We start from the raw sequence: 72,089 nt of genomic DNA on the forward strand, positions 1-72,089 counted from the left end.
AAAGACTCTTAATGCCAGATTTAAATCATAATAAAAATTCATTTAAAAATATGAGATTACTAAAATTTAATATAATCGATTAGGTTGATTTTCTCTCCTGAGATTTTTGTTCCTTAATTGGAAGACTCTTCATGCCTGATTTAAAATTTTAATTAAAATCAAGAACATCTTAAAACCAAATATATCAAACTATTTTTAAAACCCATTAGGTTCACTTTCTCTCTCTAGAATTTTAAGCCCAAGTTCAAAGAGTCTTCATGCCAAATTTCAATTTCTAAGTAAAATCAAGAACGTTTCAAAACTAGATATCACTAAAATTAGTTAAAATATGTTAAGCCCACTTTCTCTCTCTAGAATTTTATTCCTAATGCAAAGACTTTTAATGCCTGATTTAATAATACAATTAAAAATATATCACTACAATTTGATATAACCGATTAGGTATACTTTCTCTCTCTAGATTTCTTTACCCTACTAAGAAGACTCTTCATGCCTGATTTAAATTTCTACTTAAAATCAAGAACGTTTCAGAAACATATATCACTAGAATTTGTTAAAAACAATTAGGCTCACTTTCTCTCTTAAGAATTTTGTTCCCGAATGCAAAGACTCTTAATACCTAAGTTATATTTCGAATCATATCGAAATAAAATTTAAAATTTTGATATCACTAGAATTTGATATAACCGATTAGGTTCACTTTTTCTCTCTAAATATTTTTACGCTAATTAGAAGACTCTTCATGCCTGATTTATATTTCTAATAAAATCAAGAACGTGGTAAAACCACATATTACTAACAATTTTTAAAACCAATTAGGCATACTTTCTCTCTCTAGAATTTGAAGCCCAAATTCAAACACTCTTCATTCCTAATTTAAACTTCTAATGAAAATCAATAACTTATCATTAAAATTTGTTAAAAACAATTAGGCTCACTTTGTTTCTCTAGAATCTTGTTCCCGAATGCAAAGAATCTTAATGCCTGATTTAAATTGCCAATCAAAATAAAATAACATTTAAAAATTTGATATCACTAAAGTTTGATATAACCGATTACATTCACTTTCTCTCTCTAGATTTTTGTTCCCAAATTATAAACTTCAAATTAAAATCAAGGACCTATAAAAACTACATGCCATTAAAATTTGTTAAAGACAATTAGGCTCACTTTCTCTCTCTTATGTTTTCAGCCCGAATGCAAAGACTCTTCAATCCTAATTTAAATTTCTGATTAAAATCAAGGACGTTTCAAAACCACATACCACAAACAATTTTTAAAACCGACTGGGCTCAGTTTCTCTCTCTAGATTTTTATGCATGAATTCAAAGACTCATCAATCCTAATTTAAAATTCTAATTAAAATCAAGAATCTATAAAAACTGCATGTCATTAAAATTTGTTAAAAACAAATAGGCTCACTTTCTCTCCCTACAATTATAGGCCCCAATGCAAAGACTTTTCAATCCTAATTATATTTCCGATTAAAATCAAAAACATTTTAAAAATACATATCACTAAAACTTCGTGAACACAGTTGGGATTACTTTCTCTGTCTAGAATTTTGTTCCGGGGATGCAAAAACTCTTAATGCCTGATTCGAAATTTGTGATTAAAATCCAGAAAATTTCAGAACCACATATCACAAACAATTTTTAAAACCGATTAGGCTCACTTTCTCTCCCTATATTTTTAAGCATGAATTCAAAGACTCTTCAATCCTTATTTAAACTTCTAATTAAAATCAAGAACCTTTCAAAACTACATGTCACTACAACTGGTTAAAAACAATTAGGCTCACTTTCTCTCTCTTAAGTTTTAAGCCCGAATTCAAAGACTCTTCAATCCTAATTTAAATTTTGGATTAAAATAAAGAACGTTTCAAAACTACGTATCACATACAATTTTAAAAATTGATTGGGCTCACTTTCTCTCTCTAGGTTTATGTACTTTAATTAGAAGACTCTTTATGGCTGATTGAAATTTCTTATAAAATCAAGAACCTTTTCAAACAACATATCACTAAATTTTTTTAAAACAAGCTAGGCTCACTCTCTCTCTTTATAATTTTAAGCCCTGATTCACAGACTCTTCATTCCTAATTTAAATTTCTAATTATAACCAAGAACGTTTCAAAACTACATACCAGTAAAATTCGTTAAAAACTATTGGGCTCACTTTCTCTCTCTACAATTTCATTCCCGAATAAAAAGACTCTTAATGCCTGATATAAATTGCCAATCATAATAAAAATACATTCGAAAGTTTGAGATAACTAAAAATTAATAGAAGCGCTTTCGTTTACTTTCTCCCTCTAGACTGTTGGTCTATAATTGGAAGACTCTTCATGCCTGATTCGAAATTTGCGATTAAAATAAAGAAAATTTCAGAACCACATATCACAAACAATTTTTAAAACCGATTAGGCTCACTTTCTCTCTCTAGATTTTTAAGCATGAATTCAAAGACTCTCTAATCCTTATATAAACTTCAAATTAAAATCAAGGACCTATAAAAACTACATGCCATTAAAATTTGTTAAAGACAATTAGGCTCACTTTCTCTCTCTTATGTTTTCAGCCCGAATGCAAAGACTCTTCAATCCTAATTTAAATTTCTGATTAAAATCAAGGACGTTTCAAAACCACATACCACAAACAATTTTTAAAACCGACTGGGCTCAGTTTCTCTCTCTAGATTTTTATGCATGAATTCAAAGACTCATCAATCCTAATTTAAAATTCTAATTAAAATCAAGAATCTATAAAAACTGCATGTCATTAAAATTTGTTAAAAACAAATAGGCTCACTTTCGCCCACTACAATTATAGGCCCCAATGCAAAGACTTTTCAATCCTAATTATATTTCCGATTAAAATCAAAAACATTTTAAAAATACATATCACTAAAACTTCGTGAACACAGTTGGGATTACTTTCTCTGTCTAGAATTTTGTTCCGGGGATGCAAAAACTCTTAATGCCTGATTCGAAATTTGTGATTAAAATCCAGAAAATTTCAGAACCACATATCACAAACAATTTTTAAAACCGATTAGGCTCACTTTCTCTCCCTATATTTTTAAGCATGAATTCAAAGACTCTTCAATCCTTATTTAAACTTCTAATTAAAATCAAGAACCTTTCAAAACTACATGTCACTACAACTGGTTAAAAACAATTAGGCTCACTTTCTCTCTCTTAAGTTTTAAGCCCGAATTCAAAGACTCTTCAATCCTAATTTAAATTTTGGATTAAAATAAAGAACGTTTCAAAACTACGTATCACATACAATTTTAAAAATTGATTGGGCTCACTTTCTCTCTCTAGGTTTATGTACTTTAATTAGAAGACTCTTTATGGCTGATTGAAATTTCTTATAAAATCAAGAACCTTTTCAAACAACATATCACTAAATTTTTTTAAAACAAGCTAGGCTCACTCTCTCTCTTTATAATTTTAAGCCCTGATTCACAGACTCTTCATTCCTAATTTAAATTTCTAATTATAACCAAGAACGTTTCAAAACTACATACCAGTAAAATTCGTTAAAAACTATTGGGCTCACTTTCTCTCTCTACAATTTCATTCCCGAATAAAAAGACTCTTAATGCCTGATATAAATTGCCAATCATAATAAAAATACATTCGAAAGTTTGAGATAACTAAAAATTAATAGAAGCGCTTTCGTTTACTTTCTCCCTCTAGACTGTTGGTCTATAATTGGAAGACTCTTCATGCCTGATTCGAAATTTGCGATTAAAATAAAGAAAATTTCAGAACCACATATCACAAACAATTTTTAAAACCGATTAGGCTCACTTTCTCTCTCTAGATTTTTAAGCATGAATTCAAAGACTCTCTAATCCTTATATAAACTTCAAATTAAAATCAAGGACCTATAAAAACTACATGCCATTAAAATTTGTTAAAGACAATTAGGCTCACTTTCTCTCTCTTATGTTTTCAGCCCGAATGCAAAGACTCTTCAATCCTAATTTAAATTTCTGATTAAAATCAAGGACGTTTCAAAACCACATACCACAAACAATTTTTAAAACCGACTGGGCTCAGTTTCTCTCTCTAGATTTTTATGCATGAATTCAAAGACTCATCAATCCTAATTTAAAATTCTAATTAAAATCAAGAATCTATAAAAACTGCATGTCATTAAAATTTGTTAAAAACAAATAGGCTCACTTTCTCTCCCTACAATTATAGGCCCCAATGCAAAGACTTTTCAATCCTAATTATATTTCCGATTAAAATCAAAAACATTTTAAAAATACATATCACTAAAACTTCGTGAACACAGTTGGGATTACTTTCTCTGTCTAGAATTTTGTTCCGGGGATGCAAAAACTCTTAATGCCTGATTCGAAATTTGTGATTAAAATCCAGAAAATTTCAGAACCACATATCACAAAAAATTTTTAAAACCCATTAGGCTCACTTTCTCTCCCTATATTTTTAAGCATGAATTCAAAGACTCTTCAATCCTTATTTAAACTTCTAATTAAAATCAAGAACCTTTCAAAACTACATGTCACTACAACTGGTTAAAAACAATTAGGCTCACTTTCTCTCTCTTAAGTTTTAAGCCCGAATTCAAAGACTCTTCAATCCTAATTTAAATTTTGGATTAAATCATAGAGTAGAAAATATTTAAATAATGATTTCAAAGAAAAATTTAAGTAATAGATTAGTAATGAAACCACACTGGCAAGAAGGTTTAAAAGAGAAGAATAACTGACTCAAAAGGATTAAGATATGATGAAAATATTAAGAAGTTCCTTATTGTAGATGTTTTGAAATTTTCAAAAAGATTGAGTTAAAAGTGAAGAATGGATCGATATAAATGAGGGTAAATTATGATAAAATACCAAGTATCAGGGAAAAGAAATGGTGAAAAATAAAATTTCACACATCAAGACAAATCTGAAAATCGTGAAACTGAGTATCTCAAATTAATTTTTATGTATAAATAATTTTAAGAGTATTATTGCATCCTTGATTCTGAAAAAAATTGGAACAAGGGTTTCAAACTGATTTTTGATTCCTTATTTTTTGAATGCTGTATAGTTAGAAATAATTCCAACAAATTTGATCCTGAGCATTATTTAGCTTTTTTACTTTTTCTTTGATGTCTTACCTTACATAGAAATAACTTACAGCTCTAGGCTCAGTTGGTTAAATCTTTGACTCTATATATTTTTTATTGATCGTAAATAGAGTTCTATAAGAGCTCAGATCTAAAATGCAACCGTTTAGATTCAAAATGGGCAGAAAAAACCAAAGGAATGAGTGAGCATGCAGCTCAAGTTTGTTTTTTATAAAACTAATACTGTGTATTGGTAAAATCAATGATATTTATACCCTTTATGTTTGCTGTCCTATTGGCCAATCAAAATGCATATTACTATTTAACAAATGAACTAGATATTTTATGAATTTTATTTTGATGTTTCAATTTATTTTTGTAAAATATATATATATACCATGAGGATGATAATATATAAAAAAACGGTAATATATAAAATTATCATATCCATTAAAAGTACTGTTGGTAAATACATTTCAATAACTGAAGTTAATTACATCTCATGAAATGATTAATTGGATAATATTTGATCTTCTGATCCAAAAAATAACTTTATATTAGCTGAATTTCCATTTCAAATAAAAATTTAACGATAATTGAAATCACTAAGCATCAAAACTGCCGATGCATCAAAAATGTTCCAGAGTTCTTTGAAAATATACTTGTATAGACTTTGCAGTCATGAGCAACAAATAGTGATAACATGATCACATTAAAATATGTTTAACATAAAATTTGACCTTTATTATGGTTGGAATGTTACTCTATTTTTTTAACTGACATTGTGATTATTATTTTATTGATGGAAGAACAATGGAATGATGGAAGAATGCCTAATGTTCATAATGCTGACATGACCACTGAGTGAAAATGGCATGAGATTGATCTGAAGTTCGAGGTTCAAGTTTTGAATTTTAATTGATACATAGGATGATTTATTTTAATGTTATTACTTTTTCATTTTCTTACAACAGGAGAAACTTTTCAGTGAAGATTAAAACCCAAGAACCTATATAAGATTAGGTGATCACTGTTTACAGGTCATCAATAAATATGTTATGCTTCATATTATCTGGGTTAGTGATAATCTGGAAACTAGGGTTCTAGGTTATTGATATTAAGTATCACTAACTTAGGTGGAGTGAGTAGTTCACTAGATTTAACAATGAACTTATATTTCTCACAGATAGGGGAGTGACGGTCGAACGACTGAAATAAACTAGACCAAATTTGAGTGGATTTCAGCTAAAAATGAGTGTGTAAGAATTTTAGGAATTATATTGAATTTTATTTTGATTAAATGGAGTGTAAACAACAGTGATTTATGAATTTTTTCATCTAAATGATTTATAATGAGTGCAAAAAATTCAGGTAAATTCAGAACACATTTTAGTGATTTCAGATATTTTTATATATTTTAATCCAATTTAATTCATCAATATTAAACCAGGAAGAAATTCAGAAGAAAATGCAGTTGTTCTTATTGACCAAATCTTGGTCAAAAATGTAATGTTGACCAAGATTTGAAAGATTCTGTTACACCCTACACTTTGGGATCTACCAATTTTTGTGAATGGAATTGGGTGTGTTCTTGGGCCAAGAACATCAAATTCCCAAAGGAAAGGTGGTCTAGAGAGAGAAAGAACCCCTAATCTTGATTGGTCTAGGAGGAGAAGGCTAGAGAAAGAAAGAATTGGCTTACCTAGCTGGTAGGCTTCTCCTTCCTCCTCCACAAGCTCGGGATGCTTCTCACTTCTTGGATCCTTTGGCAGATCCAATTTAGAGAGAGAGAGAGAGAGATAGATAGATAGATAGATGGAGAGAGAGAGAGATAGAGAGAGAGAGTGGGAGAGAAAGAGAGAGGAGGGAACCCTTAGGAGAGAGAGAAGAGAGAGGACTTCTCTCTCCCACCAAGGTAATGTCATCTCACCTTCGACTTGGCCCTCACTAACTCTCAGAATTCTAGAGAGAGCAAGAAAAGCATCCTCTCACCCTTTCATTAAAATTCCAAATGAAAATTCCGGATGTCTTTTACAAAGGACTCTAAAGAATTTTTAGGCAAGCCTTAGATAATGGATCAATTTGATGGGTGATATTTGGGCCAAGCCGGTAGGCTCATTAGTGCCCCTTCCAGAAGATCTGAATCATTTTAAAGGGTCTCTTGGAGTTCCTTCTTGGGTCTTTTCTCAAGAGGGAGGCCCATTAGCCCAATGAGATCTCCTTTGGCTTTACGAACTGTCCTTTGGTCCTTTCATAAGAGCAGTTTTCCTAGTCCTGAAAAAGGTCCAAAACTCTCCAAAGAAGAGGTTAAATTCAGCCCACTTGGCTGATTGTCCAAGTGGGTCACATTAAGTAAGAAAAAAAATATACTTTTATACTATTTAAAAGATGAATATATGTGGATAGTGCTATCATGATATTTCTCTAAATGCACATGCTCCATGTTAGGATTTAATATGAAATGTGAATAAAATGTGCTTTATTAGACTCTTATTTAATACCTTTATATTGACTTATCAGTTAGGATTTTGAATCTAGGATGTACGGTTCAGGGTGGAGTATCCTAGGCTTACAATTTAGAGTTTAGTGTTAGGAATACAGATTTAACACATTATATCTTAGGCTATGGCCAACACGAGGATCATGGTCGTAGAGGAATACAACAGTGCTCTGGACACTGCCCATGATAATTTATTGGTTTAATGTTTAATGTTTGATTTAGTTTACACGCATGGATAAAGCCTAAATATCTCAAATTGCACAAGGGCCCGTCACATCTATGCAATCTATAGAAACAAATACATAAACCATCGTAACTTGCAAGTCACTAAGTAGGATGTCACATGGTAGTTATTTTACCTTGGGTGTCGACATCATCACAGTCATCAGTATAATTGTAGGAGTTCCATGATGCAGACATCACCTATGTTGGTTGTAGTTTACTTCACCTTTCTCGCTTCTCATAAGGACCATGGAGGAGGCAGGTGCAAGATGTTTGAATTATTGGCATGCCAAGGAGCTCAAGGCGACAAAGGCGGGTGCAAGATGTTTGAATTATTGTCATGCCGAGGAGCTCAAGGCGACAAAGGTTTGGTGATGCATGATCACTAGGAGAGGTACTAGGTGGGATAATTAAATGTTACTCAGGGCTGGATAAATTAATACCACACAAACAATTTGAAACTTTAAATCTTGAAAATAATAATGGTGTAGGCCCTTTCCTTGGCTAATATCAGGAGTACTATATTACAATCACCGTGATAAAAAAATCCAAATTAAAAATACCGAACCATAAACTATGTGAAGTCTCAAATCTATTCTCACTAACCTACTCCTCTAAATCCAACAACGGTGGAAATCATAAGATGCAGTAATGTGAATTGCTGAAGAGTGAAGAATGAACCTTCCGTGCTAGGAAAAATGGTAAGCTAGTGCACAAAGTAAGTGTTGAGGACATTGATTTTTGGCTGGCTGGGCCTAAAACCCAATGCCTGGTTAGCAAGGCGGGGTTAAGGGGGAAGACCCCCTAAGTTTTTAGGGATTATTGTTTAATGTTAGGGGCTATGGGTAAATGTTTGAGGTTTTTGTTTCAATATTACGCGTTATGGTTTAGAGTTTAATATGCAGGGTTTCATGTTTGATGGAAATATATGTGGCCGACAAGCCAATCGCACATTCCACATCTCGTTCCATGTTAATTAATAGAGCATATTCATTATAGTGCATGTGTGATGCGTATAATGAAGTCCATGAATACATGATCGGACTTAGTGAATTATGATGAGATCGTAATATGGAGATCACTAGTCTTTAAGCATGCGTATCAAACATTCCTATTCGAAGGATACGCAAGAAGGACATCGAAGTATTCGGATAGAATAACACTATCTAGCCTTACTCATATGATGAGTATGGCCGGTCCCGTAGCCATTAGTGTGGCGACACTAAGGATAGATAGTGGGTGCTCTTTAGTGGAAAAATTTCACTGAATTGATCCGTACGAATCCCTGAATGGTATTATACCGAACTATCAATGAGGTTGATTCACGTCACGGTTGTTTAAGTAGTCCTTAGACGTGAGACACCAAAGACCTCTTGTGGATGGACAGTTGTACTTTGGCGATGGCCAATGAGTCTCTAATCATGGGATTCTAAATAGTCTTAGTTCGCGTGCATCAAGAAGTTCACAAAGGCGATTGAGTGGTCAAGATGGGATCGTTCACCCTCGGTATAATAGGTGGCAGCTCAAGGAAGATGATGCGACAAAGTCCTTGGCCAAGGTAGTGAAATATCAGAGAAGAGTTATCTGATGATTTTTGAATGTATTAATACTAACTCGGATGATCGATTAGGGTTTGATAGTTTACCATACCTTAAGTCGTCCAAGGAGCGTCAAGTGGATGAGGGATTATACATACACGGTAACTGATGATGAGAAGGTTCCATGAGTGAGTCGATACACACTCCTTTGTATCTTCTAGGACACGAGGCGTAGCTTGGCACCCCACGTGTCGGAGTCTCGACCTATCGATTGGGTTAAATCAATCTGACATTAATTAATCTATATGAAGATATAGTTAATTAATTTGGAAGGTCAATAAAGGTTATTGGGCCGCTGGAGTCGTTAACTAGACTAATACATGGGCCTAAAGGGTCATACGCAAATGGTCTTTTGGATGTTGGAAGATATACTTAAGTTTTAGGGGTTTTATGAAAAATACCCACTTAGTATAAATAGGGGAAGGCCGTGAACAAAATTCACCCAGGCCAGAATTGTTCAGGGGCCTTTCTCCTTCTTCTCTACTCTCCCCACACCCCCTCTCCATCCCTGATGTGATCGGGATGACGTAACGACGCCAATGGAGAAAGAACGGGGCTCGTCAATGAGAAGGAGGAGATCTGACATGCCGAGGACCGCGTGAATACGTCTAGAGGCTGCACACTTGAGCAGCTTGACTCGTCTCGCTCCAGAATCAAAGAAATCACGAATGAGATTCGTGCAAAGGTACTTTTTAATATTTTTGTCAATGCTATTTGATTCGCAAAAGTCTTTCGCTGCGCATCATTTTGTGCTGTTCATCCAGATCTAGGCCTCTAGAACCCAACAATGTTTAATTTGTGAAGTGCAGGTAGATCCTTATCAGAGTCATCTTACTTTTGTGGAGATTTTTAGTTAATGATGAATATTTCATATTTATTTATAAATATGACACATATAGTGATAAAATTTTTGGCGTCCAGAAATGTCTTAATGGTTCACATCAGAATAATACTATGAGTTTCAATGGGACTTGTGTTTTTGGACTACTTCTTGATGGCGGACGTTGTCGAGGACGTCGTTCGGTCGGCACCGAGTATGATGGCTCGTTACTGAACAAGAGGTATCGAACATCAAGAGTGTCGTCATCCGACGAATAAACCCTAAATTGATAGATGTAACTATGATGTACGATGAGTAATGCGTCCTATGTGTCGTACGTGCAGGCTCCGACTCTATGGAGGCATTGAGCTCCAAGCTTGGGTGGGGTTGTCAGGTGACGGCGATGGTGACCTCCCAAACCTCGTCGGAACGATGAAGGCATCTACAACTGAACGGAATCAATCCGTAGGGCTCGCACGTAACGGACGGACTTCATCCGTACTGGTAAGACATTGGTGGCGTTGTAGTTTATCTCAAATTGCCTCTCTCATCTACCTAGCCCGAACGCAATGGAGTCAAAACAAAATTATATTACTAGAGGTAATTAAACGAGCGACAGGAGAGGACGACGTACCTCGTCGGCATGTGGCTCATGGTGCAGAATCGTCGACGAGGTACGATAGCTCAACTAGCTTCAGTGCAAGAGCAGTTGAGGGGTAGAGAGCGAGGGCGAGCAGCGGCGACGGGCTCGAATAACTACACAAGTTGGAGAACACGACCTCGGGTAGAGAGGGGGGTCATTGCGTTGCCAGTGTTGACCGTGGTGCAAAGGCTGAAAACCAGCGTAGCTATGCGCATTCGGTCAACGGCCAGCTGGTCAGAGCACACATCGAGCAGGGTGTACACCAAGGAATCCTACTGGTCCCCAGTCGGGATAGAGGGATTCTACCTCTGGGTTACAGCTCCGGAGGCCGTATTGGCGACCAATGAGATGCCTAGGGGTTGGTGCTTCACCGCTGGCAGATGTTCGAGTGGTTGCACACAAGGGGAAACCGATTCCCATTTCCGTAGAAAGGGCGGTCAACCGCTCCTAGGGAGCGTGGTAGAACACCCCATACAGAGCCGAGGGACGTTCTTGTCAACACCAACAGGCAAGAATACCGCAGTTTGTCTTCACCGAGAACGGTGGTCGGAATAAGAGCTGTCGGTATAGGGCTGACGCTGTGTGACGTAGCAACTCGTCGTTGAGTGCCAGAGACGCTTTGACTCCACGATTGCGGAGAACCAGCTCCTCTAAAAACCGCTGGTCATCATGGATCGCTTCCATGGATTGTCGGGACCCTCGTGTGGGATTCCAGTAGTCAGCTTTGACCAGATCGACTCACGACGCCCACACGCAGTGGGTGCAATCCTGATCACGTAGGGAAGGGATGCTCAGATGCAGCCGTGGATCTATCCCAAGAACAGCACGAACTCTTTGCAATGGTATGGGGTTGTCTGTGGTGGCAGAGAAGAGCGTGCGATCCGCCCTATCTTCCAGCAAATCTCCACTCTGCAGGCTGTGTCGCTGAGGGAACCGACATCTTGAATGGGTGCGAAAGAGTATATCTTCGTGTAAATGGACGAAGGCAGTAGCTGTCCACGAGAGAAGATATCGGCGCGTCCAGTGACGCGCTCCTCAGGATGGCCTTGACCCGGTATGGCGCAGCCTTGGATGGGGCTGGACAGCATCCTCAATCCTTAGCCCTGTCCCTTCTCCTGCCTCTTCCTCTCCTCCCTCTTCCCTTCTTCTTCTTGGATGAGATCTGAAAACAACGAGTAACAACAATTTCCAGATCTGAGCGAGACGTGGGGCCTTCATGGCCTTATATAGGGCCATGATGGGCTTACAATGGGCCAACAAGGGATAATCTGGTCCATTAGGGGGCCCTTATATAATGGGGCCCATTACAAAGAAAGAAGGAAAATTAAAAACAAAAGAAAAGACAAAGGGACAAGGGAGGGGTTCCAAAATGACTAAAGACCCCTCCCATGGACGACAAAACACGGACATGGGACGCGTCGCAGTGGGACAAAAACAGGACGACGAGAAAGGAAAAACACAAAACACGACAAAGAAACGGTGAAAATCAAACTACGAGAATTGAGCACTTTCACCCTGCTGTTGACGACGGTGGCAGGCGGCGAGGACGGCATCGTCGATGATCCTTGATGGTGCGCGCCATCATTTCTTGCAATTACGAAGGCTTTTTTTAGTTTTAGTTGAATTGGACAGAAGTCCAAGTGGAAGGTAATTTCTATACCATGAGTTTTGGTGTTCTAAACTAGAGTAAAAGCTCAATGTCTCTTCCTAGCACACACAGTTGAGCAATAAAAATTCAGACTGAAATTCATTCAATAAAGAGAAGAAAGGTTCCAGATAGATTTTTTGCTACTCTTGTACGGTTCACTACAAGAATAGCAAATTTAAAGAATGACTAGTATCTCTAAAAGGATAATTCACTGGTTCCCTTGAAGCACAATACATACATTTCCTAAACCTCCACGAAGCAGAAAAATAATAAATTATGGACAAACATCTTTCACTTTCATCTTCTTTTACAATGTCAAGGGAGGAGGTCATCAACTAAGACCTGTCAATCACTCTCATGAAGCTTTTGGTTCCTCTTGGCTCTTCCAAGAAGTTTCTCTTCGGTGCCAAAAGCATCCGAAAGCATGCAACGGTGCGTCCCCAACTTTTGAACTAGACTAAATATTCCACTCAAGAGAGCCATGTCAAACATACAAAGACTATACTTCATGGAATCCATTAGGACACACAAAATTGAAAGAGCTAAGAATGTCACCTTCGTGACTGCTCAGAAATCAGCCACTGTTCAAGAAAATGTGTATTCTCTATTAAGACACCATATGTAAAAGATGGGAAAGTAAAAAAAGGAAGATCACACATCTTTTATTAAAAATAGCAAATAATTGCATCTGATTAACAAGTAAAAGGGCGAATTAATTGTCTAAGCAAGGCTGGATCAGTTCTCGGGGTCACCAATGAAGGAAACTAGTCTGTACAAGAGCTTTCACTCCCCCACTCCACAAAAGTGCAACATAAGCTCAATAGACATCATGTTAGATCCAGCCCAGCAAGTTAATGAAAATCAATAATTAACCGTAAGCGCATTCATGATAAGCATTACACATATGCTGTAAAACTAAGGATGTGGGCTAAAAATAGTGAACTAGAGAAGATGTAAAAATATTATTAAAAATGCACCGTGGGCCCAATATCACATGGGCATCCCGAAAGCATCATATTGGAGCCGGACCTCAAAGTTAATGAAGATAATTCTGCGCGGAACTAGTTCTTAAAAAAATATCAAAAAGAATCTATAAGTTACATAAGAAAGTGGTGGTGAAATTGAGGTAAAGCTAATGGGCTGTCAGATAAGATCGAGCTCGACGTGGCAGGGGCAAAAATAGTTACTGATGATCACTGCCGTCTCTGTATGGACTTTGCTATAGAATCCGTGTCGTAAAGCGAAGGAGAAGGAGAAGAGGTTGTCTGAGGAGACGACGATGGAAAGCCCTCTAGGAAGCGCGAGGGTGACGAGCCCGGAAGCGGAGATCGGTCATCGAGTGGAGGATTTGTGGAACGATGTCCAGATCGAATCCCTCCTAAGCCCCTCCGAAAAGCTCAACTCCTGCTTTGAATCTGTTCTTGTTTCGTCCTTTCCCACTGTTCCTTCCCAAGGTTGGTCGGATCCTCCTGTTTTCTTTTGTAGTCCTTTTTATTTTTTAATTTATTGGGTGAGAGAAACTTTGGAGAGTCAGTTAATGTCGTCAAATATCATACTTGTCTGCTTTTTCTTTAGTATCTTATGTTGGTTTTATGGTTATTCTATGGAGGCGTTTACATTTTTTGTCTCTGATCCATGATCTTAGAGCACTGATGGCCTTCGTTGGGTAGCATGTCGAATCTAAATCACTGAGAAACTTCCAAGGATACTATAGAACGGTACATTAGAGTGAGATTGGGTGGTAAATTCATCCATCTCGGCAATATCAGTTAGAAATTTGGATATATAATAACCGGAGTGGGATCTTTTGAAGGATCAGTCGTGAAAAAGGTGAGAGGGGAACAACAAGAACATAAGGTGAAAAAGATTCATTCTCATCCGAAAGATACCGGGTTGGGATGTTCTGTTGGATGCGTCAATTTTAATGTCTATATTCAGATAAACTCACGGATGTAATCTATCGAGATCAAAGGTTCAAGCTTTACGTAAGGGAGAGTTCAGAGTTGTGGGTGAGTCTTTCTTGATGGTCTGGCCGGTATGTAACTAAGGGATATGTTGAATCTTTCTGAGAATTAAATGGAAACTCTTCGAGATCAAGTTCAACATTAATAGGGATTCTTCGTCGGGAAAATATTTAAGGCACGGAAGCTCAAATCTTAGTTCTACATCCTGTAGGAGAAGCTGCCAAGATATACAAAGGGTAGAGATATTCAAATCGGTTGCAGCTCTTTTTTGGTAATCTTATGGCAGTTGAATCTTACCATTGTCTGTTTCGGGTTATGTTTTTTCTCGTCTGATAAATGTGTTTGAAGAAAATGCACATTTAAGTTTTCTTTGCCGGGAAATCTGAAAAGAACTGTTGTTTACCATTCTCGGTCGAAATTCCAAAGATCTTTAGTCCGAGGAAACGACATTCACGTTTGCTTACTGTATTTCATTTGCCACTTACCCAATTGCCCTGCGGTAATCTTCTAAGAATGTCAAAACTTTGAATTATATCTAGCGACATTCAAAACTTGTCTTAATCAATTATTTTTTTCCAAATTTTCTCTCAGTGATTGAGATCCCTTCGGATGCCAGCCTGGCTGCTGCGGTTGAAATACTCTCCAAGCAAAAAATTCTTAGCGCTCCTGTGAGGAACGTCAGTTCTTCAGAAGATGCTAGCTGGATCGACCGCTATATGGGCATAGTTGAGTTTGCAGGAATCGCCGTTTGGCTGCTGCATCAGGTTTAGTCATCAAACCCTTCCACTTTAATTCTAAAAAAGAAATTAGATTTGCTTTTTTTAATGGATTCTATTTGCAGTCTGAAGTCGCAGCACAAGAAATCATAGCAAGCTCTCCAAGATCCGGACTTATCAAAGGGAAATTAACAGGGACCTTCGATTCCTTGACCTTGGAAACGCCAACATCTTCAGAAGACAATACTACCCTGGATTCCGTGCCTGAAGTAGCAGCATCCATGGGGGGAAGCTTCTTCGAGAACCTAGCTTCGTCTGAAATTTACAAGTCCACGAAGGTAATTCTGCGCGATTTATCTTCTTCTCAATTAAAAGTAACTGTTTTTCTTAAAACACTAGGTGGAGGACATCGCTGGATCGTTCCGCTGGGCGCCATTCCTTGCCCTGCAGAGCTGTGATACCTTCTTAACGATGCTGCTGCTGCTGTCTAAATACAGAGTGAAGAGCCTCCCGGTGGTGGACCTTGGCGAGGGAAAAATCGAAAATATCATTACCCAATCATCAGTTGTACATATGCTTGCAGAATGCGTTGGGCTCCACTGGTTCGAAAACTGGGGCACCAAAACACTGTTCGAGCTCGGCCTTCCCATGACCAAGTCCAGTAATCTAATCAAGGCTCGTATTTCTCTCTCATGCAAATATTTACACATTTCTTCTATTCATTATAATGCTGCCATGGATGCCTGGAAACCCACAGGTAGGAGAGAACGAGCCTGTTCTCACCGCCTTCCAGCTGATGAAAAAGAAGGGAATTGGCGGGCTTCCTGTTGTTGACGACAGCGGCTTGAAGCCTGTGGGCAACATCAGCATCAGAGATGTACAATATCTTCTCACTGCTCCTGAGATATACAAGGACTACAGGTGTTCTCTCTAGCTCTCTCTCTCTCTGGCTGAATCTGCATTTTCATAGATACTTTTTAATTTTTATTCATCGGAGCAATTTGGGTTGGCAGAACAATCACGGTGAAGAATTTCCTGACTGCGGTGAGGAAGCATCTGGAGGAGCTGCATGAGACATCAGCCATGCTACTGGGAGTGATTACATGCACAGAGGAGGAGACGATCAAGGACGTGATCCTCCAACTGGACGCCCACAAGATCCACCGCATCTACACCGTTGACAAGCTCGGCCACTTGGCTGGCGTGATCACCCTCCGTGACATCATCTCCAAGCTGGTCCACGAGCCGCGCCACTACTTTGGTGACTTCTTCGACGGCGTAGTCCCCATGCCCCAGCACTGCCGGGTATGACTCCCCTGTTAATTTCCTTTATGAACTCGCCAGTGGCAAGAGGCCATAGCTGCTAAGGTTCAGCTTCATGGGCTTGCGGAGGTAGTGGTCGAGGGCGTACCCGGCCCTGACCATGCGAGCTGCAAGCTTGAGAGCCTGCCTCTTGTCCATGTCCCAGAGGAACTTGAGCAGCCTGTTCCCCACTGGCCTGGCAAAGATCGTGCCTTGTGCCAAGGCCTGGTCCATAACCTGCATGGCCCATCGGGTCTTCCCCCCTCGGCAGAAGCTCTGAATCAGCCTTGCACTGGCCGGCGCACCCACTATCACCCTGCGCTCCCACAGCGCGCAGACCACGGCGTAGGCCTCCTCCTCCTGCCCGGCCCTGCACAGCCCTGCCAGCCACCTCCCATACGGCGGCCTGCCATCCCCTGCGCTGCTCGCGAGGAGGCGGCGCACGGCCTCGCCGACCGCTCCCTGCTCGGCTCTCTGCCTCGCTGCTACCACCAGCTCGTCCTCTCTGCTGCCGGAGGAGCGGTAGACGAGCCAAAGCGAGACGGCCTGCCACACTCTCCCAGTTCTGCAGAGCTCATGGGCGATGGTCCTGTACACAGGGAGCACCGGCTCGATGCCGTGGCGGACCATGTGGCGGAACACCTCCCCCGCCATGGCGGGCTCACCGGCACGTAGATACCCAGTGGCAAGCGTGGTGTAGGTGACGGCGTCGGCAGCATAGCCCTTGAGCCGCATCTCCCTGAACAGCGCCGCCGCCAGTGGCATGTTCTTGGCCTGGCAGAAGCCGTGGATGAGTGTGTTGTAGGTGATGAGGTCTGGCACCGCGCCGGCATCGGCCAGCCCCCGCAGCAGCTTGTACGCCTCCACGAGCCGGCCGGCGTCGCAGAGGCTCTCCACCATCCGGCGGAGCGCGCCGTCGTCTGCGCCCAATTCAGAGGCATTGGGCCCGCGAGAGAGCCGGAGAAACAGCTTCTGGTTTGAGCCCATCTCCATCTGGTACAGGAGATGGCGCGCCTGCTCGAGCTGGCCGGCACGGCACAGCCCGCGGATGAGCGCATTGAAGGTGGCCACCGTGGGGGTGCACCCGCGCAGGACCATCTTGTCGAACACGGTCTGTGCCTCTTGGACCAGGCCCCGGCCGCAGAGCCCGGAGATGAGGATGGTGTAGGTGGCGGCATCTGGGGTGGGGATTTCCCCAACCAAGGTCCGTGCCCGGTCGAGCTGGCCGGCGTCGCAGAGGCACTTGATCAGGGTGTTGTAGCAGACGGTGTCCGGGGCGATGCCCCGCTCTGTCATCTCCCTTAGCCAGGAGAACGCCTCGCGGAGCCGTCCGGCCGCCGCCGACCCTTTGATCATGATTGTGTACAGGACTCTGTCTGGTAACAGCCCCTCGGCGTGCAGAGCGGCGTAGCAGCGGCGCGCCTCGGCGAATTCCCCGGCGCGGAACAGCGCCGCCAGCAGGGAACTGTGGGCATAGAGGCCAGGCGCGAAGAGGCCCCCGGAGCGGAGCTCAGAGACGAGGGCCATGGCCTTGCCGGCGCCGCCACCCTTGCAGACTCCGTCGAGGAACGCGTTGTAGGCGGCGGCATCAGGCTGCACCCCGGCCCGTGCCATAGACTGGAGCAGCCTCTCCGCGTCGGCGAGGCGGCCGGCGCGGCACAGTCCGGCGAGGACGACGGTGTAGACGACGGCGGTGGGGGGGATCCGCCGGCGGGACATTTCGTCGAACAGATTGAGGGCGTCGTCGGTGTTCCCGTCCTTGCAGAGCCCGTCGATGAGGATCGCGAATGTGGCGGCGTTGGGTCGGCAGTCAGCCTTGAGCATCTGCGAGAAGAGGGACTGGGCGAGGAGGGAGATGCCCTCAGCGACCAGCGCCCGCATCAGGGTGTTGAAGGTGAAGGTGCTGGGCCGGGAGCCGAAGTCCGTGGCCATGCGCTGGAAGGACTCCACGGCGCGGTCGGTGCGGCCCTGGGCGGCGTAGGCGGAGATGAGCACATCGAACGCCGGCGGGGGCGGGGGGGGCGCCGGCGGGGCGCAGCGGAGGTGGTCGAGGGTGAGCCAGGCGTCGTCGGGGGCGGCGGAGAGGAGGGCGATCACGCGATTATGGGCGGCCCAGCTGCGGAGGTGCTTGCGGCGGGAGGCCCAGACGAAGAAGCGGTAGGCGGGGGCGGGGGAGACGACGTCGGAGAGGACGGCGGAGACGACGTGGGGGGTGAGAAGGGGGGCGAGGGGGTCCAGGAGGGGCTCGATGGCGTCGGGGACGGCGTCCAGAATGGCGCGGACCTCCTCGGCTAGCCTGAGCTCGCCGGCGAGGGAGATGGGTCCGTGGCTCAGGCTGCGGGACGAGGGTCCCCAGCGCCGCCCCCTTTGCAGGATTCGCAGCTTCTCTCCTGCACATCTCATGAAATCATCAGCCGGGGGGAACGTGAGCGTACTCGGCGGCGGCGGAGGAATAGCCTCGCGGGGTTGGCTGGATCTATGTGAAAGAGGGTCGCAGTTTTCGTTCTACATTCATAGGATTAGACAATCTAAGAGTAAAAAGAACTTGTTTTTGTATTATTTTAGAGGAATGATATTAATAAAGTTCCGGATCTGTGTGAAAGAGGGTCTCAGTTCTCTCTCTACATTCATAGGATTAGAGATCTAAGAGTAAAAAGAACTTGTTTTTGTATTATATTAGAGGAATGATATTAATAAAGTTTCGGATGATGGATGGGACGATACTAAGTTCGTCCGGACCTATGTCCCAATTTTTAGAGTTCGTCTAAATCGTCCCATTTTTTTCGTCCACGTCCGTCCCGTCCGAAACCATCCCAGGACTAAACCGGTGTGCGTCAGCGTTAGACCACTCAGAAATTGACACGTGACGCAGTACGTGCGTCGTGCAGGTGGACCTGTCAGGCACATATTATATTCCCTTAGGAGGAAGTAACTGTCCCGTCCCCCGTCCAAGGCCCCAGATGGGACGGTTATTTCGTCCACAGACGAAGCAATTGTCCATCCAGGGATGGGCAGATGATTTTTTGTCCTGTCAGTAGACTGAAGTCCTGGATGGGACGATTTTTTCGTCCACTGATGGAATTACCGTCGCGTCTGCGTCCCTGCACTATAATGATACAATATATGAGAGTGAATGTTGAACAAAGGATAAGCTTTCTAACCCCCACGAGGTAAAGTTGAATCAGATCATCTAGATCAAGAAACTTTGAAATGAGCTTAAGGAATTGCGCTTAATTGTTGTTGGGAATTTCTGAGTTCTGAATGAATACAAGAGAGTAGTATAAAGAAATTGTTACAACTTCCAACTCTGAGAAAGCTAGAGGAAATCAGGTAGAATACACTGTATGTGAACATGAAATGTGCAATAGAGGAAGCAAAGGACTGTGTGAATAGTTTTGTGGGCATGTGAAAACAGGCTTTGACAAAATCTCTAGCTCAGAGGCATTCTTGACAGCTTCAGCTCTTCAATGTTGATAATATTCCAAAGAATCATGATAAGTATATCATTAATGAAAGTTTTGGACAAGGTTTGATAAAAGTGGCACTGAGTCGAGGCAAAATCAAAAACTGTTTTGACACCCACATCTTGGATTCTGTTCATTTTGAATCATTTTTTTCCTGAAATTTCTGCCTGATTTGGAAGCCAGTCTATCATTCTAATGACAATCTCATTGCAAAAAAAAAAGAAATAAATTTGAATAAGTCCAATTTTACATTTTGAATAATGATGAGTCATATCAATTTACAACGGGACTGGTCTTTTAATCAGCGATTCAGTTTGAGTCCACAAAAAATGTAGACCTGGGCCATAGTTGGTCTATAAAAGGTCTAAAATACGACCCAAATATGTGAAAAACAAGGATATCAAGGGCTAACTGTGTGTTCTTTCCTAAAAGACTTTGATGGTTGGCACAGAACTCCCCAAAAATGTTTTAAACCAATCAAAACAACTCAAATGAGATGCCATCGATGTGATAATAGTCATAATAGTAAAGTTCATATCAATATGTAATCATGAGATTTGGTTTACGGTGCATAATCATGTCAACCACAGATATCGAGACTAAACACTTTAGTCAAAACTTAATTTAAATGGATGCAAAGTATTAATTTTGAAGTACATGATTTTGAGGAATATGCTTTTGGAGAGGAGAAGAGCCAAAATATTTAAGTTTCTAATCATCTATCCAAATGATGACCTGACTTTGTATGGTTTTTGTTGTTAATCAAATTAATCAACCGAAACTTATATAAACATTGAATCAGCATTGAGCTTACAAAAAAGTGTATTTTGTCAATAAACCAGAAATTATGTTTCAATTATTTCTTTAATACCGATTTACACAAAAAATCATAATATTTTCCTCAATAAGCATAGAGTGAGCAAGGCTTGATATCCACACAGAACAGATATAAAAAAGCGAATTTTTGGTTAAAAGTATATCTTGATATTTTTAGAAGTGTTTATTTATATTTTTGTATTCTGTTATTCTTTATGTAATAATTTCAATCAAAACAAAAGAAAACTACTTAAAGTAATTTTAATCTATAAGAAAAATACTTTTAATAAATTTATGATATTTATTTGTTTTTAAATAATTTTGGGAATTTTTAGGAGAAGGATTAATCTAGAAGAAATAAATTTAATTTCACCAGTGCATTACAAGTGGCAGTTGTTGACACCCGTGTGCAAAGCGGCTGCTTGTTGGGTGTGGTGCCACATAGGGAATAGCATAATTGGGCTGCAATTAGGGGTGTACGAAAAATGCTGTAACTTTTGCTACATGAAGAACGTTTGGCGTAGAGATGAGGGAAACATGTGAATAATTAATGGAACACAAACCTTTTGAGTCACAACTGTTTGGAACTAAGACGATGTTCTTTCTTCTTCTCTAGATCAACATACTAGGATTTCAATCTGACACCTTTAAAAAATAGTGGCACCTAAAAAATTGATGGATCATGGCTATGCTTCCAATTATCGCCCATTTGCATCCATAATTTAAAATTTATACACTGAAATTCTGCATTTTAATAAAATTCCCTTAAAATAGTAACAAAACCCACTTGATTCAAGAGAATCATGAGGGGTTAGTCATAACAACCTATAAAATCAATAAATTAGGAGTCAATATGTAATTTATCTTTTATCATTTTAATCATAAATAACATATAACATATATATAGAAATGAATATAAATAATTAAATAAGGTAAGCTCATAGATAAATATGTGTGTATATATTTATACACATTTAATGTTATCAACCAGAAATGATGGATACTGGATTAATCTTTCTTAATGTCATTGTAGCTAAAAAATTAAGATTTACATCCTCAAGATGAGCCTGATAATTCCATCAAGATGAGCATGATGTTGTTCTGGATTGATATTTGTTTTTAAAATCCATTTTATGTGAGTTTTTCTACATGGAAAGAGTCACAGATTTCAAGTGTGTAGGGTTCTGGTTGATGAATGTTGATCTGAATATGATTCATGATATAAAAATCAGAATCAAACAAAATGTATATTTTGATCTAGATAGAAGCTTGACTATCAAATAGCCTTGTGCATAATGGAATGTTTTATCCTTTGGGTTTCTCCAATGAGTTATGATGAACATCTGGTATCTACATATCTAACCGGCCCTTGACATGTCAAATATCTTCTTGTAATGGATGAGGACTGGCATCACGGTGGGATGATCTTTTCAGCATTCTGGTCATGTGGGAGGGAGCGCGCCCAAGGAAATAAGGAAAATGAGTGGTGAACAAAGAAATATTTTCATGGGTATATTGCATCTAAGACTTCCATTTTTAATTCTTGATGACATGTTTTCTTAAAAACCCATTTACCATAATTATATCCTTATGATACAAGGCCGTTCTCATATACTCGTCTATTTAATCAAGAAAAAATTCCAATGAATATTCATTATATAATAAAATTAATTAAATTTATATTGTAATGAACATCATATATGGATTGAACCAAATACATGAGTCAAGTAACAAGCACATGAGGTGCTTAGCTACAATACATGGTCTTGGAAGTAAAAATGAAATCATCAGGTATTTCAAGGCACATTTTTCCTCATGAGTAACCATGTAAATATGGTCCTCCATCCACATGACACTTCAAGAATGACATGTTTTTATGGACGATTGCCATATTGAAAACATAATCATTCATCCATAATTTGTCTTAGGTCTAAGGATCACTTACACAGAGGTGATATGAATTGACATGGTTAAATTTTAGATATAAGACCATCCAAAGTCTGATGTAAGACCATCCAGACTTTCACAAATCTCATCATCACCTTGGAAATAAGGTTTTACATTTGGAAAAACACATCAGGAGATAAGGTGTAAAAATTATACCAAGAAAATAAATAGAGATGGTCGTGCGGTGCGGTGCAAAAATTCACACCGAGTGTGCGAATTTTTGCACGCACAAAATGCCCTGTGCGGTGTGCGGTGCGCTTTTGTGCGGAAAAGCACACCGCATCGCGACTAAATTGGCACATTTAGAAGGATTTTTTTAAAAAATTTAAATGCTATTTGGAAGGGGAGAGGCGGGCGGCACAGCGGGGCAGGGGGGGGAGAGGGGGGGCGACGCGGCGGGGCAGGGGAGGGGAGGGGACGACCAGCCGAGGGGGGGGGGAGATTCGCACAACATCAGATTTTTGCCCCGCACCGACCCCTGTGTGGTGGGTGGTGCGGTGTACGAAAATCGTGTGCGATAATTCGCAGAAACGCCCCGCACATGCGCCCAACCGCATGAGCGGGATCTGCTCGCACGGTTTGGACCATGTCTAAAAATAAAATTATGGTGAAGCTCTGTCATCCTTGGCCTCCTTTGACTTTTTCCAAAACATTCTCTTCTTCATACCTTAAAGCCTTCACCTAGCTGAACCCCAAAGTCTTCTTGGATGTTTGAAAACTTTTTAGAATGCTTTTGGATGTTGTCTCATCTGGCTTGTGATTCTCAAAATACTGAATGAAAAATATGAATAAAATATCCACATAATAAGTATGAATTAAAGAATAAGCAGTGCATTTTATGATTGATTAAGGGAATCTCCCATAAATCTTCTCAGAAGTTAACTATTTTATTTTCTCTGTGATTTATAATGCTATATTTTCCACCCTAAACGTCTTCAATTTTGCAGTAAATGGAATGTACTAGAAGATATGGATTTGTATGAAAGCTAGCAATAAAGTATATTCGTTTTCAAAAAAAATGTATTTTATCTCTAAATAATCTTCAGACCAAGGTCGTTAATGATGTGAATCTTGAGTCACAGTATAATCGTCCTTGTTATTTCTTGAATCCTTTATTTAATGGCAAAATTATGGAGCCCATGGATTTTTCTGGATGTAAAAAATAACATTTATCTTCAAGACAAAATTATAAAAAAATAATATCTTTGTGATAATCTTTATACCAAGGTCACCAATGATGCCAATTCTAGGGCTTTGTTTTTCCTTGTAACTCCTTCACAATTGCACCAAAAAACATGATTATTAAACCCATGGATATAGGATGGTGTAAGAAAAATCATCATGTCAAAACTGTTTTCCAAAACATCTTGTAAATTTATACAAAGTCTAATATTTATAATTTTCATAAATAAGAATATGTTTGTTAGATTAATTTTAACAAACTTTGAGGTTTAACATATGCTTAGAATGATATTCTGCTTTTCCCACTTGTTTCATATTTTTATGGAATTCTATAAAGTAAATTTATCTAGAAAAAAATTATACTTCAGACTGTAAAAAATAGATTTATTTAATCTTTGATGGGTTTATTATTATTTTGTCATTGATATACCTATTTTTCTTGATTTTATGATATTTTATGGAGTTATAGGATGCAAAATTCATGAAGAAAATATTTTCATAAGTTGGACCATATTAATTTGCATTTATGTTAATATTTTAAAGGAGTAATTTTTGAACTTTTAAGGTCTTCCTAAAAGTCCATGCCACACTGGCAATCTACCACATGGATCGTGAGGGGGCAAGAAAATTGGACGATCGAAAAGGAGTTTCGGGTGGAAATCTTGTGAGTACCTTTTTATTTCCTCCCTCTATCAATCCCTATCCTCTCATCTATAAATAACCTTTCATCATTTTAAAAATATAAGTCTTGTATTTTTTATTAATTAGGATTAGTGGAGTGATTTCCTCATTCCAAATCTTGTTTTGGGTCCATTCTTGAGTCTCAAGAGTGAAGGATTGAAGGTGTGATGTTCTGATCTAGACTAGTGAAGAGAAAGCACCACTCAGCTTGTTGGGAACACAATGACGTGGTTAGTGGGATATCCATATTTTGAGACACATCTTTATAGTTTTTACTTTGTTATTCTAGTGAAGGATATCCTAAGTTATGCATCACTATTTTGTATATCACCACCAACTTGGTTGCATTCTTCCACATCCACCTCCCTGTACGCCGCCACAAGCAACATTAAATTTGTACCGCTTATATATTCAACTCCTTGTTGGTATGTATCTGGCCCCATATCCATCACCATCAATGCTGGTATTTTTTTCATCCGCTCCACTCCATTCACAACACCACTTGAATAATCACCCAAGAGTTCCAAAGTGGCTATAAAAGTATTTATTAGAGCTACTAAAGTTTCCAAAATATTATAAATTCTCATTAATTAGGTTAAGTAGGAAATTTATTATACAATTATATTAAATAATTTTAAATTAAAATTCAGTAGTTTTATTTATTTAATAAATTTTAGTTCCTAAAAAAGATAAAATACTAAAAAAATAAAATCCTAAAAAATAGAAAATATACTTGAGATTTATTTATTCAATATTTTTTGCATTGAAGATTTGACCTGTACTCAGCATGTGCTTGTAAGAAAATTTATAGTTATTATTGCATAATTAAGAAGATTAAACAATTTAATAAACATTAAATATAATTATCTTTATTTATGATTGTAATGTAAACACTATGTTTCGATTAATGTTCCAAGTGGATTATTCCATTTCAATCCTTAGTCCTATCATTAAGTTTTTATCCTCTCATATGGATTAAGACTCTATGGCATATGGCCGTTTTTGTCGGCTTGATTGAAGATCTTAAATGATTTACGTAGAGGAAATAATACAAATCAAAATTGATTAAACCAGGTCAATAGGTAATCACATCACCTAGATCAGATCGTATTGAACTATCAATAGGTTCTTTGGGTGACTCTTTTCAAGCCGTTCACCTGCTCGGTCTCCAAAAGTGTACACATGATTTGCAAAACATTTGATCTCCTCATCATTCCTTTAAACATGAATGCTTGAAATCATTGATTATCTCCTTACCATATCTACTCTCACGAAAAGCAATACTTTTTGAGAAAATTAGAGAAGATAAGAGTAGATAAATGAATTTCCTCCCCTGTTTATACTCTTGAGGAACTTTTCATAAAAATCCCTAAAGTTAGAACACACAAACTTGCGTCCAAAAATCCTATGTGCATGACCCTCTAGGCCCATGTATGTCTTTTTGATTAATGATCCAATAAAGTTTATTGTAAAACCTAATTAATTAAGGCTATCCACATATAGGTTATCTAATCAGTTCTCAGTTTAACCCAATTGATAGGTTGAGGTTCCAGTGCTTGTATGCTAAACTACACCTTAAGGAACCTCTCATAGAACATTTACCATCATTAGGTATCATGAGTGTACAACCGTTCATCTGCATGAGGGTCTCAAATTGCATAGGTATAGTTAAGGATCAAACCCTCATTTGTGATTGTAGTATATACAGATGCATGGAGGAAATCACCGGAGAACACCTTCAATATTTACTTTACCTTGCTTGGATTTAAAGTGCATCTTCTTACTTGAGTTAATCACTTTTTATACCACGGCAAAATATACCATCTTGACCATACAATAACCTTTGTGATCTTCTCAATGCATCTGAACTAACAATGATTTCAATCTCATGGTTGGAGAGTCATAAGACATAGTCAAAACTCAACCTTTGATCCAAAATGTATATTTTTGGTTTCTCATGTCTAAGGAACACAAAAAATTGTGACATGAATGAACATGATTGATACTTATGTATTATATCATTCAGGGATTTATACAGAACAATACACTATAGGTTTTACCTAAAAAACAATTCACAATCTATCCTCCGTTACTTCAGTCTAAAGGGTACAAGAGTAGCACATTCATCATAACACACTGGGTTTAAAGAGTGCTTTCAGATATTTTGATATCTTTTTCTAGTAAAGCATCTCATGCATTAGCATGTATGTCATTAGTAGAAAAATATGTATACTATTAGACATTGTTTTAGATGGCATGTGAGGAAACATGTTAACTGCCATTAATAGAACACTGGGATCCATAGAACATAATTTTTTGAAAATTTTAGTCAATTCACATTTAAGAAATCATAATATTCATGTATACGATATTTTATATTGAAGTAATCGAATAACAATTGCCAGGAATCTACCAAAAGTTTCCTGAAAATTTGAACTCATATTCAGTAAGATATCATAACTATTTATTCAATTTTATATGGCTTAAGTTTATAAGTTTTAAAAAATTTAAATAAGAAATCAAAACTTGTCTCCTTTTAAATTTTTTAGAAGACTTTTTGAAAGGGAAATATTTTCCACGACATCAATGTAGAATAAAAAATACAAAATCATCATGATAAAATGACGAGGAAAAGACCTGATAACCTGCAGTTCTTGATGTCAACCCACAAGTCGTCAAATGATACTGTGAGAAAATTTATGAGAGGACAGTTTGAGTCTCACTATCTCCAATGTGGGAAACTTTGAGAGGCTAAAATATTTTTCCTCTGCTATCAAACCATATTTCATCCATGTTCTCTCTACTATACAACGGACGAACACAAAGTTATGATGTGGATTTTCAGTAAGCAATCTACCAAACCATTAAGCATGGAGTAAGTTCCACAAGTGATGTCCAACTCTTATAAATCTGTGGATAGCTATTTAAAATTTTCAAACCCTAAAATTATCCACTTTTTTTCCCTTCAGATCCGCTTACTGAACCAATATATAATCAATGTCCTCTATTTTCTTTCACTCAATTTCTTCTTTACTGCTTACAGTCTCTCTTGCTTTCTTGTTTTCTCTCCTTCTAATTTTCTCTTTTGATCTCCGTTATATTTTCTTACACCAAATTAATATCTATTTAAAACATTTGAAAATTTATATTTACTATTTATATTTAAAATTTTTATTGAAATAATTATTTAAAAATTTAGTATCTGAAATTTAACTTTCCCATTTAAGTATGGTTAAAGTCAAATATAAAATTATAATGAAGATAACATGGACTGATTCCATATATTATTATCCAAAAAATATTTATATTTGATTTGTTGATATTTTCTGAACTGAATTTACCCATTCTAATCAAAATTAAAAATTATATTTATTATTTGAAATCACAGGATAGTTTACACATATTACCATTGTTGATCATGAATTCAACCAAGTCAAAATTCATTGAGTAGGGGTAAAAATATCTATTTAGGATTTTTAATCAAAATCATGAAAATATACATTTCTCTCAAATGCCTTATGGTTCACTCTTTAAAATTGAAAACATAATCTTTATCGTATAATTCATCATTCAGTTCTGTTATAATTCATATACATGTATCAACGCTTGATCTTGTTTCTTTTAATAAATGAAAACATACAAGTTTTTATGCATTTATGCATTCATAAAGATGACTAGTTGAATATAAGACAAACCAAAGGGAGATTAAGACACATGAATTTCTTTTTTCATGATAAGTTTTGATTAACAATTATGAAGAAACCATAACCAAAATATCTTAGTCATGGTTAATGAATCATCCCACATGACAATGTATTCATATTATGAATTGAAATTCCACTTAGCATCAGCATATGTATTTAATTTTAATCACATGATTCAGTTTATCATTACTTTTATAAATATCTATAGTTTTCATGTAACAGTTATTATTTTGTATTAATTTTTCAATAACTAAACCAAGGAATATAAATATAAAAATGAATGACATAGATAATCTATGTTTCTCTCTTTGTGTCTTGATTCTTTTATATTTCAACATTTTTCCATAATTATGTTCTTATTTTTTCATAAATACAGGATTTATGTGTAATTAAAAATGTAGATCTTAAAAGTGTGTTTATCTTTGTTTCAGGAAGTATGGGATTATTAATATGGGTATCAGGTCTCTATAGAATGCAAGAAAAGCAAGTGGGACAGTTTTTGAAACGACACAAATTTTGGGAAGTTGGAACAGGACTGAATAACCATTCATTCAGTCATCCAGGTTGATTTTTTTCCCCATTGTCATGTATCCATTAAAAATTATAATCATCCTTGAATCAACAGTTTTGTTCCATCATTCATCAATGACATAGGAAAGAACACGACATTTTAGTGATGTAAATTTTGATGAAATATGGTAATCCACTCACCATTCTCTTTCACCCACATGGCTACACTCTTTGATAATTCTTCTTCTTGCCCTTAAGGTTGAAATCATTACCAATGCTGCCGACCGGCTATTGCCTTTGCCCAAATGCCCGAGATAAACCATTTAAGTACCATGTGACCTGATAAGCCAAAAATAGGGGTGAAAATTACGCAAATTTTTTAGCCCTTGTCGTTGTGAATTTTTGGCTTATGCAATAAAATTTATAAAACTCTACTTAATATGTATAGTGATAAGTATGAGTGTCGTCCAAGGGAGGCAAGTAGGAATTTCAATTTGATTTTATTTTTGGTGTTTTAGATCCTAATTAGAGTGAATTTGATCTTCAATGAGGATCAAGTCACCCTAATTAGGTGAGAATTTAGAGAGGGGGGTAGAAGAGATGAGATGAAAAGAAGAAATGTGGGCTCTAGATTGAATTAATTGATCCAATTGGATGGATCAAAGAATTCAATTAGAGAGGTTGGAAGAAATTTTTGATTTAAGTTTTGGTTGGTTTTGAGAATTTGCTAAATCAGAAATAAAAAGGGAAATCTTAATCTCCTAAGAATTAAAACTAAATTTTTAGAGTTTTCTTTTGGAATGCAATTGAATGCCAAGGTAAATCCCTCAATTTCTCCTCTCAATCCTAATCAGGGCTTGTACATGCCGCTCAAGCCAAGCGATTTACAAGTTCAGATCAGAATAGAGAGGAAGAAACAAACAACTTAACCTAATTCATTCAAAATGCATAAAAGTTCAAATACAATCAAGGAAAAAGTACCAGATAACTTGATCCAGGGTGGGACTCCTCTCTGTCTTGCAGCTGTGATAGAGAACCATCAAGAATGAGCTCCCCCTCTCGAAATTTAGCTTTTCTACTTAGGTTATAGGGTAAAAATCACCATTTTACCCCCGTTTAGTACTTAATATTTATCTATCAATGTAGGCTAGATCTGAATGATCTAACCATACAGATAGAAAGAGGGGGATCAAGACGAACAAATCCATAAAAAAATCATCTCAATCTGACTTCAGGATCAAAAGTTATTAATAAATAAATTTTAAACCAATTTAATCCATTGGATTTAAAATTGATTTATTTATTAGTTTCGTTTTTAAACATGCAATGACGTGTCGCTCTCTCATTGGCTGGCGCATTTTGAATCCTCGTTTTTGCAGAAAAGTCCTTAAAAAGCCTGGAATTGCTTTTGGACGCCGCCCAAAAGTAATTGCGTATATGCCCCTGGCGCACTCTCTATCCTCCGATTTCTCCTAAAACATTAAAAATATATATTAAAAATTGCAATAAAACCCTGAATGATTTTAAATAGGATCTTTACGCCTGCCGTGGCGACTGAGAGCTGTTTTCAGGGTCTTTTTGAAACGAAATGTTGCAAAAAGGCCCCGAAAAGTCTAGAAATTGCATAAATACATTTTTTTCTCTTATAAATATGCCCTTTTTTCATAGAATAAATGCATTTCTTCTTGAAATAAATCCCAGAAAATTCCTAAAAATTCGTAAAAAATTCTAGAAAATTCTAGAAAATTCTAGAAAATTCCCTGATTAATTCCCATGTTGATAAATGTCGAAATAAACTTTTTCATGTGCCATTTTCATCCAAAAATAATTATTTCGAGCTTCAATAAATCCTTAAAAATTCATATAATTAACAGAAAATTAGGGAAAAATCAGAAATTACTTGGAAGCATTATTTTTGTGAAAATATATGATAACAACCCAAATTTAAGCCTTTTAAATGCATAAATCATGCTAATAACATGAAATAAAGACCGAAATTAGGGTGTTATCATATACCCCCCTACTTAGACATTGCTAGTCCCTTAGCAACATCTAAGTACTTTGCTGAATTATCATCTCTTTCATCCTGTAAGTCAGACAACAAGTGTGGGAAGTGTTAAGTGTATCAATCACAAGCCGAACTAAAACACTAAATGACATTTTGAGCTCCGACCTTTTCAGGAATGTGGGGTTTCTTTCTCCTTGGCTTGGATGCCTAAGTGGATGAGAAGGGAGTGTACTTGTTTCTAGGTATAACGCTATACTCCTCAGGTAAACTCTCTCCACTCATGTGCAGCTGGCCTCACATCTCTAGCGAGCAAGATCACTCTCTCCCGGGGTGACGGCCACCTAGTACTTGCTTCTCCATTAGCCTTTTCTCTTTCCTAAGAATAGAAGAAGCCATTTCCTCCTTTTGAGCACAGAATATTGAACACAACGAGAAGAATATATGATAGAGTTGTGATGGGGGAGAATGAGACTTACGTAAATCAAGATATATTCATCAAACACGTGAGGTGTTCGATGAAATGACCAAAAAAAATCGCAGTGACTAGTTTTGGTTGAAGTGGATTAGATCAGGGATAAAACAAACTTGAAGCAAACTTTAAATATAAACTGTTGAATTTCAACAAAGAAGAGTTCAGATTACCGTATTCTGCCCTGAATTGAGGCAAGGGGTGGCAGCGCCGATTGCCGCCGCCTAACTTCGGCATGCAGTCTGCCCCTTGCTTCTCTCCCTTTCTTGCGCAGAATCTAGCTATCCTTGCATTTCTGTGAAGCCTCCCGGAGCTTCTCGGAGGATCAGGAGGCTGTCACCACCCTCCTGCCGTCCGCGTCGCCACCGAACGGATCCTCAGCCGTTCTCAGAACTCGGTCGAAAGGTTGGTCGAAAGATGCTGGAATTGGGGCATTTGACCCCTTTTTAACAGCTTGGGAGGGACCCTAGAGGCTGTCCGACGGTGGGGAACGGTCCTTGGGGGTCTTCCCCCACCGTTGGATCCCTAATGATCCCTCTCGCCGGCCAAAAACTGCCTCCAGCTGGTGACATCGACGGCCCGGGGCAAGGGTTGACCAAGATGCCCTTGGCCATTAGATATCCTTCATTTGATTCCGCCGACACGTTAGCGAGCGCCATCATCGCTCTATCTTCTTATTCATCCATGCTGGGTCCTGCGATCTGCATCAGCCTGAGAGTAAATGGGACAGAATGGATCCCCACCGTCCCATCTTCTTAAAGCAGATTGGATGGATGGGATCATATCTGTCCACTTAAAATGGCCCAAAAAGATGAACTTTGGGCCAGTCTGGCTCACAGCCCAGTCTTAATTTCCTTTTAATTTCTTTTGATCCCTGCCTGTGGGGCCGCGGTCATTTTCTGGCTTTGTGGCCCAGCCCGATGCGACTAAGAGAAACATGGGATTCTGATGCAGGACGTACGCCTAGGACATCATCCCGTCGTCACCGAGTATGATGGCTCGGCGACGATAAAGGATGTGTATCGGGAGCGGCGATGTGTTGTCCGATGATACCCTAACGGGTATGTAACTACGTGGATATAGAATGCCCTACATGTCGTACGTGCAGGCTCTGACTCGAGGGAGGCACCGAGCTCCAAGCTTGGACGAGAGTCGCCGGGTGACGGCGACAGGGGCCTCTCGAACCTCGTCGGAGAGACGGAGGCATCTACAGCCGAACGGACTCAGTCCGTTGGGCTCGCACGTGACGGACGAACTCGTTCGCACCGGTAAGACACTCAAATCGTAGTTTTCTCTTGTTTTACCACACTCACCTATCTAGCCTGAGCGCGGTGGAGTCGAAACGAAAAGATACTGCAAGGAATAAATAAACGAGCGTTGGAGAGTACGGCGTATCTTGACGACGGGCTCGAAGTGCAGGAATTCGACGACGGCCGATGTCAGAGCGGGTTGGATGACGGGTGCCGGAGAGATCACGGCGGCTCAACGGGCAGCGACGGTGCCGGAGCAGCTGGTAAAGATCGGTTGTCGAGGTCTAGGTGTCGGAGCACCTATCTAACAGAGTGGCGGTGACGCCCGGATGGCGCAGAGCGGTGCAGGGCAGCGTGGTCGTTGGCGAGCGGCGCGGTGGGACGACGGCGCGAGCACGGCGGCGATGTTGCCGCGGTCGGACGTCGGCGGTCACGGCGGGCGCAGCACGGGGCGACGGCCTGGCGAGGGCGTGAGCGGGCGGCGGCACAGCGGTGCGGCGGCAGGCGACACGGCGGCGTGGCAGCGGCGAGGATGGCACAGCAGCGGTGCGGGCGGCACGGCGGGCGGTGCTGCGGCGGCGCAGCGGCGGCGCGCAGGTGGTGCGGGGCGGCGCGGTGGCGCGCGCGGCGCGGGCGCGCGGCGGCGGCGGCGCGGGCGGCGGGCGCGGCGGGCGGCGCGGGCGGCGGCGCGCGGCGTGGCGCGCGGGCGGCGCAGCGCGCGTGGGCCGGGCGGCGCGGCGCGCGCGGGCGCGCAGGTGGCGTGCCGCAGCGCGGGCGACGGGTGTCGCGCGCGACGGCGGCGGCGCGCGGCGCGCGGCGATCGACGGCGGTGTGCGGGCGGCGCGACGACGGCGGCCGAGCGCGGCGCGAGTGGCGGCTGCATGAGGGCGGGCGGCGCACGACGACGGCGGCGGCGGCCCTCCTTTCCCTTCCTCTTCCTCTTTCCCTTCTTCCCTTCCCTTCCTCTTCCTTCTCCTTCTTCTTCCCTCTTCTTCCTCTTCTTTCTGTTCTTCTCAAACGAGGAATTGAGACCCACAACCTGTTCGATAAAATGCCTTACTGAAAGAAAATGGGTCTCCCTGACCTAGAGCGCCCTCTCTTCCTTTATAACGGGGAGAAGAGTTGGGCCCTAAGTGGGCCATCATGGGTCCGACTTGGGGGCCCTTCTAAATGGGCTCCCCTTGACACATACAAGACAGAACTGAAGAAAATAAAGGGGAAATGAGGGGGAATTTGGGGGAAGAAACGAGGGGAGAAGGGTGGATGGAGACATCCATCCCCTCGGTGGAAAAACAACGAGACACGACCGTTGCGGGAGCGATGAAACAGGACAAAAATGGTCGGAAGAGACGGGGTAAAACAAAACATGAACGAAAGAGAACGGCTCCGTAATAGGCCCAATAAAAACCCCTTTTTATCTTTATTTATTTATTTTTTTTCTTTCTCATCAATACTTCCCTCTTTATTTCTTCAAATTAAATACATATTTTTCCCCTAAAATTTCATAGACAAGATACTCGATAGAACATGAGAGAACTAAATAGGTGTTAAATGTATATTTCAACTAAACATATTTCAATTGTATAACATGCATAAAATGACATTAAAATGCATCATTTTTATCAATTGTTCTATTTAATGCATGACATGAAATATTTCATAAAATAGGGTAAAATACATGTGAAATGATCCCAAAATGCTATTAAAATATGTATACTTCATAACATATTTTGGGTCTATCACTCACTCTTTCTCTCTCTCTCTCTCTCTCTCTCTCTCTCTTCCTCATACCTTATCTACCCACTCACTACACTCTATTTCTCTTTCCTTATTAATCTCTCCTTTATTATGATAGTTATGAAATAGGTGGACTGTTAAATAGCATGTGCACATTAATGAATCAAATAGTAGGTCCTAAATGACATGCTTGAGGGAACTCTTTAATGACTATTAATATTTAAATCTATCATTTAAATATCATTTAGCACTTAATTCATGAAGTTATCCTAAATTAGTAACTGATTATTTATAACCTATTTGTTAGACTAAATCCACTTGGCTCATAGAGTCAAGTGGAATGAATCTCACTTCTCTTTTAGAGTTTTTGATATTTTCAGGTTTAGGTCTCATTTTAGGGTTATTGGTCCAAGGAAAAGAGGCTCAAGAAGGCCCAACCACATTCAGAGCTCCAGGAGTGGCCCAGAGTTATAGCTTGCATGATTTTAATGAGCATTTAATCTCATTATGGCCAAATCTTCACAAAAAGGCAAGCCAAGTGAGCGACCATAATAAGGAGCAATCAGAGGACTCAAACCTGATCGGAGGACACCTCTTCAACATGATTGAGGCTCCAGAAAAGATTTGGACCATTCAAGACCATAGAAGATCCAAGGGTCATCATTTTGCTCTCTTTCCTATATAAACCCCTCACAATCCAATGTAATACTCACTCTTGTTTCAATCTAAATCCAAGATTTAGTGGCTTGTGTGCGATTGTTCTTGAGTCTTCTTACCTTTAGTGAGAGCTGGGTAGAGTAGGGGCGTTCTAGAGCAAGAGCTACTGGAGAAGTGGAAGACTCTTGTCCTTTTTTTAAATTGGCAAAAAACACGGTGCCGGGTACGACCAACCCTGGGGTTGTGCCTATAGACTGATCCATTCGTGCCCTGGACGCCATCTATGGGGATTTTATTTATAAAGTGAAGTGTTTATTAACATTTATAGGCGTGGAGCGAGTATTAATATCCCAATTACATTCGGATCCCACTCGTCCACGCCCATGCGCAGAAAAGAAAAATATACATAAGTGATACCTGGCAGGTGCTCGGAGAATTGCTCACGTCGACATCTCGCCGGAGCATCCCTAGTGTCGATGATGGAGTAGTGTGGGAGCTATCCTCACCTCTGACCAGTGGCAACGATGAGGTGAGTGGTGAGGCTCCTTTCGAGGCGGGCGTAGTCCACCCCGCTAGCTTGAGATGATACAGCTTCAGATTAGGCGGAAGGATGGGCACTCCCACCTCGAGTGTTCCATGCAATCTGCCAATCCTGCGAGCATGGTGGCGAGAGCATGCGACGCGTGCGCAGAGTCGCCAAGCCGAGACGGTCGACACGATAGCAGCCCCTACCTGTCAGAGGGAGCGCCTGCCAAGAAAGAAAAAGGGAAGAAGAGGTGCGTGCGTGTACCGCGTGGTTGGCGAGGGCATCTGTTGTTTGGTTGCCTTCTCGCAATTGATGACATACACTATATGTGAGAGGTCGGCACCGCATGATGTCCTGCCATACACGGTGTAGTCTCCACTGGGAGCATGTTCCTGCTCGGAGCATGCCTACTAACACTTGTAAGTCCGATTCTACGATGATATTATGAAGGTTTCGTTCCTCGTAGAGGAGTAAACCATCACGTATCGCCGTAGCTTTGGCTACTGTATTAGTTTGGATGCCATAGAAGGAGGAAAAAGCAAAGAGAATACTCCCTGTATGATCGCGGAGGATACCCCCTCCCCCTGATGGCCCTGGGTTCCCTTTAGCCGCGCCATCCACATTCAATTTGAGGATGCCGATTGGAGGTGGGTACCAACGGACAACCTTTAGCTGAATGTGGATAGGGGTAGGGGTCACCATAATGCCCCAGGAGCGAAGGAAGTCGCACACGGGTGCGGAATTTCACGTGCGGGGAATGATAAGATGATAGATGCGTCGTATCCATAACTTGACATGCCGCATGATATCCGCGGCATGCATGGACGAACCTGCAAAATGAGAAGAATTTCGCCCTTTCCATATCTCCTATAGTAAATAAGCTATGGTGATGTGTAGGATGGGGCTCCGCTTCGAGCATGTTGGCGAGAGAAACACCATGCCAAAACACTTGAACAGGGTCAGTGGAGTATGAAGGATTGGGCGCCAATGATGTGTGATTTGGCGCCAACAGTCTTAGGCTGTCTCACTATGGGAAAAAAGATGTGACATGGTCTCAGTGTGTAGGGATGTGGGACAATAGTGGCAACGAGATCTGAGAGAGTGACCTATACAGGTCACTCGATCATCAGTCGGAAGGCCACGATGTAAGAGTCTCCAGATGAAAAAGGAGGTGCGAGTAAGGATCGCCGGATGCCATATGCAGCGACCCTAATGCCGGATGGGGGCTTTCTCATGGAAATTCTCCCAAGAAGATCTGCACGAGTAGGCACCATCGAGTGTGAGCGTCCAAATGGCATAGTCAGGAGTCGACCCGATTGGGGTAGTTTGGACCTTGCATAACGTGGCTAAAGGGAGCCCATGATGCTCCCATAGGTGTTGTGTGGTGCCCAGAAGCAATTGGGCAATTGTGAGTTGCACTCGCTGTGGTACAAACTGTGGGTGGTGAGCAAACGGCTCGTCAACATGCCAGGTATCAAACCAGGCGTTAATCTCTCCTCGACCAATAAGCCAGCGTGTAACCTGAGCGATCTTAAGCCAGTGGCGCTGCCACGTTCGCCATCTACCATGGCCCCAGATTTCTATCTCTCGACAGGCCCACTCGCCATACTTAGGCTGAAATAAATTTGCCCGTTGGGGAGTGTGTGGTGCCCATACGCCATATGAGCTTCTTTTGAAGCATGTCCTGGACGTCCGTGAGGCGTTTGATCCCTAGAGCCCCCTCAGCCGTCGGTCGACATGCTTTCCCCCAAGAAACCCAGTGATGGCGACTCTCTCCCTCGAGGTGACCGGACCATTAGAAACATGCGCGTAGTCGTTCCACTGAGCGGAGGACTGTACAAGATAGTGAGTGGACTGTGAGGATGTGTAGCGGGATACTCACTATTCCTTGGCGGGTGTGACAAAGAGGTTCAATCACTACTTCTTCCCCTCATCCCTATCTGTTCAACTTTCTTTGTAGGTTAGTCTTGGAGCAGCTAGCCAACATCCAGACTGTGAAATTTATTTTATAATAAATTTAAAATAATTAAAAAAACCTTAAAAATTCCCAAAAAACACAATTTTATGTGAAGATTTTAAATTTATTACATCATCTATTATTATTTGACTACGAAGTATTATGTAACACAACATGGACAATCCAGTATTTTCAAGGACACTTTCAATTTAAAGATATAACTTAAAATATTTTGAAGAGTAGTTCTATTAATCGTTCTCTTTTAGTTGCTCAAAACTAGCTGAGATATCCAGACAACACACGATCTAGGATGTATTTATGGGTATAACATACAAAAATAAGACATTTGAATTAAATTCCACATTTAGTGTTCGAGGACTGTTAAAAGTTCAAAATGCCAAAAATCAACTAGACAACCATTGTTTAATGGATCAAAGCTTTGATTTTGGATGAAAAAATTTAAAAACACTGATTTAATTATACTATTCTATCATTAGGAAGGTTGTTACATAAATCTTAATTTTTTTCCTACTCCAATTAACATTTCAGCAGATGCATTAATTCTTAAATTATAACAAAATATTATGCATATTCCGAACTGTAGACCCAGACACAGTGTTATCTAGTTTTAAGAATATTTTCTAAAAGATTTTGAAGGATGAATAAATATTTATTTAATAAAAATTATAACATTTTCATTTTAATATAAAATAAAATTTCATGATAATATCATTTATTCTATGAAATATATTTTTCAGACAGAATTTTTATGTCTAGTTATGAAATATCAGGACATGAGAAACAATGATTGTATCTTAAGGAGGTTCTAGATTTTAATCAAATTTGAATTATCTTAAAGTCATTATTTAAAGGGTTTCTTCGATTTTATTAGTCTTGAACTCTTTCTATACTGTAACTCACATGTAACCAAGAATCATTTTCAAAATAAAAATATGGTATGAACACAAGGTAGCTTAATTATTAAGAAAATATGAGCCTAAGTGTTATTTTGTGTAGTTATACTGAGCCTAACTATTAATTTATGATAGAGTTTATGTTATAATTAATGTGCCTATTTACTTAAGGAATAATGTTATGAAAATTCAAGAGTATTTGTATAAGTGAGAGGTAGAAACATAAAAATATATTTTGAGGCCTATCTCACATATATCAGGGATAGAGGTACTATGTTTTCTTTGAACTCTTAACATTTGTATTGTTTTCCACAAGGTACTTGATAAAACATATTTTGGAGTTGAAATAGTCAATTTAGGGCTATGATTTAGCCAGTACTATTTACAATATTGTTTCCATAACACGCAAACTAAGGGTCTATCCACATCGGGATGAAATGAAATATTTTGTGAAACATTGTTTTCTTGAAATATTTTAAGTGAAAATTTAATTTTTATATAATATTTCAATTATTTTTCATCAATGCGTTTATGATTTTTAGGATTTTTTTGATGATTTAATTTTTATAAAATTAAATCTAGTTCATTTTGGCTTTCGTGGTGTCAAAAATTGGGTGCGGTTGTATGTCGTGGCGGTGGAGTTACAAGGCAGCAGGTAGTGGATTAAAAATAAAGTAATCTTTGCTAAACACATAATTTTTTGGACTAGATTATTGGATATGGAAGCTCCATATTTTTGCTATTATGTTACGATTAAAAAAGATAGAGATAGAGATACATAGGCATAATTTTCGGGATAGACATAGAGATATAGATACATATATAAATAGATAGGGATAGAGATAGAGACAGAGTTACATATAGATAGAGAGAGATAGAGATAAAGAAAGAGTTACACATACAGATAGAGAGAGAGATTGATATAGATATATATAGAGATAGAGATGTAGATAAAGAGAGTGAAAGAGATAAAGATACAGATAGAGAATAAGATAGAGATAGAGATAGGAATAGAGATAGATATATAAATAGAAAAAGAGACAGAGATTTATAAACTACACAAACTTAGTAGTCACTCTCAATTAAGGCTGATTTAGTGGTTTTCTTTAACTCCATGGTTAAGTCCTGAATCTCTACCCCAAACCCTTATGGAACAAGAATGGAAGTTGTTGAAAATCCTATTTTACCAAAACATGTGCTACTACGGCACAAATATCAGGTTGGGATAAATGAAAATTTTAAATAAAAGATCCTAATGTTCTAAGCCCTTGGATTTGATTTCGGGGAGTTATAGGGCTCACATATCTTGAATTTGGCCATGATGGAAATTCTGATCCAGCCTCAAAATGGAAAGCATCTTCCAAAGTCACCCTCCAATAACTAGTTCCCCAAAGTTTGCTTTCTTTTGAGTTGGTAACCAAAGATATTTAATTTGGGGTTTTCCTCCTTGAGAGTTGACCCTTTTGTTCTGATGCAAGTTGTGACTTCGGTTCTTCTTTGTCTCTAATTTAATAAACCTTACGATTTTTTTATACGACTAAAAAAACTGAGTTCCAGAAAAATCCTTTATATGTAAAATCTTATGAACTGTTTTAAGAGTGAGGGAGGTATTGATGCGTGTAACCTAGAACCAAGAGTTTTTCTGCACCAATATTTCTCCCTTTAATTACTATCTAATGATGATTTTGAAATTTTATTTTATTAGATATGTAATGTTTTAGATATTACTCTATATCAAAATAAGATTGGAGTAACATATTAAGCTTATCATCTTCCTAACTTCTTTAGATTCAGGTGAATAATAGTATATTCATTACACGTTTTTTCTTGTTTTTTTTTTTGTTTTGATTCCATCCCCCAATTAGCAAGACTTCTTTGACCACAAAATTTGACAAATTGATTTTTGTTGATAATAAATTTTAAATGTTTAGATACGAATGAATCCATCAACGTCATTCCCCTCGTTAATTCTTAATTTTCTTGATAGGGGATATGGGAAATAATCATATTGCACAGACTAAGAACACATTTCAAAAATACTAAATAGGTGCTTATAAACATATTCCAATCCAACTTTTTACAAATTAGTAGTTAAAGGCTGTTTTTACATAATCACATAGAAGTTATTATTAAACGGAATGGTTGTTGGGTTTAGGAAAATATAAGAAACATAAGGACTACTTCATTAAAGTGTTTTGTTAAAAATATGCTTTAGTGTATTCTAATTGAATTTTGGTATTTACCAGTCTCCTTCCATCCAGCTATTAGACCTTAAATCTAACCAATTCAATTAATATTTTATTAATCGTATACAAAACATTATTAAATGTGATAGTTGTGTTGATAAAAATTCTACGGAATAGAGATAGTACGCTGCCAAATAATTTAAATATTTATATTTTATTTATTCTAATATAATTTTGGTAATTATCCGGGTCCTTCTATCCAGAAATTTAATCTATACTGTAACCAATTCAATTAATTTTTTCTTATTTAAATACAGTATTCTCCTAATATAGATTGATAATCCAGATCAAATCGTAATGAATTCATCATGGCGAAAAAAATTACTTTAGCTTTCTCTGACTCTCACATTTCTCCTTGGGTAGAATAATGGTTCACGGATGACTATATAAGGACAACCTACTATTATAGCCTTGACATGTATAATAACAGCTCCACAGTTCTAATCAGAGGATCTCAGTATTCCGTATGTTGAAAGGAATCCCACGATGCTGTTTTAAAATACGGTTTTTATCAACCCCGACACGATCAGTATGACGGCATATAGATATAGACAATAAAATCTCTGTGCGTCACCAGCATGACGCCAATGTCCAAGGCTCCTGGTGCTGGGTGTAAGCTTGTTGTATGCTGCAGTAGAGGAGCTCCACCTTGAATACCCAAGACAATGGGGTGACCACCAAGGAATATAAGGGCAATAAACCAAGGGAGAGAGAGGGAAGAGAGGAAGAGAGACAAGATGAATAAAAAAAAAACTCTTGGCAGGTGTAAGTCAAATTAGAGTTTACAGGGGTTGAAACCCCATTAAATAACAAGGAAATAACATGCAAACCTCTTTGGGGTGTTGACAAGTAAAGCCCTTCTTCTCCTGTGTTCCTACGAGGGGAGGGGGGAATATGGATCATTTTCCATCCAGCTATTAATCCCCATCACTAGACGAAAGAACAATATAGATCATTTTTTAGTTCTACATTTTAATGTCCTTCTCATAGAAAAAGCTTCCTTCAACCTTTTTATATACCAAAATAGAGTCTGGATTAATCTAAATTGAAGGAATGCTGCTTTAAATAATCCTTCAAGCAATCACCATTATTTTAATACCCGTTTCTCAATTGACAGAAGAATACAGGACGCTTCCCAAAAGCTTATTACATTTAATAATAAACCAAAGTTCTGCCAATTATTGTAAAATCATTTGATGGTTTTATTGATAAAAAATTCACCCGGCAAGTGACAAACTAGATGCCATTTTTGTTTGTTATCATTTCAACAGAAGTCAAGTTGGCAGGCGGTTTTTTATATGAAAAAGAGGAAAAAATCACAAAAAATAGTGTGAAGATTACTAGTCGGCTGGCAGTTGATTGAAGATTAACGTCTGAAAATAAAAATGATGTGGCGCGCGCTCGTCCAGAACTCTTAACAAGAGAAAACTTGACCATCTTTGCATTACCACGCATTTGTACTTTGAACCAACTAAGAAAATCATAATTGTCTCCTTAGGTGTAACGAAATTTAATGCAGAGATGACATTAAGAGAGGTATCTTTTTACGGCGACCAGGGCGTGTTTTGATCCGCTTCACAGAACGAGATGTATTCTTATCGTTCGTACTGGTCAGTTGAGATCGGGTATAACCTCCTTCAGAAGCTCATTCTGGATCAAAACAAACAACAAGTTACTCTTTTGAAGAACTGAATGCAGAAAAGGATGCGGTAATTTATTATCAATCTTTCTGCATATAAAATTATGACACCGCAGTTAAGTGTTTTATTTGTTCTTGTTTGTCCGTGATCTTAAGAATCATCATGACTTTCTTAAGATTGTACAACATCTCGCTGGATTCAGCTTAGTCGTTCTTTAAAAGCAAGGGTCAACAGTAGGGTCCCTTTAAAGCCACATCGAACCGCATCAACATGCGGATGAAGCAGCGTTCTGGATAGAATACCGGGATAAGAAACTGACCTTTATTGACTTTATCTTCAACAATTCTCCAACCAGCTCCTCCTCCAAATTTCTGAGCTCAGTCATACTTCGTTCTAAGAACCTATGATTGTGATGCGTGCAAAACATGGCGCTTTGAAAGTTTTGCTACAGATTAAATCAGAGTGGCGGCCGGATTATGTTACCTATTTTCTTCTCTCCAACCATGGTTATTCTCACTACCAACGCAATCTTCATGCATACCCTATACAGAAAAAAAAGTGCAACTAGTTCATCATCTAACGCGACAAGTGCTCAACTATAACAAGCTCGACGGCGCACTACCATAACAACCCCACAACATTGTCCCAGATTGATAAAACCGAAGAACGATTCAAATGAATACGGACATTACTGTTAAAGTCAATGGGGGTACATTTTGTGCACAGTGATTGTTCCTCGCATTACGTTCTCCATCTACGAATCTTTTGTAACGCTCGAATGTACGCATCGGGCTGAAATTGAAGAAACCTGGGGTCATAAGTTCCTGTTCAGAAGAACAAAATATACAATATGAATATTACAGAAAGGAATAAGCCCAACATTGTGCTTCTGTCGGTTTTTTGTTTTCTACAGGGACTTTTATGTACATGACATGATCTTCTTTCTACGACAACAAACTTTTAGTATGACTTTCGTCGATAAATCTTGGTCTTCTCCTACCGAATCATTTGTTTTCTCTACGTTAAGCCTTTCCCGCAATCCACCAGTGATAAACCAAGCTTTATAAATTAATCACTGAAAGAGATGTATTATAATCATTTGCACTCGTGAATTGTCAAGAGGTTGAGCGGATAACATGTCCCAGACAACAATAAATTATTACTAAAAGATACAGCAATTCTTCGGTAAAGATACAGTGGATACCATGTCTCGTCTTTGTTCGCAATAAGGCTTGGCCGAAAAGATGATGAATTGATGCGAGAATATTAAGACTATGCGAGCATGAAATATTGCTGGATTGTCCCATTTCGAAGAAATCTGTGGCCAGATGTTCGGGGATTCTCGTCACCTCTCAGCATCCACATGTGTAATCACGTCATCGTTATGTCCACCAAATTTAGATCTGCTAGATGAAAGCACCTAGGATTTTGGCGGCCGAAAAAACCTGAGTAAGCACGAGCAGGACTGAACGCTTCGGCGTTCCTCTGATACGAACATCATGAATCTGCACCAGGCAGCAGTAATCGCATGGAAACTTTGCAAGACCTCAGTAATGTCCATGAATGCTTCAGAGAATCTATGTTATAACCCAGTTGCTGACCTAGGGTACACCTCTGAGATAATAGTCTTTTTTACAAGTTACTGAATACGGTGCTTCATTTCTTTCATTTAACGTCCAACCTCTAACCTCTAACCTCTAACATTGACGACCACTTACCTCTTTATAACGTTGAAAAAGGAGCAAGATTATCGAAGATCCATCAATGCAAAGATTCGGCCAAAATTAAACTGTTTGAATATAGAAATTCTGCCCATCCTGCTTGCTTGGAGAGGTATATGTAGGAAAAGGATCTCTCTGTGGTTTGATCTATCCAAGCAGACTGCTTCCCAGACAAGGGTTGTGGCGCTTAACCTGAGTCCCGAGTAGACTTGCTCGTCATGACGACGTCTTCGAAAGATTGGAGGATGAAGAACGAACCGCAGAGCGAACAAGTTTTAGTGTCACCGGGACGTGAGACATTTAGGGATAATGCTTGGATTAAAAATATTAGCGTTGCACGGAGATAAACTAACGTTTAGAGGACAAGGATATACCTAGAATGGCTGGAACAGGAGTAAAGCTTTTCCTCGGGTGAAAAGACTACCACGGCTACCTCAACATCGCACAGGCAGGCAAGTTCGCGAGCCTTCTTCTCCAAATTCTTCTGACGCTTTGAGAAGCAGGCCATTCGTTTTCCCCGGTCATCGATGCGCCGTAGTTTAACCTTCCCGCGGCCCATGATTCGCACACACCGGCGAACCCTAAATAGATAGAAGATGATAAGGCTCTGCAAGAGTAGCCAAGGCCTTCCGCTCTTGTCCTATGTCGGTTCGCAGAGGAGTACCGAAGTTAAAAATTACCTTCCGCAAAAACCTAAGATCCTTAGCTTAGGCTTGTCGCACAATCAGTTTTACAGTGTGATTTTTCGATATTTCCCTCATTTTCAATAACATGCCTTTACGTCACTGTGACTGTTGACCCGGTGATGGGACCCATCAAGTGCACACCAATGTTATCAAAAAGTTAAATACACATAATTATCGAAAATATGAATTACTTCTGAGTATCAAACGCAAGCAACGACTGATTGTTTGCACGGAATCTAAATAAATGCTTATTGTATAGTTTCTAAAGTGTAAGTAACGACAGATGACTGAATATCAAATTACTATCACCGGGTATTGTAAAGTCAAAGGATATTGTTAAAGTCGTGTAATATTTTGCATTGACTTTCAAACCAGTCCTTATAATTCGCATAAAATTTCAACCTTAGCATATATTTCGTGCTGTTACATTTAATTTTACACATCATATGAAAGAGCTTGAAATCGACATTACTCAGATATTTATCTATTTCCACTACAGTTGATTTATCCTAAATTTCATTTCGTAGTTACTAGACATAAAGTACTATATTATATTTCATGCAATATTTGGGACGAAAGTTTGTAATAAAGTTCTAGAAATCATTTGAATGGCAAAAAGAGCCTCATTCAATAATACCCAAGAAGATCTCATCCGCCATGTTTCTTACTATTGTTTCTTCTGTCATTCATCATGAACTCTGAGTGTTTAGTTGATTTTATGGAGGTCCTCCTAGTATAAAATTGAGATATACGCGAAAAACACAATATATCTTGATGAGAAACATACCAATATTATCTATATTTCAAAAAAAAATTTTAGAATGGTCCCAGGATTACGTCAGCATTCCCTGTTTACTGGTTTTATCAGATATATTAATATCGGTCATGTTCAATTAAATGTACGACAGATATACAGATCCTTCGATTTTACATATGGCCTTCCAAAGGTCAGCCTAGAGTTCCATTTATGTAAATATATACATTTGATTTTCAATCATCCGTGGATGAAAGAGCATTTTATATTGGTCATTTTCTCATTTTAATGCTCCAAACAGCACGTTACCCATCCCACTTATCGGATGAATACGAAGCGTCAGAATTTATCTAATACAAGTCAGCCCAATGTAATCCAGTTAGGTTTCTCATCAATCAATCAGAAATGAAATTGACAGACAGTTGATTAAGGAAAAAATTCTATAAGACACAAATTCATGTAGAACAGGCGTTCGAAAACGCTTAGCAACAGAAAACATGACCTACTTAAGCATGGCGGAGCAAAGACTTGCATACCGAATTCGTCCAAAAAGTCGACGGATTTTATTTTAGCTACTTTCGTCAAAGACCGAAACGGTGTAGTCAGAACGGACTATGAAAATGACTATAATCTCCCATAGGAGTTGCAACAATTTTTTGCCAAATGGGTCTCTTCATATTTCACGATAAGATCCTAAGAACATGAGAGAGCACAACACATTAAAGGAAGAGATGAAATAACGAGATGATTTTTTAACCGCTCCACCGAACCAGTTATAAAAGTAAGTTGTGACTGTTTTGTTTTCAGAGTTTCTGTACCTCGTTTCAGGGCTACTGTGTTTTCTATTCCACCGAATTTTGAGCGATACATTTGAGTAATGCTCAGTGCAGGATAGAAAAATCAGTTTGTGAAACGGTTATTGTACTGGTTAGAGACATATTTTGTAGTTTAGCCGAAAACAGCAGCTTGATATTCAACATCACTTGTATCCTAAGATATTCGACATACTTGGGGCGACAATAGAGCTGACTGCCGAAAGTAAACCGTAAAGACTCAGTAATTAGTAGATGTGCTGTTCAAATTAGGTCGGGTGCATCGTACTTCAAAAGTTAAATGACCATATATTTTAGCTATGCAAGACCACTTGACTGTCTTCAAAAGTTAAATGTAAACGGATGTAGCCTACTTAGTTCTTTTCTCTGCAACTTCACTGAGAAGTAATTCATTTTAACTTACTTGCAGGTAAAACATCTGTTTTGATTATGCTAAATTGTTCTTTCAAAAGTAAACTGCCACCAAAGTCTCTTTGGAATAAGCTTAAACTATCAGATGAACTAACCAGAGGCCTAGGAAGAAATTTGGAGCGTAAGAAACTGACTTTATATGGGCTTTGAGCTCCTCGACTCTCGAGAAACCGCCTCCAAATTTCTGAGCTCAGTCACACCTGCTGGCACACCTGTTGATGAGTCAATGTTTTAGATGCCCTTGAAATTTAGCCGGAATTGAAACTTTTCCGATGATTAAAAGTTGTGCCCTCCAGATTATTTATTCTATTTTCTGCTCTCCAGCGATGTTTAGTTTCACACTTTAAGAACCTGTTCTCAGAGCCTTCGTAGAGAAAAAACCAATGAAATAATCATGCCAAATTTCTATGATGACTCACGGAACGCCGTTTCAACTTAAACACAAAATATTTTCCAAGTACTTCAAAAATAATGCCAAATGTATTCTGAAATAAAAAATTACTTAACTATGAAATGTACGCTCCACGACATAAGATTTGCCAAATATTCACCAAAAATTTACCAACAGTATTCTGTCAAGGGGAATTCTAGTGTTAACTTAAAAGTTCATATGGAGAGATGGCGCTTTTTGTCAACAATCATAGTGATGATGAAAGAATCATAATTTAATGGGAAAAATTGTTCCGAAGGTAAGAGCCAGAAGGGGTACATTTTGTGCTTTCTGTATCGAAGACTCCACTAAATTCCTGCTTCGGGCTATGACTGAAGAATGGTTCCCAGTGTATTGTTTATAAACTTAACGGATTATGATGTAATTTAAGTTAAACCAAAATACAACTTAAATTGGCAACCAATTATTTTCTCCATAGTTAATTTCATAATGATGGACTTTTGCGCATCGAACATGCTTTACTTTGCGCAAGGAACTTTCAGTTCGAGTTAACTTGATACAAAGTGATTTCTTACGCAGTCCTTTCCTTCTGTCAGTTTGCAATCATTCTACTTTTTTTATGCCCTTGATACTGTTAAGACATTATGAATCAATCACTGCATGACATGCATCAGTTTGATCTATACTCGTCAAGAGATTGCAAAGATATTATAAGCGAGATAAAATAGATCGGTGACTGTAGGATAAATAAAGCCGAAACTTTGATTGAAACAATACTTTCAGGAACCCAAATCTAAGTGTTGATCTGAGTATTACATGTCTTTATTTTCTCTCTCTTGTTAGCCCATTAAGGGCCCTCTCTATTCAGCCCATTAGGGCTTCCTATAAAACCCTGTAATCTCTTTCATTTGCTATGTAGAATTGTTCTTTTCTTGTTTACATGGTATCAGAGCCCTAACCTTAACTAATCTGGGTTTCCTGGGCTCGACCTTGCACTCCGATCTTCGGCGGTTCTCACGACCGCCTGATCTCGCGCTCCGGTCTCTCGCCGTCTCGCTCCGGGCCTCCCAGGCGCTCGCCGTTCTGACATCCGCCGTCCCAGCGTCTTCCGCTCCGGCGCCCGCCGTCCTGGCCCGCGCCGCCTCGGCTCGCGCCCTCCCGGCTCGCGCCGCCCCGGCTCGCGCCCTCCCCGCTCGCGCCGCCCGGCTCGCGCCCTCCGGCTCGCGCCGCCCGGCTCACGCCGTCGGCTCGCGCCGCCCAGCGACCGGCGTCGGCGCTGCCGTCCAGCGACCGTCGTCGGCGCCCGTCGTCCGCTCCACCGTCGCTCCGCCCGTCCGCGCCGACGTCTCGGCGCCTGCAGTCCCGGCTTCTCGTCGTTCCGGCACCTTCTGACTGTGGTCTACTCTGCTTTCATCATGACGAACCCGGTTGAAGCCCAGACCTCTACTGTTACGCCAGACTCGACGCCGGTATCTACGCCACATGCATCTGCGGTGCCTCTCGAGCCCGGGAATTGGTCGTCCTCCTCTGGACCATCCTCTTTGCCTCGGATGCCTCCGGATGGTATGTTTACTGGATTCAATCTCCTGCAATGGCTTCAGTACGTCCAGATAACTTTAAAAGGGCGTCTCATGCGCCATCTTCTAGAAGACGGACCTTCCCGGACCGATCCCAAGTATTATGACTGGCTGGACGTTGAGGGGGTAGTTCATCTTTGGCTCTTGGACAGTATTTCACCTAGTGTTAAAGGTGAATTCATGTATCTAGAGTCGGCTCGGGCGGTCTGGGAAGCAGCACTTTAGAGCCACTCCAAGAAGCACAACGAATTGGTACATCGAGCCGTTAACCTGCATCAAGGGGACCGGTCTATCATGGAGTACAGTACGGAGCTCATTTCGTTGTGGAATGAAATTGACTACTACATGCCGCCCGACCCCCATTCGGTGGACCGGCAATATACTCTTCAACTTTGGGTTTTCCAGTTTCTTATGGGACTGAACCCGGAATATGAAGTTGTACGGGCTCAGCTTATTCATCGGGAGACTGGTCCTACCTTCAAGGATGCGCTCCACAGTGTGCGGGTTGAAGAATCCCGCTTTCAGCAGGCCCAGAACTCGGCTTCGGCACTTGTAGCTCATTCCTCTTCGTCTACACGCCCATCGTCGACTCCACCACCCGGCTCTTTGCCACGTGGTCCGACGGCTCGGACGGAGGATTCTCCAAAGGGTGATCCTTCGCTGTTTTGCAATTACTGCAAGAAGCGAGGTCACTCTAAGGAGACGTGCTACAAGCTTCAACGGAAACGCGCACAACCGAGCAATCTTGCTGCAGCCGCCTCGTCCGTGCCCCCCCCGGGTCAAGTGCCTATGCTGTACGGTCTTCTCCCGACTAGTGCCTCGCCCGCTAGCTTCACTCCGGAAGAGATGGAGCGTCTACGCCGCTTGCTTGATCCTCCAGTCGTGGGCTCATGCTCCTTGGCCCACGCAGGTATGTCCACCAGTCTTCCCACACCTACATCCCCTCCTGGCCATTCCTTTTCCTCTTCCACTTGGCTTCTTGGTTCCGGTGCCACCGCCCACATGACCCCAAATCCTCGAGCCTTTCAAACTAATGCACCCGTTTCTGGCTCCTCCAAAGTTAAAACAGCCTCCGGCGATCTTCTCACCGTGGCGGGTATTGGTCGTGTGGCCCTTTCCTTTTCTATGCATCTATCTTAAGTTCTTCATGTTCCTCGCCTTACTCATCATCTTCTCTCCCTATCTAGCCTTGTTCGCGACTTGAAACAAGACCTTACCTTCTCTCCTAATTCATGTTTTTATCGTGATAAGGTGTCGGGGAGGACGATTTCCATTGCTGAGGAGCATGAGGGGCTCTATCTTGTTCGTCCTTGTTCGAGTTCTCTTGCTTTTGCTGCTGCGGCAGTTTCCCTTTCGGCTTCCCACGAGCGTTGGTGGCTTCTTCATCGACGTCGGCCATCCTTCTTTGCTACTCTTTATCGTCTCTTTCCTAAACTCTTTCAAGGCCATTCTGTGGACCGTTTTGTTTGTACTGCTTGTCGAATTGCCAAACATCATCGTACCACGTATCCTATCTCGTCTTCTCATTCTTCGACCCCATTCTCCCTTATTCACACCGATGTGTGGGGGCCTTCCCCTATTCATAGTACTTCCGGTTCTCGGTGGTTATGCATCTTTATTGACGACGCTACTCGATTCACGTGGGCATATTTTTTGAAGAACAAATCGGAGATATCTCGTATCATTCCTCAATTTTACTCCCTTATCCAAACTCAATTCTCTATATCCATTCGTCGCTTCCGCTCCGACAATGCTAAAGACTACATTAACACCACGTTAAGCACCTTCTTCCAAGACAAAGGCATTATCCATGAAACTTCTTGTCCCTATACACCACAGCAAAATGGCGTTGCCGAAAGAAAATTCCGTCACATCTTTGAAATGACTCGGAGCCTTCTCTTCCATATGCATGTGCCCAAGTATTTTTGGGGGGAAGCCGTCTCCACCGCCATCCATCTTCTTAATCGCCTTCCATCTCGAGTGCTTGACTACTCCACTCCTATTGACCGTCTTCAGCATTCCTTTCCAACTCTCTCTCTCCGAACTCATCTTACTCCTCGTATATTTGGATGTGTATGCTATGCGCCCAACCACCAACTTGGTCGTGATAAACTGGATCCCCGTGCTATCAAGTGTGTGTTTGTTGGCTATTCTTCCACCCAAAAAGGCTATTTATGCTATCATCCACCATCTCGTCGGTTCGTCGTCACCAAAGATGCCACGTTTGATGAATTGCTTCCCTACTATTCCTCCTCCTCTCCTGAACCCTCATCGTCCCCATCTCCCTCCGATCCACTCGAATTCCTCATCCTCGTCCCTCGTCCCTCTTCACCGGCCCCGCCTGACGTGTCTCCGCCTGTTGCTCCTCCAGCAATTGTGCCTCCCGACCCGCCTCCGGCCGCCGTCTCAGTCCCTCTTGTGGAGCCTCCTCCAGTATCTGCTCCTGCGCTCGACCCTTCTGCTGCACCTTCTTCGATTCCTCCGCTCCCTATCCGTCGCTGCCCGCCTGAAAAATGCTATGGTATTACCCTTGCTCGTCGCAAGCCTTGGCTTCCTTCTTCGTCTCCTGCTGCCCCGTCTACCTCAACCTCCACCCTCTTGCCACCTCCTCATTAGCCGTGCTGCCCTCTTCCCGTTCCTCTCCCCTCTATCCGTTGGCGGAATCTATCTCCTCTCATCGCCTCTCACCCTCTTATCATGCCCTTCTCACCTCCCTTGATGCCACTTCCCTTCCCAAGATGGTGGACATTGCCCTTTCATTTCCGCATTGGCGTCAGGCCATGGCGGAAGAACTTCAGGCTCTTGCTCACAATGAAACGTGGGATCTGGTTCCTCTACCGGCCGGGAAGCATCTCGTGGGTAGCCGTTGGGTGTATGCTGTGAAGCATAATTCTGACGGTTCTATTGAGCGCCACAAAGCCCGGGTTGTGGCACAAGGGTTCACTCAGAAACATGGCATTGATTATCAAGAGACCTTTGCTCCCGTCGCCAAGCTGAATACTGTGCGGATCTTATTGGCCCTTGCTGCGGATCGGGGCTGGATTTTGCAACAATATGATGTGAAGAATGCTTTTCTGCATGGAGAGTTGACTGAGGAGATCTACATGGCATTACCTCCTGGGTACACTTCCTTAGTGCCATCGTCTCCGCAGTCTGTTGTCTGTCGCCTGAAGAAAGCATTATATGGCTTGAAGCAATCTCCTCGTGCCTGGTTTGGTCGTTTCACGACGGCCATGCAGCGTCGTGGATACCGTCAGTGTAATGGTGATCACACCCTTTTCTACCGCCATTTTACGTCAGGGGGAGTCGCTATTCTTCTTGTGTACGTGGATGACATCATTATTACGGGTGATGATACGACGACCATTACTGAGCGGGCCATGTATCTCTCGTCGGAATTTTCTATTCGCCATCTTGGCCCGTTGAGGTACTTTCTTGGTATAGAGGTGGCCTATTCTTCCAGCGGGATCTTTATTTGTCAGAGAAAGTATATGGTGGACCTTCTCTGTGAGCTTGGAAAGGAGGACGCCAAGCCTGCTTCGACACCGATTGATGCGAACCATCGACTTGGTGCCGATGCGGATGAGGAGCTTGCTGAGCCTGGCCCATATAGAAGACTTGTGGGAAAACTGCTTTATCTCACCCACACTCGCCCGGACATTACATATTCAGTGGGTGTTCTGAGTCAGTTCATGCAGACTCCTCGCATGAGCCATTTTCATGCTGCTCATCGTCTCCTCCGTTTCCTGAAGGGCACCATTGGCCGTGGATTATTGTTTCATCGCCATACCGGCCTGCGTCTTGAAGTCTACACCGATGCAGATTATGCCGGCTCTGTGGTTGATCGTCGGTCCACATCTGGGTATTGCACCTTCTTGGGCGGCAATCTGATTACTTGGAGGAGCAAGAAGCAGAAAGTGGTCTCTCGATCGAGTGCTGAAGCGGAGTTCCGTGCCCTTGCGCATGGTCTGTGTGAAGCACTTTGATTTACCCAGCTTCTTCGTGAGCTACGGTGTCCAGTTCCCTCTCCTGTCCAGCTGTTCTGCGACAACAAATCGGCGATTAGCATTGCTCATCACCCCGTTCAGCATGACCGTACAAAGCACATCGAGATCGATCGCCATTTCATCAAAGAGAAGCTTGAATCGGGAGATTTTTGCACGCCTTATGTTCCGTCCGCTGAACAGCTTGCAGATATCTTCACCAAAGGGCTTCATACCCCTAGGTTTGAGGAGCTCTGTTCCAAGCTGGGTGTGGATAACATCCACGCTCCAGCTTGAGGGGGAGTGTTGATCTGAGTATTACATGTCTTTATTTTCTCTCTCTTGTTAGCCCATTAAGGGACCTCTCTAGTCAGCCCATTAGGGCTTCCTATAAAACCCTGTAATCTCTTTCATTTGCTATGTAGAATTGTTCTTTTCTTGTTTACACTTAGGCCACGTAACAAGCGAGTACGGGGACATTTGCCCAAAACTAAAGGGCAAGGAAAAAAGCATCTCGTCGGATACGTGAGTAGATGGAGTTGACACGGTATGGACTTTAAGAAGCCAAGCAGGAAAAAATTGATAACAGATTTTTCTTCGTCAATATTAACAAGAAAACCAAAAAAAAAATATGTTGAATGATCAGAGTAATGGACGTCCAAACAAGGAATTATTTTAGTGATGAATTTCAAAAGTTGAAGACAACGAACCTTGAGTATCAGCGGAGAAACGTAGACAGTGGGAGAGAGATGAACTTCCTGTTTCATCAAGCAAAATGGCATACATTCCCAGAATCATGTTACCCAAGTATACGGAAGGCTTTGCACGCAGGACGCACGTCTCTCTGCCCGTCTGTCAAATTTCCGCGTTTGCTTCTTCCCACTCCGCTGGCTGTCATAATCTTTTAAGCTGCTTGGCGGCGTGTTGCATTCTAACCTCATCCAAATTTTACATTGGAGACGGGTAATTCGGGAAGATGAGCGGCTGTCAGTTACAATGCCATGTTAAAGAGCTAAAGCAAAGACATTTAATTGTATCAAGATAAAGATACTGGATACACGAATCATGATTCATGCCAGGCTGAGGGAGTCATCTCGTTGGATGCCAGAGACTTGCATTGCTTCTCTAAATCAATTTGAAAACGAATCCAATAAATCACTTCCAAATATTTCGCCTTACCGTCACGTAAAAGGTTTGGTAAAACTGCACGACTCCATGATCTCAATCTCTGTTTCCAGAATATGTGTCTGAATTATCTGATGTCAAATGTATTTCAAATGATATCAACTTTTTTCTGACTATTAGCACTACGGTTTTTATCACATTATTTAATACTTATATTGCCCCTTTGTGCAAGAACTTTGTGATTTTATAGGACTCACTGCAATTTATTTTACCTCAAAATTTGAATTGGCAGTGTACTAATAATAGTACTAACGAAGCGATGTTACCAAGTTCTGATAAGTAGAGCTGATTCAAGAAAGAACGCCCTTTCATTTTTTTAGCATTCCATCCATCAACTGTTAATCTTTCTTCGTCCAATCACGGGGCGAATTTCGATCAAGTTTTGGTTCGAGTTTCTTTAACTTTTCGAGCTTTACAAAATTTTCATTGAATTCTTATCGAAAAATTCAATAATATAAATTTAGTGAATAAAGAACGGCTGACGTCAGATAAAAATCTAAAACAGAAGCACGAAACGGAAATCCACCAACATGTTTTAAAGCTAAATTCGAAGATCCAATTCAATCATTTCCTTATTCATGTTTCGCCATAATAAATGACAGATATTTCAAATCCCAAAAATGGGTTGCATGACTAATTACATAAGTCATTGAATTCTTAGCAAATGACAGATCTTTCCTACGGCAAATAGATCAACTGACTGCTGACAGAGATTCATCATTTTCATCAATACTAGTGAATCGTCAAGCCGTAGCACCTCTGTTTTTTGAAAACATTTATTTGTTACAAGCATGAAAGAGAAAATTTCAACCTACCTAGAGGACTATAAAACAGGTGTCGCATTACATAATGTGAGATAGCGAAGTTGCCAAGGAGCCACTAAAGTCAGGGCAAAAGATGTTCGAAAATAGAAATTAATTTTATTTCTGTTAAAAAAATCAACTAGAGGAGTATCTTACAAGACCAGAGTAAAGAGCGTCCACTGAAGACATCACAAAGAGATACTAAGGCCAAGAAGATAAGGACAAGAAGTCTTACAGAGCGGCGGAAAAATACGGAGAGATGGGTGGGAGGAAATGGACCGCTTATCGAGCAAGGTGATACGGCAGTCTGCAAGAAATATGGGCCCAATAAATGTGGAAGATTTTCCAAGCAGGAGGCGCGTCTGTCTGTCAGTTCTCCTAGTGTTTCCCTGGCCAGCTGTCGCCATCTCTTCACCTCGTTCTAGAAAACCTTCAGCTCGTTCTGAACTGGATTGCATTTGATATTAGAAGCTGGGATAGAGAGAACGGACAACCATCTGCTTCATCGCTTATGATGGCGCAGACTTTTGTTCTCAGCCAAACTTGCTTCGACGGAAAATATGATGAATAATAGCGGGTTTATGACTTTGCAAGCGTGACCCGTTCCCGGGTATCCGTTTTCTAAGTCGCCGTGATCAATTACGTGCGATTCTCATCATCACAGCCGCAAGTATAAATCGCCATCCCTATCTCCACCAAAGTTGGAAATGCCAGGTGAAATAACATATCCTTAGTTAGAGCACACAAAAATGCAGAGTAAACGGGCAAAGCAGAAAGCATCCGTGCGCGCTTCGACACGGGCATGACGATTCTACAACATGCAGCAGTACGTGCGAAGAACACGTAAGACCCTGAGATGTCCATGAATGCTTTAAAAACCTATATATGAAGCCCAGGTGGTAATCTATAATACTCAGAGGTAATGCAGTCGAAGAAGACGCAGACAAGTTGTTCCAGTTTTCTTGACAACTAAAAATATTTTGCCCAAGATGAGCTATCGATCATCAGAAACGGCTTGTATCTGTGCCGCGGCGATGAAGACCTTGCATTTTAGTTGGTATAACATCAAAGCAAAGGCAGGAACAGAAACAGTCGCAAAGAATCAATGGCGAAGGAGAAAACTTGCTTTGAATCACCGACTAAATAAGTGACCTGAAGATCGACTTACAGATGTCGGTTGGGGATTCACCCACTTATCTTACCGACTTGTTTACCGATCTTTTTACCGACATAGTTTTCCTGAGTCGGTTGTCTTAACTGTTCTCCATCTTTCACAATCTAGGGGGGAAGTCCACGAGTCGGACTTGTTTTATTGCTGAAGTTGCAGGTATTTTTGCACCCTACAAGAAATGTACTTGGTTCGACGGGGTGGAACTCAACAAGGTCTGCGCAAACTTGCCGCCAAAAACAACGATTTAAAAGAGTTTTCAATTTGTCTAATATTAGAAAGAAATATGGGAAGAGCCGGGAAATGGAATAATGCATGGAAGAAGAAGACTCACTATGCACGGGAAGAAACTGAAACTAACGTTGAACTGTTAGGATGTACCTAGAATGACTGGAACGGGAGTAAAGCTTGCCATCAGCAAAGGAGAGTACAACGGGCACCTCAACGTCGCAGGTGAGGGCAACATGGGCAAGCCTTCTCCAGTAAACCATTTGAGACGGAGACCGTTTGCCGGTCCATCAACTAATGCTCCATAGCTTCACCCTCCTGCCCTCGTGAACCCTAGGCGGATGAAAGATGGTAGTGCAATGCTGGGGTAATAAAGGCTTTTAATTCTTATTTTCGTTGAACTCCTTTGGCATTTTACTCCGTTTTGTCTACCGATGGATAGGGAACTAAACCACATGGACTTTCTCTGAAGGATCCATCCCTCAGAAGGCAATATCCATTTCTTTCGCTTCTCATCCCCCTGATAAATACCCTACATATCAGATTTCCACAGGCCCTAAAAAAGGTGCCATCTGGTGAAGGTTAGAATGTCCCCAACCCTACAAAGAGTTGAATATCTCAAAAAACACCGACCCAAATGGAGTAAATCCAAACCCAAGATGCTACGGTGGAAATGCGGAATCATTTCGGACAAGATAAATGTAGACGTATAGAGACAGATAATAAGAACCTCTTCCGTGACCAGCGTGACGTCAACTCCTACGGCTCTTGGTGCAGGGCATTGGCTTCTCGTGTGGCGCAGTAGAGCAACTCTTTCAACTCCCAAGTCAAGGGAGTAACAACCAAGAACTGATGAAGACAAACCAAGACAGAGAGAGAGGGGAAGAGAGGAAGTGACATGAAGAATGAACAAAGCAACTTGACGACTGCAAATTCGGATTACGATACAAGGGGTATAAACACCCCTTTAAGTAAGAGAGAAAGGGATTCCTAAATGGGCCATCTCCTCACAAAGGACAAGACGGGGGTGCCTCAATTCCAGCGCTCCCCCTCTAAAAGGAGGTTAGATCAGTCAAGCCCCCCTCTCCCGCATTCCCGCGGTGGGGGGCTAAAAATCCCCAATAAACTCCAACTTTGTAGACACCCTCGTCGCGCTAAGTGTTCTTGTCACTTTCCCATGCTGCAGCCGCTCCACCTCCATCAACGAACCTGCAACATGCACCAAGTCCAAACAATATTTGAACTTCTCCGTCGTGATAAACTTCGTCAACATATCCACGACATTCTCCTCCGTGTGTGCCTTCTGAAGAATAATCTCCTCAGAATTCAAAAACTCCCGGATCTTGTGATACCGCACATCAATGTGCATCGACCGTGCATGATAGACCCGATTTTTTGTCAATCAAATGACACTCTAACTGTCCCATAACATAGTAACTCCACCTTGAGAAATGTCGAGTTCTTTGAACAAACCCTCCAACCACAAGGCCTCCGTAGCAGCTTTAGTTGCCGCCATGTACCCCGCCACTGCTATAGACAATGCAACAGTCGACTAAAGTGTTGACTTCCAGCTCACAGGTCCACCGGCCACCGTAAACACATAACCGGTCGTGGATCTTCGATTGTCAATGTCACCTGCAAAATCAGCATCAACATAACCACTTACTGAAAGTGAAGTTCCTTTGTCGAAAAGAATACCCATATCAGTTGTGCCCTTAAAATATTGAAGAATCCATTTCACTGCGCTCGTATGCTCCTTGCCCAGATTTCACACAAACTTGCTCACCAGTCCAACTAAGTGAGCAATATCCGGCCTTGTACAGACCATAGCATACAAGAGAGAACCAACGGCACTAGCATAGGGAATAGACTTCATTTCAGCAATGTCTTCAGCACCTTCAGGTCTCTGAACAACGAACAACTTGAATTGGTTAGCCAAAGGAGTGTTCACTGCTTTAGCATTCATCATGCCGAACAGATCAATAGTCTTCTCAAGATAGCTCCTTTGAGTCAACCATAGACGACCATTCACACGATCTCTATGAATCTCCATTCCAAGGATCTTCTTCGCAGCACCAAGATCCATCATTCCATATTCCTTGCTCAACAAAGCCTTCAACTGTGCAATCTCATGTAAATTCTTCGAAGCAATGAGCATATCATCCACATAGAGCATCAAATATATAGGAGAACCATCTTCACACATCTTCATGTAAAAGCACCAATCAAATTCACACCTAATAGCCAATACGCACCATGTATGAGTCAAACTTCTTGTACCGCTGACTTGGAGACTACTTCATCCCATACAAGGATTTCCTCAACCTGCAAACAAAGTTCTCTGCCCTTGGTAAAATAAACCTTCACCAAAAGCATGTAGATCACTTCCTCTAAGTCACCATGCAAGGAATGCTGTCTTCATGTCCAACTGCTCCAGTACATGTCCTCATGCGCAACAATGGCTAACACCATGCGAATAGATGTGTGTTTCACAATAGGTGAGAAGATCTCATTATAATCAACTCCCTGTTTTTGAGCAAAGCCCTTTGTGACTAGCTGTGATTTTTATGATGGCTGCTCTACATCGGAAAGTGGTGCCTTTTTCTTAAACACCCACTTGTATCCGATAGCTTGCTTCCCTGTCGCAAGCTCCACCAACTCTCATGTTTGGTTCCTGTCCAAGGATGCGCGTTCCTCAGAAATCACCTGCAGCCATCTATCTTTATCGGGCCTTCTTGAAAGATGTTGGTTCTCTATCTCCTACAAACAAACCAACAGTCACATAAACATCAAGACGTACAGGCAGCCTCGTCTCCCGCCATACCGCTGAATAGCAATGCTCTCAGAATTCTCTACGGTCTCATCAATCAATCCTCCACCGTCAACTGAATTGGGTGGAATTTTCACATTCTCCACCCCCACCCGAGTCCTCTTTTGGACATTGCCTCCACCTGAACTCCAATCACCCTGCTCATTTGAAGCCTTCACCATGTGATTTTCATCAAAAATCACATCTCTACTGAACACAATCTTTTGCGCTTTTGGATCCCAAAGTCGATAGCCCTTCACTTCATCGCTAAACCCCAACAAAATGCCCCTCTTGGAATTTGGATAAAGCTTAGATATCTCATCATCAGGTGTAAGGATATAACCTCGACATCCAAATACACGCAACATGGAATAGTCCACAGGTTCTCTAGTCCATACCTCTTCAGCCACCTTTCCATCAAGAGCAAAATTTGGCGACCTATTCACCAAATGAGCTGCCATCTGAACTGCCTCTGCCCTGAACCCCTTGGGCAATTCAGCATTCAACCACAAACACCTTGCTCTCTCCGCAATGTTGCATTTCATGCGTTTTGAAACGTCATTCTACTGAGGGATCTTCTTCACCGTAAAATAACGCCGAATACCTTGCTCTGCGCAGAACTGATCAAATTCAAAAAATTTAAATTACGTACCATACTCTGTCCGCAAGACCTTGATTTTCCTCCCCGTTTGGTTCTCAACTCTTGTACACCAAGTCTTGAACCGCGAGAAGACATACGACTTGTGCTTTGAGAAATATACCCAAAATTTCCTGGAAAAATCATCAATAAAGGTCAGAAAATGCCGAGCACCTCCACGGCTCATCACATCAATGAGTCCCCACACATCTGCATGAATATAGTCCATGACACTGCTAGTGTCACGCTTTGGCACCTTGAACATTACCCTGCACTGTTTGCCCATGACACAATACTTGCAAAAATCCAATTTGCAAGACTTCACCCTGAGTAGCAAACCTCGTGCATGTAGCTTTTGCATATCGGTCTCACTCATATGGCTCATGATGTGTACCAACAACATCTCCACCTATCATTGTGCTCCCCTCAAGCTTGTAAATATTGGCTCTTAGACGTGCCCCCTTCATTGCAATGAGCGCTCCCTTACTAACTTTGAAATACTCCGTCCGCGGCTTTTGAATGTGCAGCCGTTCGCCTCCAGGTAACATGGTATGTATTCTATTAATGAAAATGGAATGAGATGTAGAATGTGTGATTGGCTTGCATGCCACATATTTTCATCAAAATAATGGGTGATATTCAGGAAAATTATTAACCGCATTTAAATTATAACAAGACCTGGATGGTTTGAGACCTAATTTTCAACTAGTTCAATTCATGTCACTATTGACTGGGATTGTGGCTTGGGTGAATTTCGGGATGACGTTTCCATAAAACCTTGACACTTTAAGTTTATCCTCTAACATACAAAAGAGAATTTGTGTGTGACCCTCTAGTTTCATTTGTTAGTCTTCTTAATGACTCTAATGGAAAAATGACCTTTGTTGGCATTAACTATTAATTAAATATATGTACTAATTAATCGTATCGATTAACTAATCTTAGATTGAGTTAACCCAATCAATATGTAGGAAATTTGTGGACCATATGAAGCGACACCACACTTCATGGTCTAGAATATTCAGACAAATATATTAACTCACTCATGGAACCCTTCTATCATTAGCTATCGTGTATGTATAATCCCTCGTCTGCTTGACGTTCTTTTGATGACTTAGGATATAATCAACTATCAAACCCTAATTGGTCATCTGAGCGCGATTGATGTATTTTGAAATCATTGAATAATTATTCTCTGATATCCTACTACCTTACCCAATAAATTATTCACATCGTTTTCCTTGGGATGTCTCCTCATGAATTGAGGGCCGAGAATGTCATTTTGACAACTGAATCATCTTTGTGAAGTTCTTGTTAAATTGAAACTAAGGTGGTATATAATTCATTGATTAGGAACTCATATGTCTTAGTCAAAGTATAACATTCTGTCCACATGACATATTTGATATCTTACACAATTGTGATCTGAATCAACTTGATTGACATTTTGGTATAATATGAGTTAGGGATTCAAATGGATCAATTAGTGAATTATTTCTACTAAAGTGTACCCAGTATGTATCCTTAGTGTCTCCAAACTAATGGCCATAAGGTTGACCATATTCATCACATGAGCGGGACTAGATAGTGTTGTTAGATCCATATATTTGATGGCTTTCTCTACTATCCCTTGAATATGAATATTTAGAAAACATATTTAAAGGATATTGATCTTTGTATTATGGTCTCAACATAATTGACTAAGCAAGGTTATGTATTCATGGATTTTATCATTTGCATCACACATGTATTAAAAGTTAAATGACTCATGGAATGTATGATTGGCTTGATATACATATATTTACTTCATTGTAAATTGGTTGTTGTATTTTGACTATGACATATGACTTCCTAGTTAGGAGATTATTCGTAGTTCTAGTTTCAATGGAGCTATAACTCTACAAACATGATTTAGTGGCCAAAATGTAAGAGGAGACAAGATAGAGGAAGATGATTCGTGAAGTCCTTGCCAAAAATATTTGAAATATTAGAGGATTTTGCTAATAATTTCCTAATGTATTGTTACTAATTAGAATAATTGTAGTTTGACACTTGTGATGGATAATAAGTAGCCATCAAGCCAATCACACTAATATGAATTTTTTAGGTTCATTAAAATAAATATTTATCCATTCTTATCCTCACATGATGTTTTTGATTAAATATTTTTACAATGACTCATTAAATTCTGACAACATCACAATATAGTGAACATTAGTCTTGAAACATGTATCCTAAACATTCATATTCATTGGATACTTGAGGCATACATCAAATTATCTAGATAGAATAATACTATCTTGTCCTACTTATGTGATAAGTGGGACTGATCATGTGGCCATTAGTGTGGAGAAACTAAGGATAGATGGGGGGTCCACTTTAGAAAATGATTTAACTTAAGTGATCAGTATGAATCCCTTTATGGTATTATACCTAAATGTTAATGCTGTTGATTCATGTTCGAGTTGTATAAGTTGGCCGCTGACTTGGGATACAAAGGACATCTTGTGTATGGAAGACCACATTTTGACTAGGATATATGAGTACTATGCTATGGGATTCAAACTTGTCTTAGCTCGGACATAGTAAGAAATACAAAGGTGATTGAGTGGTTAAGAATTGCTCGTTCGTCTTTGGTACGAGTATAGATTGACTCAAGGAAGAAGATGAATCCAATTTACTTGCCAGGGTAGTAAGGATATTGGAGAAGGGGTTATCCAATGATACTTGTCACACACTGGTACTATCTGAATGACAGATTTGAGGTTGATAACTTAGCATAATCTAAGTCATTTGGGACTCTTTTTTGGACAAAGAATTATGCATATATGGTAACGAATAACAGAAAATGTTCCATACGAGAGTTCAAACACCGCTCTATTACTTCTAGAGAACAAGGTATATCTTGGTCCTCCACGGGCAGAAAACTAAACCTATTGATTGGGAAAATTGATCCTATATGAACTAATTTGGAAGGAGATAAAGTTAATTAATAAGGCTGGGAAATAAATATTATAAGGGCTTTAAAGTTTTTAACTAGATTAATATATGAGCCTAAGGAGGCCACAAGCACAAGATCAAATGACGTTGGATGATATACTTTATTAGCAAGTACTTTTGGAAAAATTCCTATTTAGTAAAAATAAGCGGGCCTCCCATTTTAGTTGTCCATGACATCCAGATATGGGCTCCCCCCTTTCTTCTTTCTCTCATTATCTACTTATTCCTCAAGTGCTACTTAATGGTGAGGAGATCAACAAGGTCTTCAAGAAGAGTTGGACAATGAGAGGACATCCAAAAGTTGTTTGATCATGTGGATAGTTTTAAAGGCTGGGCACATGCACAAGATTAATACGCTCTTCCGGGGAGCAAGTCATGGGGAGCAAGAACTATAACCCAGCAGTTTAATTATGTCTTAATTTATTCAAACATATGAAGGATTATGTTGACACTGTAACTAATGACATATAGGATAATAGAAGGAATTGATAAAGTTTTTGTGTGCTGTTTGGAACACAATATATAGCTTGCAACTTTGTTGTCAGCGATTGAACCTATGATTGGGTATATGTTAGATTAATAAATCTACATGTTTGATATAATCAATCATTTGGGAAAAAGGTGCACATGGTTATTGGGATTATGGATTCATTAACCAGACTATTTCATGGGTCAATAGGGTTACACACATACGGTTCTTTGAATGTGGAGAATATGCTTAATGTGTAACGATTTTTACAAAAAAAAACTGTTTTATATATAAAATCACCAAAAGTCTTAATTGAGAAACACCCATGTGAACTTTTCCTTGGGGTACACGTACCTTTTCTTGATTCTTGAGTGCCCTCTCCTCTTGATGTGGCTGAACTGGTGAAAAGATAGTCACTTATATCTGTAGGCATTCAATGAGTAGAAGATGAGGAAATTCAACAAGATGAGGATTTCATGCTTTTATTAAGAGGTTTTATATCTTCGGAACTTTAGATAACAATTCCAGATTTATATATTGGGTTCAGCTCCTACAAGGCGATGCAATTGATTTTAGTTTAAAGGTTTGATTTGATTGCTTGTATTTTGCTGTGCAAATCTCATGTCAGATTATAAATCATATTTGTAACCAATATGGGTAATGTGACAAAAGTGTGTTGCAGAGGTGTATCACAGATGCAAATTGGTGATAGGGCTAATGTGCATGGAACCAATAAAGTTTATTTATGTAGACATGTCCAATGTAGCAAAAAATTAAGGGATCATAAAGCCCTAGAACACCAAGAACATAAGAGATTAAGACTGATTCAATGTGATCCGAAACCGTACTTCTTCATACATAGATGGATGTGCTTCCACCCTTTCCCAAAATTTGTGTTCAACTGCAACTAAAGGATATATTTTGAATAAAATGGAAATTTAATCTAGAGCATTGTTTTATACAATTTGAAAAGCTGAGTTACAGAAAAATCCTTTTGATGTAAAATAATGTTAACTGTTTAAGGACTGAGGGAGGTATTGATGCTTGTAATCCAGAAATTTTATTTGATTCTTATTGTATGTAAAGTGATCTTGATTGAGGAAACTCAGATCATGAACCTCGAGTTTTTTTGCACCGATATGTCTCTGTTGAATTATTATCTAATGATGATTTGTAAAATTCTCTAGAGTGTTGTTTTGTACAATGTAAAAAGCTGAATTACAGAAAAATCCTTTTGATGTAAAATAATGTTAACTTTTTAAGGGCTGAGGGAGGAATTGATGCATGTAATCCAGAAATTTTATTTGAGTCTTAATGTATGTAAAGTGATGTTAATTGAGGAAACTCAGATCCTAGCATTTTTCTGCACCGATACTTCTCTCTTTAATTATTATCTAATGATGATTTGTACAATTTTATTTCATTTGATATGTAATGTTTTAGATATAACTTTATTTCAAAATCAGATTAGAGTAATATATTAAGTTTATCATCATTCCTACCTTGGATTCAGGTGGCTAATCGTATGTTCACAACAGTTTATGTCTTTTTTTTGGGTCTGATTCCGTCCACCAATTATCCACACTTCTTTCACCAAAAACTTGACAAAATGATCTCTTTGGATAGTAATTTATTATTTTTTAGTCTCACCACAAGAATTTAGAAGATGAATAAAACCATCAATGTCATTTCTCTCTTGAATTCTTAATTTTCATGATCTGGGATATGTGAAAAAATCCATTCCAAACAGACTAAGAACACATTTCAAAAATACGAAATAGGAGCTTAAACACATTTTACAATCCAAGTTTTTACAAATTAGTAGTTAAAGGCTGTTTTTTCATGTAACAGATATTATTAAATGGAAATTATAAGAAACATACGTACTAAGCTGTCAAATACTTTTTCTAAAAATATGCTTTACTTTATTTTAATTTGATTTTTCTAGTTACCATTCTCCTTCGATTCAGATATTTAACCTCAAATTAACCAATTCAAATAATTCTTTATCAATCATTACAAATTAGTATTAGATGGAATGGCTGTGTTTTGGAAAATTCTATAGGAAAATTTTATTTTGATTTAGTTCTTGTACTTACCAGCCTCCTTCCATACAGTTATTAAACCTAGAATAGAACCATTCAGATATTGTTTTCTCATTACAATATAGTGTTCTCCTAATATGGATTGATAATCCAAATCAAATTTTTAAAGAATTAATTCATCATGACAAAAGCGTTACTTACTTTAGCTTTCTCTAACTATCACATTTCTCCCTTGCTAGGATAACGATTCAAGGATGACCAAGTTACGAGGGGAGCCTACATATTTAGCCTTGAGATGTATAATAACTGCTCCACAGTTTTATCTGAGGATATCTGTATTCTATGTGAAAGAACGTCATAGATCATTTTAAGTTCTACATTTTACTGACCTGATAAAAAAGTCTTCCTTTAAACTTTTGATATACCAAAATAGAGTGTCTGGATTAATCTAAATTTAAAGAATGCTGCTTTTTCATATCCTTTTCTCATTTGACAGCAGATGAGCAGAATACTTATTGTAAATTTATCACATTAATAACAAACATAAGTCCTGCCAATTATTGTAAATTTATTTGACAATTTTATTGGTAAAAAATGCACCCGGCAGGTGAGAAACTAGATCCTGTTTTGGTTTGTTATCATTTAAAGAGAAGCCAAGTTGGCAGGCACTTTTTATGAAAAAGAGGAAAAATCACAATGGTGTGAAGATTACAAGTCGACAGGCAGTTGCTTGAAGATTAAAGTGTTAAAATAAAAATGGTGCGGCATACGCTTGTCCAGAACTCGTAACATGAGAAGACTTGATCATATTTGCACTACAAGCATTTGTACTTTGAACAAACTGAGAAGATACTAATCATCTCATTAGAGATGTATCTTTTTACGGCGACCAGGGCGTTTTTGATCCGCTCCACAGAACGGATGTATTCTTATCATTCGTACTGGTCAGTTGAGATTGGGTATAACCTCATTCAGAAGCTCATTCTGGATCAAAACAATCACCATGTTACTCTTCTGATGAACTGAAGGCAGAAAAGGATGTTGTATTTAATGATCGATTCTTTTGCATATAAAATTATGACACCACAGTTTAGTATTTTATTTTTTCTTGTTCGTCTGTGATCTCAAGATTGTACAATATCTCGCTGGATTCGGCTTAGTTTTTCTTTAAAAGCAAGGGTAAACACTAGAGTCCCTTTAAAACCACATCAAACCACATCAACATGAGGATGAAGCAGCGTTTTGGATAAAATACCGGATAAGAAACTGACCTTTTTTGACTTTATCTGAATAAGTTCCACAAGTGATGTCCAACTCTTATAAATCTGTGGATAGCTATTTAAAAGTTTCAAACACTAAAATTCTCCACTTTTTTTCCTACACATTCCGTTACTGAACAAATATATAATCTATGTCCTCTATTTTCTTTCACTCGATCTCTTCTTCACTGCTTATATTCTCTCTTGTTTTCTTGTTTTCTCTCTTTCTAATCTTCTCTTTTGATCTCCGTTATATTTTCTTACACCAAATTAATATCTATTTAAAAATTTGGAAATTTATATTTATAAATTGTTATTGATATAACTATTTAAAAAGTTAGTGTCTGAAATTTAACTTTCCCATGGAAGTATGGTTAAATTCAAATATAAAAATTATAATGAAGATAATATGGATTGAATCCATGCATTATAATCCATAAATTTTTCATATTTGATTTCTTGATATTTTCTGAACTGAATTTACCCATTCTAATCAAAATTAAAATTTTATATTTATTATTTGAAATCACAAGATGGTTTACATATATTACCATTCTTGATCATGAATTGAACCAAGTCGAAATTCATTTCGTAGAGGTTAAAATATCTATTTTGGATTTTTAATCAAACTAATGAAAATATACATTTCTCTCAAATGCCTTATGGTTCACTCTTTGAAATTGAAAACATAATCGTTATAGTATAATTCATCATTCAGTTCTGTTATAATTCATCATAGTATCAATGCTTGAACTTGTTTCTTTTAATAAATGAAAACAACATGTTTCTATGCATTCATAAAGATGACTAGTTGAATATAAGGCAAACCAAAGTGAGATTAAGACACATGAATTTATTTTTTCATGATAAGCTTGAATTACCAATTATGAAGAAATCATAACCAAAATATCTTAGTCATGGTTAATTAATCATCCCACATGACAACATATACATATCATGAATTTAAATTCCACTTAGCGTCAGCATATGTATTTAATTTTAATCACATGATTCAGTTTAGCATTACTTTTATAAATATATATAGTTTTCATGCAACAGCTATTATTTGATATTAATTGTAAACAACTAAACCAAATAATATAAATATAAAAATGAATGCCATAGCTAATCTATGTTTCTCTCTTAGTGTCTTGATTCTTTTATATTTCAACATTTTTCCATAATTATGTTCTTCTTCTTCCATAAATACAGGATTTATGTGTAATTAAAAATGTAGATCTTAATAGTGTGTTAATGCTTCTGCCGAAGCTATCTGGATTCAGTCTATCCTTCGTAAACTGAACATCCCACCACTATCTGCTCCAACTCGCTGGTGTGACAACCTTGGTGCTACATATTTAGCCGCTAATCACACCGAGATTGATTTCCACTTTGTCCATTAACAAGTCGCTGCCAAATCCATTCATATTCAATTCGTTTCCAGCAATGGACAGCTCGCCGACGCTCTCACCAAACCTCTCCCACAAGCTCGATTCTCTCTCCTCACAGCCAAGCTCAACGTCTTGCGGCGGCCGCTGAGCTGGACGAGGGGTATAGAAGACTCAGGAGTCAACATGTTGGGAATGGATAGCTACAACGGACATGATGAACCGCCACGATACCATTCTAACTAGCCGTTACAACGGCTAGTTAGATCCGTACCTACAGAATCCCAAAAAAACGTGATAAATTGAACTTGTTTTATTGAGCAATTTTGACGAATATACATTTCGTTCCGTTCTTCTTCTCCTCTTACTTCTCACTCCTCTGCTACCTTCTTCTTCTATCTTTTACATCTATTGATCTTCTCCATTTCTCACACCTCAATCAGCAAATGGGTGATTCTCTACATTTGGCTTGTCACACAATCAGTTTTACAGTGTCATTTTTTGATATTTCCCACATTTTCAATAACATCCCTTTACATCACTGTGACTGTTAACCCGGTGAAGGGACCCATCAAGTGTATACCAATGTTATCAAAAAGTCAAATACAAATATTTTATAATGATCTAAAGTATGAATTACTTCTGAATATCAAACACAAGCGATGACAGATTGTTTGCATGCAATCTAAATAAAATGTTTAATTATGTAGTTTCTAAAGTGTAAGTAACGACAGATGACTGAATATCTAATTACTATCACCAGGTACTGTAAAGTCAAAGGATATTGTAAAGTCGAGTAATATTTTGTTCTGACTTTCAAACCCGCCCTATTAATTCACATAAAATTACAACCTTAGCATATATTTCGTGCTGTTACATTGAATTTTACACATTATATAACAGAGCTTGAAACCGACATTATTCAGATATTTATCTCTTTCCACTACAGTGGATTTATCCTAAATTTCATTTCGTAGTTACTAGACATAACAGTACTATATTATATTATATGCAATATTTGAAATGAAAGTTTGTAATAAAGTTCTTGAAGTCATTTGAATGGCAAAAAGAGCCTCATTCAATAATCCCCAAGAAGATCTCATCCGCCATGTTTCTTACTATTGTTTCTTCTGTCATTCATCATGAACTCTCAATGTTTAGTTGATTTTACGGAGGTCGTCATACGCCAAAAAACACAATGTCTTGAAGAGAAACAGATCACTATTATCTATATTTTTTAAGAAATATTAAAATGGTCCCAGAATTACGTCAGCATTCCCTGTTTATTTGTTTTATCAGTTATATTACTATCGGTTATGTTCAATTAAATGTACGATAGATAGACAGATCCTTCAATTTTACATATGGGCTTCCAAAGGTCAGCCTAGAGTTCCATTTATGTAAATATACACATTCGATTTTCAATCATCCGTCGATGAAAGAGCATTTTATATTCGTCATTTTCTCATTTTAATGCTCCAAACAGCACGTTACCCATCCCACTTATCGGATGAATACGAAGCGTCAAAATTTATCTAATACAAGTCAGCCCAATGTAAGCCAGTTAGGTTCTCATCACTCAATAAGAAGGAAAAAATTCTATAAGAAATAAATTCATGCAGAACAGGCGTTTGAAAACGCTGAGGAACAGAAAACATGACCTACTTAAGCATGGCGGAGCAAAGACATTCATACCAGATTCGTCCAAAAAGTCGACGGAATTCATTATAGCTACTTTCGTCAAAGACCGAAACGGTGTAGTCAGAACGGAGTATGAAAATGACTATAATCTCCTATAGGTGTTACAACATATTTTTGCCAAATAGGTCTCTTCATATTTCACGATAAGATCCTAAGAATACGAGAGAGCACAACACACTAAAGGAAAAGATAAAATAACGAGATGATTTTTTAACCGCTCCGCCGAACCAGTTATAAAAATAAGTTTACTGTTTTGTTCTCAGAGTTTCTGTACCCCGTTTCAGGGCTACTGTGTTTTCTATTCCATCCAATTTTGAGCGACATATTTTAAATGACGCTCAGTGCAGGATAGAAAAATCAGTCTGTGAAACGGTTAGTGTACTGGTTAGAGATATATTTTGTAGTTTAGCCTAAAACAGCAGCTTGATATTCAACATCACATTTATTCTAAGATATTCGACATATTTGGGGCGACAGTAGAGCTGACCGCTGCAAGTAAACCGTGAAGACTCAGTAATAATTAGATGTACTGTTCAAATTAGGTCGGGAGCATCGTACTTTAAAAGTTAAATGACCATATATTTTAGCTATGCGAGACCACTTGACTGTCTCCGACGTATTCAAAAAGTCTCCACGAATAGCTCAATGTATTAAATGTAAACGGGAAGCTAGAGTTGAAGGTAAAAGATTTGTCATGATTCTGCTAAATTGTTCGTTCAAAAGCAAGCTGCCACCAAAGTCTCTTTGTAATAAGGTTAAACTATCAGATGAACTAACCAGAGGGCTAGGAAGAAATACAGAGAGTAAGAAACTGACTCTTTATGGGCTTTGGCCTCCGCAACTCTCGAGAAACCGCCTTCAAATTTCTGAGCTCAGTCACACCTGCAGGCACACCTGTCGATGAGTCAATGCTAATAGCCGGAGTTGAAATTTTTACGATGATTAAAAGTTGTGCCCTCCAGATTATTTAATTTATTTTCTGTTCTCCAGCGTTGTTTAGTTTCGCACTCTATAGAACCTGTTCAAGGGGATGAAATAATCATGCCAAATTTCTGTGATGACTCACGCAACGCCGTTTCAACTTAGATACACAATATTTTCTCAGGACTCAAGAATGCAAGAAGTATTCTGAAATAAAAAAATTACCTAACTGTGAAATTTACGCTCCACGACATAAGATTTACCAAATATTCACCAAAAATTTACCAACAGTATTCTGTCGAGGGGAATTCAATCTTTGTGTTAACTTACAAGTTCATAGGGAGAGCTGGGGCTTTTTGTAAACAATCATAGCGATGATGAAAGAATCAGAATTTAATGGAAAAAATTGTTCCGAACGTAAGAGCCAGAAGGGGTACATTTGGTACTTTCTGCATCGAAGACTCTACTAAATTCCTGCTTCGGGCTGAGACTGAGGAAAGGTTCTCAGTGTTTTGTTTATAAACTTAACGGATTATAGTGTAATTTATGTTAAACCAAAATACAACTTAAATTGGAAAACAATTATTTTCTCAATAGCTAGTTTCACAGTGATGGACTTTGCGCAACGAACATGGTATACTTTGCGCAACGAACTTTCTGTTTAAGTTAAGTTGATAAATAGTGATTTCTTACGGAGTCCTTTTCTTCCGTCAGTTCGCAATCATGTTACTTTTTTTATGCCCTTCATACTCTAAAGACATTATGAATCAATCACTGCATGACATGCATCAGTTTGATCTCTACCCATCAAGAGATTGCAAAGATATTATAAGCGAGATAAAATAGATCGGTGACTGTAGGATAAATAAAGCCGAAACTTTGATTGAAACAATACTTTCAGGAACCCAAATCTAAGGCCACGTAACAAGCGAGTACGGGGACATTTGCCCAAAACTAAAGGGCAAGGAAAAAAGCATCTCGTCGGATACGTGAGTAGATGGAGTTGACACGGTATGGACTTTAAGAAGCCAAGCAGGAAAAAATTGATAACAGATTTTTCTTCGTCAATATTAACAAGAAAACCAAAAAAAAAATATGTTGAATGATCAGAGTAATGGACGTCCAAACAAGGAATTATTTTAGTGATGAATTTCAAAAGTTGAAGACAACGAACCTTGAGTATCAGCGGAGAAACGTAGACAGTGGGAGAGAGATGAACTTCCTGTTTCATCAAGCAAAATGGCATACATTCCCAGAATCATGTTACCCAAGTATACGGAAGGCTTTGCACGCAGGACGCACGTCTCTCTGCCCGTCTGTCAAATTTCCGCGTTTGCTTCTTCCCACTCCGTTGGCTGTCATAATCTTTTAAGCTGCTTGGCGGCGTGTTGCATTCTAACCTCATCCAAATTTTACATTGGAGACGGGGTAATTCGGGAAGATGAGCGGCTGTCAGTTACAATGCCACTGTTAAAGAGCTAAAGCAAAGACATTTAATTGTATCAAGATAAAGATACTGGATACACGAATCATGATTCATGCCAGGCTGAGGGAGTCATCTCGTTGGATGCCAGAGACTTGCATTGCTTCTCTAAATCAATTTGAAAACGAATCCAATAAATCACTTCCAAATATTTCGCCTTACCGTCACGTAAAAGGTTTGGTAAAAACTGCACGACTCCATGATGTCAATCTACGTTTTCAGAATATGTGTCTGAATTATCTGATGTCAAATGTATTTCAAATGATATCAACTTTTTTCTGACTATTAGCACTACGGTTTTTATCACATTATTTAATACTTATATTGCCCCTTTGTGCAAGAACTTTGTGATTTTATAGGACTCACTGCAATTTATTTTACCTCAAAATTTGAATTGGCAGTGTACTAATAATAGTA

At 39.6% G+C, this 72,089-nt stretch overlaps 4 protein-coding genes and 1 long non-coding RNA gene across 7 annotated transcripts in view; 2 read left to right on the plus strand and 3 right to left on the minus strand.

The window, feature by feature from the left end:
• Nucleotides 1-13,690: 13,690 nt before the first annotated feature.
• KING1 (SNF1-related protein kinase regulatory subunit gamma 1) lies at nucleotides 13,691-16,587 on the plus strand. The gene is made up of 6 exons (XM_078577758.1): nucleotides 13,691-13,984; nucleotides 15,086-15,258; nucleotides 15,336-15,548; nucleotides 15,610-15,889; nucleotides 15,972-16,131; nucleotides 16,224-16,587. The coding sequence occupies exons 1-6, from the start codon at nucleotides 13,810-13,812 to the stop codon at nucleotides 16,519-16,521; spliced, it is 1,299 nt and encodes a 432-aa protein (XP_078433884.1). The 5' UTR covers nucleotides 13,691-13,809; the 3' UTR covers nucleotides 16,522-16,587.
• On the minus strand, nucleotides 16,540-31,952 carry LOC144705992 (Pentatricopeptide repeat (PPR) superfamily protein). The gene is made up of 2 exons (XM_078578876.1): nucleotides 31,809-31,952; nucleotides 16,540-19,017 (listed from the first exon to the last, which is right to left on the minus strand). Exons 1-2 carry the CDS (start codon nucleotides 31,950-31,952, stop codon nucleotides 16,540-16,542), a joined length of 2,622 nt encoding a protein of 873 aa, XP_078435002.1.
• A 9,051-nt stretch (nucleotides 31,953-41,003) lies between these two features.
• LOC144705554 (agamous-like MADS-box protein FUL-L) lies at nucleotides 41,004-44,592 on the minus strand. Of its 3 annotated transcripts, XR_013582059.1 has the most exons (7): nucleotides 44,316-44,592; nucleotides 42,913-43,012; nucleotides 42,704-42,762; nucleotides 42,540-42,621; nucleotides 42,129-42,230; nucleotides 41,411-41,454; nucleotides 41,004-41,228 (listed from the first exon to the last, which is right to left on the minus strand). XR_013582059.1 is itself a non-coding variant. In XM_078578292.1 (5 exons), the coding sequence occupies exons 1-5, from the start codon at nucleotides 44,498-44,500 to the stop codon at nucleotides 42,192-42,194; spliced, it is 465 nt and encodes a 154-aa protein (XP_078434418.1). In that variant the 5' UTR covers nucleotides 44,501-44,590; the 3' UTR covers nucleotides 42,001-42,191. The 3 variants fall into 3 exon arrangements, 2 of the variants coding, with proteins under 2 accessions (XP_078434418.1, XP_078434420.1); XM_078578292.1 differs by lacking the exons at nucleotides 41,004-41,228; nucleotides 41,411-41,454 and having other exon boundaries at nucleotides 42,001-42,230; nucleotides 44,316-44,590; XM_078578294.1 differs by lacking the exons at nucleotides 41,004-41,228; nucleotides 41,411-41,454 and having other exon boundaries at nucleotides 42,001-42,230; nucleotides 42,934-43,012; nucleotides 44,316-44,584.
• A 4,394-nt stretch (nucleotides 44,593-48,986) lies between these two features.
• Nucleotides 48,987-49,963, plus strand: LOC144705678 (uncharacterized). The gene is made up of 2 exons (XM_078578449.1): nucleotides 48,987-49,503; nucleotides 49,845-49,963. The coding sequence occupies exons 1-2, from the start codon at nucleotides 49,005-49,007 to the stop codon at nucleotides 49,871-49,873; spliced, it is 528 nt and encodes a 175-aa protein (XP_078434575.1). The 5' UTR covers nucleotides 48,987-49,004; the 3' UTR covers nucleotides 49,874-49,963.
• Nucleotides 49,964-69,894: 19,931 nt separating this feature from the next.
• LOC144705874 (uncharacterized) overlaps nucleotides 69,895-72,089 on the minus strand; it is a 3,434-nt gene continuing 1,239 nt past the window's right edge. The window contains exons 2-3 of the long non-coding RNA XR_013582127.1: nucleotides 71,364-71,638; nucleotides 69,895-70,150 (exon numbers count right to left, since the gene is read on the minus strand). This is a non-coding gene — a long non-coding RNA (uncharacterized LOC144705874). The remainder of the gene's footprint in view (nucleotides 70,151-71,363; nucleotides 71,639-72,089) is intronic.

The sequence above is a fragment of the Wolffia australiana genome, chromosome 7 (assembly GCF_029677425.1).
Source record: "Wolffia australiana isolate 7733 chromosome 7, ASM2967742v1".
NCBI lineage: Eukaryota > Viridiplantae > Streptophyta > Magnoliopsida > Alismatales > Araceae > Wolffia > Wolffia australiana.

What these genes read in the sequence shown, in the direction of transcription:
- KING1 (XM_078577758.1), top strand. Translation starts at nt 13,810, where the DNA reads ATGGAAAGCCCTCTAGGAAGCGCGAGGGTGACGAGCCCGGAAGCGGAG. An exon ending in TCCCACTGTTCCTTCCCAAG is followed by an intron (nt 13,985 to 15,085) that starts GTTGGTCGGATC and finishes ATTTTCTCTCAG; the next exon opens with TGATTGAGATCCCTTCGGAT. An exon ending in CCGTTTGGCTGCTGCATCAG is followed by an intron (nt 15,259 to 15,335) that starts GTTTAGTCATCA and finishes TTCTATTTGCAG; the next exon opens with TCTGAAGTCGCAGCACAAGA.
- LOC144705992 (XM_078578876.1), bottom strand. Translation starts at nt 31,952, where the DNA reads ATGGCGCTCGCTAACGTGTCGGCGGAATCAAATGAAGGATATCTAATG. An exon ending in GGATCATTAGGGATCCAACG is followed by an intron (nt 19,018 to 31,808) that starts GTGGGGGAAGAC and finishes CTATGAATGTAG; the next exon opens with AACGAAAACTGCGACCCTCT.
- LOC144705554 (XM_078578292.1), bottom strand. Translation starts at nt 44,500, where the DNA reads ATGGGCCGCGGGAAGGTTAAACTACGGCGCATCGATGACCGGGGAAAA. An exon ending in TACCCCCATTGACTTTAACA is followed by an intron (nt 42,763 to 42,912) that starts GTAATGTCCGTA and finishes TTTTCTGTATAG; the next exon opens with GGTATGCATGAAGATTGCGT. An exon ending in TGAAGATAAAGTCAATAAAG is followed by an intron (nt 42,231 to 42,539) that starts GTCAGTTTCTTA and finishes GTTTTGATCCAG; the next exon opens with AATGAGCTTCTGAAGGAGGT.
- LOC144705678 (XM_078578449.1), top strand. Translation starts at nt 49,005, where the DNA reads ATGGGACTGAACCCGGAATATGAAGTTGTACGGGCTCAGCTTATTCAT. An exon ending in ATGCTCCTTGGCCCACGCAG is followed by an intron (nt 49,504 to 49,844) that starts GTATGTCCACCA and finishes TATCGTGATAAG; the next exon opens with GTGTCGGGGAGGACGATTTC.